The 69,285-nt window shown below is 49.5% G+C and overlaps 4 protein-coding genes and 1 long non-coding RNA gene across 7 annotated transcripts; 4 read left to right on the top strand and 1 right to left on the bottom strand.

The window, feature by feature from the left end:
- The first annotated feature begins 9,087 nt into the window (after positions 1-9,087).
- On the top strand, positions 9,088-11,984 carry LOC134509725 (coiled-coil domain-containing protein 81-like). The gene is made up of 4 exons (XM_063322333.1): positions 9,088-9,421; positions 10,084-10,145; positions 11,452-11,605; positions 11,858-11,984. The coding sequence occupies exons 1-4, from the start codon at positions 9,343-9,345 to the stop codon at positions 11,890-11,892; spliced, it is 330 nt and encodes a 109-aa protein (XP_063178403.1). The 5' UTR covers positions 9,088-9,342; the 3' UTR covers positions 11,893-11,984.
- LOC134509713 (uncharacterized) lies at positions 11,923-22,028 on the top strand. 3 transcript variants are annotated; one of them, XM_063322318.1, is made up of 6 exons: positions 11,923-12,114; positions 12,496-12,581; positions 13,010-13,098; positions 13,214-13,321; positions 13,431-13,532; positions 21,767-22,028. In XM_063322318.1, exons 1-6 carry the CDS (start codon positions 11,923-11,925, stop codon positions 21,817-21,819), a joined length of 630 nt encoding a protein of 209 aa, XP_063178388.1. In that variant the 3' UTR covers positions 21,820-22,028. The 3 variants fall into 3 exon arrangements, with proteins under 3 accessions (XP_063178388.1, XP_063178387.1, XP_063178386.1); XM_063322317.1 differs by having other exon boundaries at positions 13,431-13,547; XM_063322316.1 differs by having other exon boundaries at positions 13,214-13,547.
- LOC134509753 (uncharacterized) lies at positions 13,538-25,853 on the bottom strand. The gene is made up of 3 exons (XR_010069408.1): positions 25,773-25,853; positions 22,528-22,629; positions 13,538-14,838 (listed from the first exon to the last, which is right to left on the bottom strand). It is a non-coding gene; the product is annotated as an uncharacterized LOC134509753 (long non-coding RNA).
- Positions 25,854-29,405: 3,552 nt separating this feature from the next.
- Positions 29,406-43,044, top strand: LOC134509651 (E3 ubiquitin-protein ligase RBBP6-like). The gene is made up of 6 exons (XM_063322233.1): positions 29,406-29,571; positions 32,110-32,209; positions 34,772-34,808; positions 37,985-38,029; positions 42,699-42,794; positions 42,991-43,044. Exons 1-6 carry the CDS (start codon positions 29,406-29,408, stop codon positions 43,042-43,044), a joined length of 498 nt encoding a protein of 165 aa, XP_063178303.1.
- A 1,224-nt stretch (positions 43,045-44,268) lies between these two features.
- On the top strand, positions 44,269-63,320 carry LOC134509650 (uncharacterized). Its single transcript, XM_063322231.1, has 7 exons — positions 44,269-44,391; positions 44,485-44,542; positions 52,502-52,867; positions 54,271-54,457; positions 55,220-55,314; positions 62,390-62,511; positions 63,184-63,320. Exons 1-7 carry the CDS (start codon positions 44,379-44,381, stop codon positions 63,318-63,320), a joined length of 978 nt encoding a protein of 325 aa, XP_063178301.1. The 5' UTR covers positions 44,269-44,378.
- The last annotated feature ends 5,965 nt before the right edge of the window (positions 63,321-69,285 follow it).

Here is a 69,285-nt window from a genome sequence, read left to right as displayed (position 1 = left end):
ACGGATCTCACATCGTTATATTGTAATAGTCTAATTAGTTTGTAAATCTATTTGCATCCATGAACTGCTCCTTCTTGGTACATTCAGTGCAACTAAAGAAACCTCCCAAAGTCACATTTCTACTTTGTCACAAATTGAGACTTACAGACATAGAACACAGCAGTGCAAGTGTAAATGATCAGATACTTTGTTTATGTTATATAAGTATCAATAATACGAAGTCTGTACTACTTTTGTGTTCTTTACTAATCAACCATCAAAACATGAAGGTAACTTTATCCAATCTGTTTATCTCTAGTATGACAAAGAGGTACCAGATAGAGCACTTTAGTTTCTAAGAAAGAGCAGTGATAGTCTAGACACTTCAAAGTGCAAGTTTACAGGAGTGAATAAAGTCAGTCCTCTAACAAAGAAATAACAAAAATGTCAGCAGCATAGTCTTTAGAACAGTGTTGCTTCGTGGAAGCCCAAGCACTGTGTTCAGATATCTAGCACACTTAGCCATGAAAGTGCCAAAATACTGTGTTACATATGCTACATTTACTAAACAATAGTAGCAATGTCACCTGTAAACCGTTCCTAGGATTTTGTGTGACTTAGGAGTCCAGGGACCTCCTAAAAAAGGTCTTAATTGCCAGAATTTTCTTTAAGATAATCTTACCATACAATGGTTTCTTCATCCATCTACCTTGAAGAACATCTACCTAGCCAGAAGGCACACCACATCTCAAGGGTCAAAACTACGCACATGACTCCCTCTCTGAAATGCTTATATACCAATGCATGGAGCATGAATAATAAACAGGAAGAGCTGGAGATCTGTGTGCGGTCGCAGGGCTACGATCTCATTGCAATTACTAAGACATGGTGGGACAGCTCACATGACTGGAATGCTGTCATGGATGGCTATGTCCTTTTCAGGAAAGACAGGCCAGCGAGGCGTGGTGGTGGAGTTGCACTCTATGTGAGAGAGCAACTGGAATGCACCGAGCTCCCACTTAGGGAGGATGAAGAGAGGGTCGAGAGCTTATGGGTAAGGATTAAGGGGCAGGCAAATATGAGGGACACTGTTGTGGGTGTTTATCACAGGCCACCTGATCAGGATGGGGAAGCTGATGAGGCTTTCTAGAGACAGATGAAGGTACCTCGCAATCGCAGGCCTTGGTTCTCATGGGGGACTTCGATCACCCCGATATCTGCTGGGCAGACCACGCAGCCAGGCACACACAGTCCAGGAGGCTCCTCCAGTGCATTGATGACAACTTCTTGACACAGGTGGTGCAGGAGGCAACAAGGAGAGGAGCACTCCTGGACCTGGTACTGACAAACACAGAGGGACTGGTGGGGGACATTAAGGTTGGGAGCACCCTAGGTTGTAGTGATCATGAATTGATAGAGTTCAGGATCATGGGTACTACGCACAAAACAACAAGAAGTAAAATTACAACCTTGGATTTCAGGAGGGCTAACTTTGACCTCTTCAAGAAACTGCTTGGAGAGATCCCATGGGCTAGGGCTCTGGAAGGCAAAGGGGCTCATGAGAGCTGGATGGTATTCAAAGAGCACTTCCTCCAAGCTCAGGATCGGTGCATCCCTAATAGAAAGAAATCACCCAAGGGACACAGGGGACCTGCATGGTTGAGCAGGGAGCTTCTGAAAAAGCTCAAGTGGAAGAAGGAAGTCTACAATACGTGGAAGAAGGGACTGACCGCTTGGGAGGATTACAGGAATGCTGCCAGAGCGTGCAGGGATGAAACAAGGAAAGCCAAGGCCGCCTTAGAATTAAACCTGGCTAGGGATGTCAAGCTCAACAGGAAGGGCTTCTACGAGTATATTGGAAGCAAAAGGAAGACCAGAAAAGTTGTGGGCCCACTGTTGAATGAGACAGGAGCCATGGGGACAGAGGATGCGGAGAAGGCGGAGTTACTGAATGCCTTCTTTGCTTCGGTCTTTACTGCTCGGCCCAGCCCTCAGGAGTCCCAGGCATTGGGGGAAGTAACGGGGAAAGAAGAAGACTTCCCCTGGGTTGAGAAGGATCGAGTGACAGACCAGTTAGATCAATTAGATACTCACAAGTCCATGGGACCCGATGGGATGCACCCGAGAGTGCTGAGGGAGCTGGCAGAAGTCATTGCTGGGCTGCTCTCCATCATCTTTGAAAGGTCCTGGAGAACAGGCGAGGTGCCTGAGGACTGGAGGAAAGTCAATGTCACTCCAGTCTTCAAAAAAGGCAAGGAGGAGGAGACGGGGAACTACAGGCCGGTCAGCCGCACCTCCATCCTTGTACAAATGAGGGAACAGCTCATTCTGGTTGTCATCTCAAGGCATGTGGAGGAAAAGAAAGCTATCAGAAGTACTCAACATGGATTCATCAAGGGGAAATCATGTCTGACTAATCTGATAGCCTTCTATGACGGCATGACTGGATGGATAGATGAGGGGAGGGCGGTGGATGTGGTCTACCTTGACTTCAGCAAGGCGTTCGACAAAGTCTTCCACAGCATCCTTGTAGGGAAGCTTAGGAAAAGTGGGCTTGATGAATGGACAGTAAGGTGGATAGATAACTGGTTGAAAGACAGAGCTCAGAGGGTCCTGATTAGGGGCACAGGGTCTAGTTGGAGGTCAGTGACAAGCGATGTTCCTCAGAGGTCAGTACTGGGTCCAGTCCTCTTCAATATATTCGTCAATGACCGGGATGAGGGGATAGAGTGCACCCTCAGCAAGTTTGCCAATGACACAAAGCTGGGAGGGGTGGCTGACACACCAGAAGGCTGTGCCGCCATCCAGAGAGACCTGGACAGGCTGGAGAGTTGGGCAAAGAGAAACCTTAGGAAATTCAACCAGGACAAGTGTAGGGTGCTGCACCTGGGGAGGACTAACCCCATGCACCAGGACAGGTTGGGGGCTGACCTGCTGGAGAGCAGCTCTGTGGAAAGAGACCTGGGAGTCCTGGTGGACAACAGGATGACCATGATCCAGCAATGTGCCGTTGTGGTCAAGAAGGCCAATGGCATCCTGGGGTGCATCAAGAAGAGTATGGCCAGCAGGTGGAGGGAGGTCATCCTCCCCCTCTACTCTGCCTTGGTGAGGCCGCACCTGGAGCACTGTGTCCAGTTCTGGGCTCCCCAGTTCAAGAAGACAGGAAACTGCTGGAGAGGGTGCAGCAGAGAGCTACCAAGATGCTGAGGGGACTGGAACACCTCTCTTATGAAGAAAGGCTGAGGGATTTGGGTCTCTTCAGTCTGGAAAAAAGACGGCTGAGGGGGATCTTATCAACACTTACAAATACTTAAAGGGTGGGTGTCAGGAGGATGGGGCCAGGCTCTTTTCAGTGGTGCCCAGTAACAGGACAAGAGGTAATGGGCACAAACTTGAGCATAGGAAGTTCCACCTAAACATGAGGAGGAACTTCTTTACTTTGAGAGTGGTAGAGCCCTGGCACAGGCTGCACAGAGAGTTGGTGGAGTCTCCAACTCTGGAGACATTCAAAACCCGCCTGGACGCGTTCCTGCGCAACCTGCTGTAGGTGACCCTGCTCTGGCAGGGGGGTTGGACTAGATGATCTCCAGAGGTCCCTTCCAATCCTATGATTCTATGATTCTATGAAAATGCTTGGCTAAAGCATGAACACTCTGCGCCACTGCTTTCAGAGCTGTCACCTAAAAACCATTCACCCAATGCCACCAGTGCTTGAGACCAGCAGAACAAAGAGACCCCGCCATCTCAGTTCTATTTCTTGGAGCATCAACAGCCACGCTTCTCAGCTGCTCAGGGATTTATACTGAAACGGAAATGAAGCTGGCAGTGCTAGAATTCGGATCACAGAAAATTTGGGGGGTTTTGAGCTTGCTTTCACAAGTAGGGCAGAATTGGCTCCATCTAAAGTGGTGTCTCCGCTCCGGGCCTATAGGATCCTGACTGCTCTGAGTCATCGACTCTGGGTCAGGAGTGGAAAAGTACCAGCATATCCCAGTGTCCGAGTTGGGCCAGAGTGGAAAAATACCTGACAAAAGTCAATTATCTTGGACCCTGTAAGGAGCAATTCCAGCGAGACCCTTTCAGCTCTCCCAGATTACAGTGGGCTGTGGCCAGCACCTCCCCCGAGTCGGGAGCCGCTTAGACAAACACCTCGAGGACTGGGCAGCCAGCGCAAGTCAACCCCCCTCGAGTCCCAGTTATCACCTACTGAGGAATGCCAGTGTATTGCGAGTATTTAAACTCAAAGAGGGAAATTTTAACTATAGGCAAGCCTCTCGTTCATCCCCCTCTCTCTGTACACATCAGCTCCTACGAGAGTGGGTGTTCTCATGCTTTACTGGATCCAAATATTTGTCTGTGCGCACGTAAAAGAAAGATTCATAACACTCCCTAACATAGAGGGCCGCTCTACTGCCTCTCCTTCCTGGCCTATCATAGAATTAATCATAGAATCACAGAATGGTTTGGGTTGGAAGGGACCTTACAGCCCACCCAGTGCCACCCCCTGCCATGGGCAGGGACACCTCCCACCAGCCCAGGTTGCTCCAAGCCCCGTCCAACCTGGCCTTGAACCCCTCCAGGGATGGGGCAGCCACAGCTTCTCTGGGCAACCTGGGACAGGGGCTCACTGCCCTCACAGCCAAGAATTTCTTCCTCAGATCTAATCTAAATCTCCCCTCTTCCTGTGTAAAACCATTACCCCCCATCCTGTCACTGCACTCCCTGATCCAGAGTCCCTCCCCATCTCTCCTGGAGCCACTTACGTACTGGAAGGCTGCTATAAGGTCTCCCGGAAGCCCTTCTGAAGCGTTTATAGCCATCCAATGCAGCACTCCAGTCATGCTCCACCACGGTTCTGTGATGGCAGCTCTATCAGTTATACTGCTGCACAATGGCTTCCAGCTCCTCCTGTTCATTGCCCATGCTGCGTGCATTGGTGTAGATGCACTTCAGCTTTGCTATTGAACCTGGCACCTTTCTGGAGGGAGAAGGCCTAATTCCTACCTGACCTTTCCCAGGCGCTTTGGTGATTTCTAGACCATCACTATCCCTTGTGTCTTTGCTATCGCGTGTCTCTCCATCCCCTACCTCCCCTGGGACAACAGACTGAAGGACCTCCCTAGCACACCATCCTACAAACTTTCAAGCAGCGCCAGAGCCAGGAGCATCTCCCAGCCCCCCACCGCATCCCCCCACCGCATCCCCCCACGCCACGCCACATCACTCCATCCCACCCCAACCCGTGCCACGGCGCACTGAGATGGTAGAGACCATGCTGAGCCCTGTCACGAGCATCAGGAGTGAGGCCAGGTGAGCCGGGGAGGGACGTTGGAGAGCCCCCTGGCAGCAGCTCCGAGTCACCAGCACAGTCCCGCGATGTGGATCCCCAGTGACCTCCTGGGTCCCCAGTGACGGGACCCCCAATGCTGCTGGGGTGGCAGAGGCCGAGGCTGCACTCTGCCCAGACGATGCCAGACTGTGGTGCCCAGCACCCACTGACAGCTCCCGCAGCGCCTGCGCCCCCTTTTATAGTACACCCCCCTGTGACATCACAGGGCAGTCAGAGCTCCCCTTTGTGACATCACGGGGCAGGCACCAGGGGCCTCATGATGCTACCAAAGTCCGTAACAAAATTATCACTCTCCAAACTAGGTTTGTAGTTTAGAAAGCCGACATTAGTCTAGTTCCAGCACCGGGTGCACGGGGGATCTCTCCTCCTGTCACACTCACCCATCGGAACTCAGCTCCCAGCTCCAGAAACTCTGCAGACACCTGGTCGTCTCCTCGAAGCCATGGAGGGTGAACACCTGGGCTGCTTCTTGCAGGTCGGGGCAGTACTAATAATAATCTGTGAGTCTCCAGATGCCGACGCAGTTTTCCAAGCACAGCTGGGATTTTAAGAACTCGCTGCACGGTCTGATGTTGCCCATGACATTGAAATGCTCTGCCGCCATTAGCGGACTCTAAACATTGCCAGCCGTGCCCAGCACTGTCCCGGTGCAGGCGTACTCCATAAGGAGCTGCAGCATTTCAGGTGGAGTGTCGGAGATTTATTTGGGTAGTAGCGCATGAGGGGGATCGCACGAGGGGTCACATGAAGGTTTGCACGAAGGTTTGTGGGGCACGAGGGAGGGATGGGGGGGTTGAGGGGGGATTTGGGAGGTGGGGGAGGGGTCATGCGAGGCAGCTCGTATGAAGATTTGCACGAGGATTCACACAAGGCCTTGCACGTGGGTTTCACGGGGCTGGGGGCATGGGGGAGGGATTGATGCTGGATTTGGGGGTGGGGGAGGAGGGAGGGGGTTGGATTATGGCACACGAGGGGTTTCACACAAGAAATTGCATGAGGATTTGCACAAGGCCTTGCACCAGGATTCACACAAGGGTTTGGGAATGGAAGAGAGATTGGGGAGGGGGGAGGGGGTTGGGTGGCAGCACATGATGGGGCTTGTACGAGGATTTGCATGAGGATTTCACACAAGGCCTTGCACAATGGTTCACCTGGAAGTTTGTGTGAGGGTTCGCTGGGCTTGTGGGTGGTGGGGGAGGGGTCTGAGGGGAAATGTGGGGGCGGGGGGTCATACGAGGGGGTTTTGCACAGGAGGATTTCCGTGATGACTTGTTGGAGAGGGCTGGGGGGAGGGGGGGGGTTGTGCGTGGTGAGGGGTGGTTTTGGGGAGGAGTTGGGGGGGTTCGGGGGGCGTGATCTTAGAGGGAGATAGGGTGTGGTGCACTAGGATTTACGCATGAGGGCTCGCACAAAGATTCACAGGAGGATTCACAGGACGCCTTGCACGAGGGTTCGCAGGGGGCTGGGTGGGTGGGGGAGGGGTTTCATGGGGGATTTGGTGGTGGGGAGGGGGAGAGGTCAGGTGTTGGCACATGAGGGGGCTCGCATAAGGATTTGCACGAGGTTTTTGTGGAGGGGTTAAAGATTGGGGTGTGGGGGAGGGGTTGAGGTGGAATTTAGGGAGGGGGGAGGGGTCAGGGAGGTGGATGATGGGGCATGAGGGGTCTCGCATGAGGCTTCATACGGTGCCTTGCACAAGGATTCACACAAGGATTCCCGGGAGGGGTTGGGGAGGCAGGTTGCAGGCTGGATAGGAACAGGATTTCGAGTGGGGGAGCGGTGTGGGAGCTGGGGGTTGGGAACAAGGGGGCTCACACGAGGATTTGTGCAAGGGTTCGTAGGGGGCTGGGGAGGGATGGGGGGTGGGTGGGGGAGGGGTCGGGAGGGATTTAGGTGTTGGGGAGGGAGTGGAGGATTTGCATGGGGATTCACAGGAGTGTTCATACGGGACCAGGGGGTTGGAGGTGTGGGAAAGGGGGGATTTAGGGGGTGGCACATGAAGGGCCTTCATGAGGACTTGCACAAGAGTTTGCACAAGGATTTACATGCGCGTTTGTAGGGGGGGGTGGGGGAGGGGTTTAGTGGGAATTTGGGAGAGGGGGAAAGATGTCGTGTGAGGGTTTTTTTCACAAGGGTTTGAATGAGGATTTCCAGGAGGGCTTGTGGTAGGGAGTTCTCCCCTCCTCAAAACATTTGCCAACGTTTCCTTCGGCTAGAGGCACTTCCAGCACAGGGAATGCCCCTGGGACTGATTCCTATGGGTTATCCTCGGCATTGGCCCCGCATAATTCCCTGTGTCTCTGCCTGGAGGGGTTGGAGCGTGGGTTTAGAGGGGATTGGGGTGGGGTGGGGTGGCTTTGGGGGTGGGGGAGGGGTGGGGGAAGTTGGGGGTGAGGCATGAGGGGGCTTGCACAAAGATTTGCACGAGGGTTTGTGGGGGCTGGGGCTGGGGTTGAGGGGGGACTTAGGGGGTTGGGGGAGTGGGATGGATGGTGGCCCATGAGGCGATTTTTCAGGAGGATTCGCACGAGGCCTTGCACTAGGGTTCACCGGGAGCTGGGGGTGTTGGGGGGTCGAAGAGGGGGCTCACACGAGTGCTTGCACAAGGGCTTATAGCGGTTGGGGGGGCTTCGGGGTGGTATCTGAGGGGGAATTTGGGGGGTGTGGGAGGGGGTGGATGATGGTATGTGAGCGTTGGCACAGGGCTTGTGGGGGGTGGAAGATTGGGGTGTGGGGAGGGGGCTGAGGTGGGGTTCAGGGGCTGGGGGAGGTAGACGTCATGCAAGGGGACTTTGCACGGGGGTTTGCATGAGCGTTCGTAGGGGCCTGGGGGTGTTGTGGGTAGTGGGGTGTGCTGAAGGGGCATGGGGGAGCTGAGGAGACATTTTGGGGCCTTGCAGGGACTGAGGGGCCCCAGAGTGAGTTAAAGGGGACACGGGGGGCTAAGGGGACAATGGTGAGGGACTATGGGGGGCTAAGAGCACATTGGGGGTTGTTTAGGGGACATTTTGGGTGGCTGAGGTGACATTGGCGGGGGCGAGGGGGCCTGAGGGCACCCAGAGAGTGTTTAATGGAGCATGGGGGTGTTGAGAGGACACTGGAGAGGCTGAGCAGACGTTGGGGTGGGGCGGCTGAGGGGACCCGGGGCCGCTGAGGGGGCTGTGGGTGCTCGGGAGTCTGAGGGTACCCGGTGGGGTGTGAGGAGGACCTTGGGGGGGCCCATGGAGGGGTGAGGGGACGCTGGGGGACCCGGGGGCACACCAGCCTGAGGACGCTGAGCCGCCGCCGTGTGCCACTCCCACCCAAATGCCGCCGTGTGCTCCCCGCTGTGGCCACGCCCCCAGAAGTTAACGGCGGCCTGAGCCACCCCCCACCCCTCGGCCCCACCCCCGCTGTGCGCTTTACGGCTGCTTTGCGTCCGCGCTTTCCGGCCTCATCGCGACAGCGCCCGTTGGGCTGGCGGGGACCTGGTCGTCCGGGGAGTGACTGCCCCGCACGCAGTCAGGGGAAACTGAGGCACACATAACCTTGAGGGTGGTGGTGGGGGGTGTCCTGGAGGGCCCCAGGCACCCAGGCGACTCCCATCCCTCCTCAATTCCCTCCCGCTCCCGGGGCGGGGGCACCCAGATGCCTGGGTCCCCTGGAGAGGAGCAGAGCGAGCACACCAAGGGAGGGGGGGTGTGTCCCCAGATTTGGAGGGGGGCACAGATGGGGGGCGGGGGCCTATTGGGGGGGTTCCCATAGATTTGGGGGTGGCTATTGGGGAGGGTGAGGGTCTCCCCAGTGCCGTGGCAGTGCCGGCACTTCCTGGTGAGGCCTGGGCACTGCTCAGGGGCTCCCCACTGCTGCCCTTCGGAGCTGCTCCACGGCCAGGAGCAGGGTCGGGAGGCATCGGGGCTGCGCTGGGGGACTCTTGCTGACAGGCAGAGCAGGGGCACGTCAGAGAGGAGGTTTGGGTGAGGAGCTGCAAAGAGCAGCCCTTTTTTCTGAGCTGAGAGCAAGCGGCAAGCGCCATGGAGGGCTGCTGCACCGTGGCCATCAGCTTGGAGCTGAGCAGCTTGTTCCCCTCCCTCCTGTGTCTCTCCACCAAGGGTAAGAGGTTTAGGAGCTGCTTCCCAAGGGGTTGCACTGGGGCTGTCGGTGTCAAAAGCTGGAGCTGCTGGACTGTGGGGGTGGCTGGGCAGGGCTGGGGGGTGCAGCGAGAGCCCCTCCTGAAGGCTCAAGGCACAGTGTGGCATCCCAGACTCCTGGGTTGTGATGCTGGGGCTGCCCTGAGCCCTGAGGCTCCCGTGGGAATGTCTTGGTGCCCTTGCGAGGGAAGCCATCCACAGCCAGCTTTCCCTGGGCGCTGGTACCTCTAAGGGTTCTGGCCCTGGGATGAAAAATTAGCCCTTCACCTTGGACTGGTCTCCTTTGGGAGAACCTCTCTTCCTCTCCACGGGGTCCTCTTGTGCCACCAGGCTGGCAGACCATGTTCTGGCCTCTGGGGTGCCATTCCTTTGTGGGGGTTAGGTGGCCACAGTCCTGGTCGTGAGTCCTTCCCATGTCCCCATTTCTGCTCCAGCCCTGCCCCAGGAGAAGAGTAAGGCTGGCAGTCTGAAATTGGGGCACAGCCCAGGTCCGCAGCCGTGATGGCAGTGTCTGGCTGGGCTGTTTGTGGATGCCTGCATCTGTCACCCCCTGGGCGAGGAGCATGTCGAGAGGCTGTGAGCTGGCTGTCCCCAAGCCTGACACCTCTTTCCCTCGCTTTACAGAGGTTGTGACTATCTGGGATGCTGTGTCTGCGTACATCCTGGGACAGCTGAAGCTGGACAAGGTGGGCTGGCGTCTTGGTCCCCCTTTGCCCTGGAGAGCCCGGGCCCCGGGGAGCAATCCCTCCCTGAGCATCCTGGCAGCACACCGAGAAGACCCCATATGCCAAGAGCTGCTACTTGGTCAACCAGGGGAGAAACCAAGTCCAGATCTAGCCTGAGAAAGCGTCTGGCAGACGATAGGGCTTTGCCCTTTGCTGTGATCAGAGTGAAGAGACCAGGCAGAGATGCAGGGCATTATGCTGGGCCAGTAATGCCAAGGATAATCCATAGGAATCAGTCCCAGGGGTATTCCCTGTGCTGCAAGTGCCTGGGATCCTCTCTAGCTAAGGGATGTTGGCAAATCCGGGCCCTGCATTTTGGTCACAACAACCCCGGGCAACGCTACAGGCTTGGGGCTGAGTGGCTGGAAAGCTGCCCGGCAGAAAAGGACCTGGGAGTGTTAGTGGACAGCCGGCTTAACATGAGCCAGCAGTGTGCCCAGGTGGCCAAGAGGGCCAATGGCATCCTGGCTTGTATCAGGAATAGCGTGGCCAGCAGGAGTAGGGAAGTCATCGTGCCTCTGTACTCGGCACTGGTGAGGCCTCAGCTCGAGTACTGTGTTCAGTTTTGGGCCCCTCACTACAGGAAAGACATTGAAGTGCTGGAGCGTGTCCAGAGGAGAGCCACCAAGCTGGTGAGGGGTCTGGAGAACAAGTCCTATGAAAAGAGGCTGAGGGAACTGGGCATGTTTAGTTTGGAGAAGAGGAGGCTGAGGGGAGACCTCATTGCCCTCTACAACTACCTGAAAGGAAACTATAGAGAGGCAGGGGTTGGCCTCTTCTCCCAAGGGAATAACGACAGGACCAGAGGAAATGGTATGAAGCTGCGGCAAGGGAGATTTAGATTAGATATTAGGAAGAATTTCTTTACTGAAAGAGTGGTCAGGCACTGGAACAACCTGCCCAGGGAGGTGGTGAAGTCACCATCCCTGGAGGTATTTAAGAAACGTGTAGACATGGCTCTTCAGGGCATGCTCTAGTGCCCAAGATTATTGGTTTGTGGTGGGGTGTTGTGTGTGGGGTTGTGGGTGTGGAGTTTAGTTGGTGGGTGCTTTTTTTTTGTGTGGGTTTTTTTGTTGTTTTTTTTTTTTTTATGTGGTTGGACTCGATGATCTCAAAGGTCCCTTCCAACCACTAAGATTCTGTGATTCTGTGAAAAGTTTTGAGGAGGGGAAGAAAACAAATGGAGAACATGGGCCTTTTCCACAGCTTTCCCTTTGCCCCTCTCTGAAGTCCTCACTCACCAGCCTTTGGTCTTTTTCCCGGGCAGGGCGTCCTGCTCCCAGGACTCAGGACCTTCACTATGGTCCAAGAGCGATTCCAGGGTGAAGAAGAGGTGTTTATGGCTCGAAGACCAGTCTTCCAGCTGAACATGGACAAGGCGTGTCTGCAGGAGCTCACGTTCCCCACAGGGGTTATCCCTGGTGAGAAGCCAGAGGCCACGTGCCACTTCCCCACTCCGTGTCTAGGGGCAGGTGTGTGCTCTCTGCTCTTTGGAAAGGGCCGGGAGAAACAAAGAGTTGCCTCCAAAGGTCGAGGGATGGCTTGAACGCCCCCAAAACAAACCACTCCCCAAGAGCTGTGTTGATAAATGACCTTTTCTGTGGCATTTTGTTACGAATCGTACATGGAAATTTAGCCTGCTGTGGCAGCGATGATGTTTCTCCTCCTTGCAGAGGATGTCGAGATCAAGCCGCTGAACTACAGGTGACTATCACAAGCCACCTCCTTCCCGCGCCACATGGTGGAGGACTGCATGCGAGACACCATACTCCTCTACTCTTTCCAACTGAGGAAGAAGCAGCACCTCTCCTTCGCCTTCAAAGACATTGGCGTTCTCTCCTGCCAAGACGGTGTCCTGTGCATGCGGTTTTATTACGACTACGTCACAGGGCTGGAGAGCAAGGCCAGCCGCATGGCACTGCTTCACACTGTAAGTTGCTCCACTTTTGAGGACGCCTCAGTGTCTTTGGGAAGCCAATGGCCGTTGGCCAGCCTGGATGTGGCAGGGCAGTGACATGCCTTTCTTTCCCCGTGCTCACCGCCACTGACTTCTGCCTTGGCAAAGAAAGTTTCTTCTGAGGTTCTGGGTCCTTGCCCTGTGAAAAGCCTGGCAGTGTTATATTGCGCAGTCTCAGGGTTTGCTCTGCAGCTTCTCCAGAGCAGAGCAAGGGCTAATGTTCATGGAGAAAGGTTTGGGAGAGGGCTGTTGAGAAGTGGCTTTCTTTTGAAGTAGGACACAGTGCCCGCTTCGTTTGGGAGCCAAGAAAAAACTGCCTTGGGAAGCTTCTAACAGCTCTGTGCCACTTTGCAGAGGCTGTGGGTGCGATGTGCAGTGGTCTCCGGTGGAGCGGCCACCACTTGGGGGATGCAGGCTGCTCCTGACCGCATGTTCCCAAGGTGAGTGCGGTTCCTCTGCAGCCCTCGACTGACTGAGCAGGCGGCTTCCCAGCTCCTGCTCAGGAGCGCATGTTATTGGGGCTCAGCACTCAGCATTGAGTCAGGGATCAGTCCTGCAGTGACTGGTTTCTGGTGAACTAATGCTGAGTTTGGGCTACACCTGTATTCTCCCGGGGTGGCCAGGCATTGTGATTGTGTTTCTCATGCCCAGCCTGGCATCATTCCCATCAGAGAGAAGCAGCTGCACAGGGAGAGGACTTTAAGCTACATCTTCTGGTGTTGGGTGGAGATTGCAAATAAAACCTCTGCATGGCCACAAAGGGAAAGGGGTGCCATGCCTTGCACGACAGCCAGGAGGACTGGTGCTGGGGAGCTGCAGAGGGTAGGGGTCACCCTTCTTCAAACCTGTGTCATCACCTGCTTTCCAGTTTTCGATTCGTTGTGATCAGCACCGTGGTGGTGGAGGCTCTCGCCAACCAGCACAAGAAGGCTGCAGAACAGCAGAGGATCAGAAGAGGTATGGGAATGGGTCGCAGCTCTCCAGGTGGGGCCCTTCCCCATGCTGGGTGACCACAGCCTGGTTGAAACGCACTCCCCTCGGGGCTGCTCTAAAGAGCTTCCTCCTTTCCCAGGCACAGTGTGGCATCCTGAGAAGCTGCTGCAAAGTTTTCCCTCCCCATGCTGTCAAGCCAGAGTCCAGGCAGAAGGCAGCAAGACCTGGGGGAGAAGACTTCTGCCAGGTAAGACCCTGGACCGGTCTTGGGACCTGCGTCTAACCTGCCATGAAATCAGCTCTTCCCAGCAGGACATTGCCCAGGAGTTACTTTGTTTGGTGCTGTTCTCCTTCAGGAAGCACGGTACGCACCAAGCATGCCCAGAGCTGCGCCTGTGCCAGGAGAAGATGTCAGGCACAATTGGGGCTGATGGCCACCGTTCCTGCCAGCTGTCCAGGTCAGGAAGATGTAGGTAAGATGCCCACAGAGCGGGCACCGACTGGTTGTCACAGGAAAAGGATTGAACTGCAGAAGGGAGGCGGGACGAGAGGGCCCATGAGGTCAAAAAGCACTGGGACTGCTGGAACAGTCACAACAACAGCTGAGGGAGGAAGTCAATCAGGTGACCTCGCTGGGACAATGCTTCTGAGGTAGCATCTGCCTCAGAAAGACAAAGACAGACAGAGGCACTGGGAGGTTGTGGAGTGGGTGAGAAAGGTGCCTGGGAGAAAGGAGAGCATGTGGAGATGGGAATGGGAGACAGATGAAGGCGGAAAAGCCAGGGTGTTGGCAGTGAGGATGCTCCTGCTGTGCAGGTGCCTGTGATGCCATGGGTGGGTGAGTAGGCATTAGGGCAGGAGCAGGCTCCTGGCTTGTGTAGGTTCATGGGATGTCATATGGATTTGAGCTGTTACAGGGCCGGAGCAGGCTTCTGGCTTGTGCAGCTGTTTGCAGTGTCATAGGTGGATGAGCAGGTGATGGGGTAGAAGGAGGCACTTGGCTTGTTCATGTGCCTGAGTAGGTGACAAAGCTGGAGCAAGAACGTTCCATGTGCAGCTGCTTACGGTGTCACAAGTGCCTGAGTAGTTGACACGGCGTGTGCGAACTCCTGGCCTGTGCAGGTGCCTGTGATGCCACAGGTGGATGAGAAGGTGGTGGGGCAGGAGCAGGACCTGGCTTGTACAGCTGCTCCTGATGTCCCTGGTGGCTAAGTAGCTGTTTGGGTATGGATGAACGCCTGGCTTTTGCAGGTGCTTGTGATGTCAGTGGTGGCCTTGCAGCTAGAAGAAGTATGCAGCCGCTTCTCCAGCTGCTCTTTATGGGCTCGGTGCATGAGGAGGTGATAGAGTGGAAGCAGGCCCCTGGTTCGTTGTTTCAGGAGTGCACACAGCTGCCATCTAGATCATGGTAGGAATTTTGCAGGTGCCACCTCAACAGGGCAGAGAAGGTCGAGATGGGTGCCTCCAACGAGGGACGCCTACTGCAGATCTCACCCCCTAGTTGTACCCTTACAGTCAGGTTTCCCAGGACGTACCACCCATCATCTGATCCCCAACTGCAACCACTTAATCCTTGTTGGTGGTCTCTTGCTTTTTTACTGGTTTTCTTGGTAACCGGGCTGGCCTTTTTTCTGATGTTACCTCTTTCTCTTGGAATTGTTTCCTTGGTCCTTTTCTTCTTCATTCTGCTTACATCTGCCAGTTTCCGCTAGTTCTGCGGTTTGTCCCCAGTCAGCTCCCAGTCAGCACCGTGGAGGCATTAGCCTTTGGGATGGAGGTGTGTTTTGGTATTATAATGACATTATAATGAGCAAAGTTTGCACAAAGGACAGCATTTCATCAAAATTTGACAAAATGTTGGCTCCAAGTATTGAGCGGGCAGCTAATGGGCAGCTTATCTGTTTCATGGTATCGTCCCATTCCCGTATCTGCTATACATCATAAGGTAAAGCCATGGAATAATTGCATCCTGCCCCATACCTCATGTAGCTTCACAAGCATCCTTATCAGGGAACCACAGATGCACAGATGTTGTATTCTTCATGCCCGCTGCGGCTATTTTCTACCTGAAGCCCACAAACCTTGGGGCTGCAGGCTTTCCTGGCACCTTTGTCCTCAAAACCACACTTTCTCACTTGGCGCAGCACCAGCCTCAAAAATTTCTATACGTCCAGAGATTGCTCCCATGCCCAAGGATCCAGGAGGGAAAACGGTGGCTTGTTCTAAAGCTCTCTGGGAACCACTTGTATGACCTCCACTCCTACTAGGATGCATCTTTTCTCACCTGATGATCTCAAGGGCCCAATATAATCAATCTGCCGGGAATGCCACAGTGTTTTCTTGTCCCGAATGTGTAAGGGAGGTGCCTTACTCGGATGATATTTACTGAGTCGTAGGCGACATTGTGAACAGGCAGTCACTACTCGTTTGCACAGCTTAGCTGATACAGGCCACCCTCAGGCCAGACCTTCCTGATATAGGTCAGCACGGCCTGTGTGGCCATGCTTAACATGTAACCATTCAAGTAAGCGTTCCCATTCCCGACCATCATCTACAATATCAATTTGCTGCAGCCACATGAGGCTATCTACCGGTTGGTTGAGCTGAGCAGTGATCGAGTTTGAACGATCATGGCCTTTTACCCAACCAATGCACAACATTCTCTGTCCTCCTGTGTTCCAACAGTTACTTCCAACTATCTGTCTCCCAAACTGGGACTCTGTTCACCTGCCAATCATTGGCTGCTCAGTGACCATCCATTCGGTTCTCCTCTCCTGGTTGGCTCCTGCACCACCTGTGTCAAAAGGGATTTGTGCATGGGAGGGAGTCAAGTCCCTTTCTGTCTCCAGGGCTGAAAACACAGGAGGAGGTGACTCAGTTGACTCAGCTGCATCCCTTCCCTCTGCAGGGCTAACAGAGATCCCTCCCTGGCACTATCTGGGTGCCCTGTGTAACGATGGCACAAGGAAAGGCTGTTCTCATGCCCAGTTGTTTTCCCGATATGAGAAATGACACTGTTGGAAAGAAGCCTCTGTCCCTGGCTGAAGGAGGAAACATCAGCCATTCCTTCAGCCTGTTTCCCAGCACCTTCCCCTGGAGCTCCAGGGACACCTGGAGGGAGCCCAGTGGGGGCAGAGAAAGGGCTGCCTTGGGCTGGTCCTCTGCTGCTGAGCTGGGCCAGGCTCCTGGGACGGAGGGAGCTCCTGGCAAGTGGGCAGCGCTGCAGAGAGACAGCTGTGCCCAGGAGCCACGCCTCTGTGAAGTGCAGCAGGGCCAAGGGCACTGCCTGCAGGCACCGAGCGGAGAGGAGTGAGGCACAGACAGGGTGTGGAATAATTACTAAATTGGCTAAAAATACAAAAGTACAGCATTGTTCACACATTAAGGAACAGTATAAAATCAAGAGACTTCTGAGGTAGAAAATAGCTGCAGCTGGCATGAAGAATACAACACCCGTGGTTCCCTGATAAGCTACATGAGGTACGGGATGGGATGCAATTATTCCGCGGCTTTACCTTATGATGTATAGCAGATACGGGAATGGGACAATACCATGAAACAGATAAGCTGCCCATTAGCTGCCCGCTCAATACTCGAAGCCAACATTTTGTCAAATTTTGATGAAATGCTGTCCTTTGTGCAAACTTTGCTCATTATAATGTCATTATAATACCAAAACACACTTCCATCCCAAAGGCTAATGCCTCCAAGCTGCGACCACTCCTTCTTGAGTCTGCGCCCTGAATTTCTCATAAACTATACCTTTAATTATGAAGCGAGAAAAATTTACACCAACCATAATAAAAGTATGTATGACTAAAGTCACTCAGACTCCATCTTGAAGATAAGAAATAGTATAAAAATAGCCCGAGAGAGGGGGGATACCCAGGGAAGACACCATCACGAAGAATTCCATCACTGACTTCTGGGATCAGTCGCCAGGCTGAGCCTCTCTTCCCCCCCATAGGGACGCCTTTGGGTAAGACTTAGATCATACCGAGTGCTTTCTCGGGAAACTTAGAAATGTCTCTGGAGAATCTCTTTTCTACATTTATAGCCAGGCTGTATCTTTATAACTTTGTCATGTGTTTTGTATATGTAACAATACTTCCATTTGCACGTGCTTTGCAGACAGTGTATTTATCACCGGCAATCCTAAGAACCTCTATATCTGTTGTTTAAATTAACTGCACTTTTTTAAGTAGCTAGTCGTTTTGGTTTCTAACTGAACGTGACCAAGACTCGAGAGTGGCCGTGCTAGTTCATGAGCACGACTAGACTGAAGGTGCAGCCCACTATTAGTGTATCCAAATCAGCACACTTTCTCATATCTTAGTTGTCTCAGCATTTCTAACATCACTACAATGTTTTCACATAACCTTCAAACTAACAAAGCCTACTAAGTTTTTAGCAATTCTTCGGTGCAAAGCCTACATAGTTGTTAGCAATTCTTCGGTGCTTGGAGTGTTCACAGGATGACCCCTTTGTACTAAAAATCCTCCAACAATTCTACATGGACAGGGTCAGTTGGATGTATAGGATCAAGCTGTTGGAATATCCTTAGCTCCTTTATTAGCAATTCCAGAGCATTAGTATGTTGTTCAGTCCACTCCCAGGATTTACCCTTTTTGAGCAAACTATAAAGGGGGCGAGCAATGATGGAAAAGACAGGGATGTGTTTACGCCAATAGCTTAAAGTTCCCAGAACTTGCTGTAACTCCTTCATGCTGGATGGATTCTGTCCATGCTCTATTTTTTCCAGGGTATCCTGAGGGACAGAAGCAGCTCCCTTAATCCACCAGACCCCCAGGAATTTAACTTCCTGTGCGGGTCCCTGACATTTTGAGTCTGGAATTTCCAATCCCAAATCTGGTAATGTTTTTCGGACGTTTTGCATCATGTCTTGTACACTTTCTTGGCTCTCTCCCCCTATTAAGATGTCGTCAATATATTGGTATACCGTACATCCCTGTGAAACAGGAATCTCTGATAGCACTTTAGCTAAAGCATTATGAGCAATGGTGGGGGAATGTTTGTACCCTTGTGGAAGTCGGTTAAAGGTATATTGGACTCCTTTCCATGTGAATGCAAACTGTGCTTTGTCCTGCTCAAGGAGGGGAATCATAAAAAACATGTCTTTTACATCTAAGGCAGCCATCCAAGGATGGGCAGCTCCTTTTATCATTGTCACAATTTCCGCGATATTTGGAACCGCAGCGGTCAGGGGTGCAGTGCTGGCGTTTAACTTTCGGTAATCTACTGTGAAACGCCATTGCCCGGTTGGTTTCTTTACTGGCCACACCGGTGAATTATAAGGCGAGTGAGTCCTCTTAATGATGTCTCTTTTTTCTAAATCTGATACCACCCCGTCTGCTCCTGCAAGTGCAGCTGCAGGCAGTGGCTACTGTCGGACGTTGGTAATTTTAGAGGGAGGCAAAGGTATAGATGCTTCTAATAGGCCCAGTTTAACTGTGTCTAATCCTTTTTTGCATCGTGCAAAACTCCACACAGTTCCATCTGGGAATTTCCACATTCGCCCACGCAGCACGTCAAATCCTAGGAGGTTAGTACGTGAGGCACCCACTAACACTTCCGCCCTAGTCATTCGCTGCTCTCCCAGCAACCAGAGGTTAATTTTTGCAGTGGGGCATGTTTTTACCACACCATCAATTCCTGTGAAGTTGACTCTGCGTCGGGTGGGATTTATACCTAGAAGTTGTGCTGTTTCATTAGTGATTGCAGACATTTGGGCTCCGGTATCGATAATAAAATTTACCAATATCTTCCGGGGTCCAACAGGAATGACAATAACGGGTTCGGAGTCTTTATGAGAGAGCCATTGAATAGCTAGTACCTGCCGGACAGGGTGGCTCACTGCCCTCCCCGGGGATAGGAGTTTTTTGGCTGGGACTCTGTCAAATCAATCAAGTTACGTTCCGGTGCAGAAGGCACAATTTTCTCACTGCTTGGGGATTCTCTGGTTAGACTTTTCTCCCCAGCCGCATTATTCTTTCTAGTTAGAGATTGGACTAGTGTACGGAGATCTCCCGTAGGGACACCGTGCAAGAATTGTCGGGGCACCCCTAATTGTAGGGTTTTACGCCACAACTCATTTCAGTCCTTATCAGGCTTAAACCTTTCTTCCGATTTAGGGTTTTGAGTGTGAGTTCGGACTTGGCGAACCTTTCCGGGGTGTTCGGAGGATTTCTCACTAGTTAGGCTGGCCCAGCCCATTCGGCGCCCATATTGGTCTATTTCCTGTACATATTCATTCCAGGTGGGCATGTAGTGACGACGGCCCCGCCCATGAGCACCCCGAGCATCCCGTATACGATCTTGAGTGCGAACAAGGAACGGTTTCAGGCAATCGGGAAGACCACGGATGAGAGGGGCTAATCGATCGGGGTCGATAGCGGTTGACATTGGGGATTTCCGAAATTCCTCTCTGTCATACATGGCTTGCAGACAAGCTGCTTTCCGTACAGCCGCAAACAGATCAGAGTAGCCCGTAGCTCTAATCTCTAACGGCTCCCCCCTCTCTTGCGGATCCATACCCCCTGCCCAATAGGCTGCTCGAGCAGTTAGGGAATAATTATGATCCCCAGGCATAGTGGTTAAAAACACTCCTGGTCCCCAAGAGTCTCCTGCTTCTTCCTCACTCAGCATAATTCTGTCCCCCCCCTTCAGAAGAAACTCGCCACACGTACTCAACAGCTGACTCTTCTGGTCGCCTCGAATATTTCTCCCTTATTTATGTTAACTCGGTTGGTGTCCATGGAACGGTACGCACAGTGGTGTGAATTTCATCATCGTCATCAACCGCAGTTTCAGTTTTAACCAGAGGACGTAAAGGAAAAACTTGGGATTTCAAAGTAAAAGTCCTTTCCTCCTCATCTTCTTCGTCATCCTCACTATTAGACAAAAAATCTCCGGTCTGGGTTCCGGAATTTGGATAACACATTAACTTACGAATTTGTTGGACCTGGGTCGAGGGCTGCATTTTATCTAAGAGCCCAGTCACCCTTTCTAATAACATTTTAAGTGGGTTTCCTAAATATTCATTCTCACTCACAAGCTTATCAACTTGAGTTCTTAATTTTTCTCCTGTCTCCTTTTGAAAGGCTAATGATGACTTCAGCACCTCATTCTCCGATTTCAGGGTTGCATATTCTACAGCTGAAATCAGATTAGGAGCAGGGGTTTCCCTAGCTTCTTGTTGTGCACAAGATAAACAGGCGCCTAACACAGCACAAATCACACCCTTGCCTTTCCCTGCTCTGAGCTTCTGTGAAACCCGACACTCTTCAATACGTTCCACCACTTTCTCTTCATCCTTCCAAAATTTTTGGGCCCACTCCTTCCCAGCCTGGGAAGGGGCACAATCATATTTTTGCAGCAGTTTATCCATGGCAATCCCGCCGGACTACGCCAAATTCTGTTGCGTGAAACGGGGCCAAGCAGTTTTGGCAGAAGATAAACCCCCTTGCGTTCTAACACTCCTCACCGAGGTGGGAGGCTAGGTGCGGCTAGGTTTAAATTCTGAGTGATGCCCAATTCAGCACTATCAGTCCAATCGCGTTTAATATGTGTTAAACTATTACGATTTGGATACACTAATAGTGGGCTGCACCTTCAGTCTAGTCGTGCTCCTGAACTAGCACGGCCTCTCTCAAGTTTTGGTCGCGTTCAGTGAGAAAGCGAAACGACTAGCTACTGAAACAGTGCAGTTTATTTAAACAACAGATATACAGGTTCTTTAGGATTGCCGGTGATAAATACACTGTCTGCAAAGCACGTGCAAATAAGGATATTGTTAAGTATACAAACGCGCGACAAAATTATAAACGATACAGCCTGGCTATAAATGTAGGGTAGAGAGTCTCTAGAGAAATTTCTAAGTCCCCGAGAAAGCGCTCGGTGTAATCGAAGTCTTACCCAAAGGCGTCCCTATGGGGGGGAAGAGAGGCTCAGCCCGTCGACTGATCCCGGAAATCAGTGGTGGAGTTTTTCGCGATGGTGTCTTCCCTGACATCCCCTCTCTCTTGGGCTATTTTTATATTTTTTTTTTATCTTCAAAGTAGATTTTGAGTGACTTTAGTCATACGTACTTTTATTATGATTAATGTATTCAAGAAGCAGTGTTCACACCTCGGGGGCGGATAGCCTCCGGGATGGAGGTGTGTTTTGGTACATTGTGGTGAGCAAAGTTTGCACAAAAGGACAGCATTTCATCAACATTTGACGAAATGTTGGCTCGGGTAGCGTGTAGGCCGCTTATCAGTTCTGTAGTACCATCTCGTCCCCATATCTGCTATTCGTCACAAGGGAAGGCCACGGAACAAGCGTGTTCCGTTCCATCCCTCGTGTAGTTTCGCAAACAACCTTGTACAGGGAATCACAGATGTTGCATTCTTCCTGTGCTAGCTGTGGCTGTATTCTACCTCAGAAGCCTCTTGATTTTATGACTTTCCATAATGTGTGAACAATGCTGTATCTTTGTATTCTTGGCCAATTTAGTAATTATTCCACAGATGGCTAATAGGAAAGTATTCTCCAACGATCTCTCTGGTCTGTACAAAAGGCAGAACGCATCTGGAGTCACTTCTAGCTCTGGGGGTTGTGATAACACCATCCGTGAAACTTCAGATAGAATTGTTTTTCAGAAGACCTGAAAGCAAATTTTCTTCAGCAGAACACCCTCTCTGGTACATGCAACTGGGACAGCACTCTGAGCAACTCGCCTAGGTGTGTTCTTCTGAAGTACGTAAGATTATGGGTCATTTGAAGTTACATCATAAAATAGATAGACTAAACAACCTGCCCACAGCCAAAAAAAGTACAAGCGAGCCATGAAACCAAGGACATTACCTGATCGTTATACATCCCTGGTTTTTATATATCGCATAACAGCCTACTGACGTCAGGAGCATACTCAAGTCACAGATCCACAAAGACAGGCTTCTGAAGGTCTAAGTTAGCCTGAAATTTTGATTTCCAGCTTACTAATGTACCGGGAATGTTGTGATCTGTGTGAGCATTTAGGTAAAGCCTGTAATTGCAGAAGTGAAGCTGTGGAGGCATTCTTTCAGAGCCTCAAGGAAGCTGTTCACGGTAGAAACCAGAACATGTAAAAGTCACAGCAAAAGAACCCTGCACATAATAACCTTACAGCCTGTGAAAGACAAGGAGTGCCACTAGAAGTATTTCTCGGCTATCGGAACACAGTCACAAAATAAAATGTACTTTCACCAAAATTTGGAATAGATTTTAAAATTAAACACATTTTAAAATGAAAAGTGTGCAATGAAATGTTATCTGAAATTTTCATACAGATTCTTTTCTACTAGAAGTTGAAAATTGCTTTTGACTCTTGAAAAATACAGAAAAATACTAAACACCACAGGAAAATGCAGACTGATAAAAATAGAAATGAAATAAATTGCTCGTTCATACCTTAAGTTCCTCAGTTTGCTGCTTCACTGTCTCCAGACCTGTTCCAACTGGGGACATAGATGCCAACCCGCTGCTAGCAATGTCCACCCAGTCAAACATTGCCTGACAATCACAATATGAAATTGAAGCATGAGCAGAGAAATAGTGTCAGATTTCAAAGTTGCATTAAGTAAAATACCAGAATTTTTTACTCAAGAGAACAAGATTGCTGTGCGCTTTGAAAACAAAACAAAGCAAAACAAAACCAAACAGCTTTCTCCAGCGGAATCTAGGGGTTTTTGCAATACAAGGGATCCAGTATTAACTAAAGTATTCCATGTAATGGTTACGAGAATGTACATGCTGCAAGACTGAACCCCTATTAGCAGCAATATCCTGCCAGTACTATTCATGCGGACTGGTACTCCTGGAGTAAAATCAGCAATTTTTATGAATACCCCGAAAGGTAAATACAATACAAACTCTGTTCTGCACTCCTTCGGAGCAAAGATGGAAGGTGGTAGCTGAATGATAACACACTTTAAATGATGATGACAAAAGAACTTCTGTTGAAGGATAACGGTATCTGTATCAGGAAGATGGAACGCGACCCATTCAGTACAGATTAGACAGTGATGGCCAATACCTGAGCTTGACTGAATCTCCTCAGGATAAGGCAGTTGGAACTTCAAAAAACAAATGAAGTCTCCCCAGATCTGAGGCTTTGTGGGTACTTCCCTTACTCCTGATATAATGCAGAACAACCTCACGAACACTCCAGTTAAAGATTAAGAATACTATAGCACTCTGGGCAATTAATTACACAGAGGAAAAAATACCTCTGCCAGGCCCTTTCTCCTCCTGCCTGTTATCTGTGATTCATGACGGAGAAGGGCTTAGGACGGCTTCTCAGAGCTGCCCACTGCTACACAACCCCTTGGCAAAAGGAGAACTAACCCCCCCAGCACGCTCAACAGGGTGAGGCAGCTGTAGCTAACAATCTGCCCAGAATAATTTTAATATTGTCTATTGAAATGAGCGTAAGGCGGCAGTTACATACAGTTCTTGTACAAAGTACCAAGCTTGTAGGATGCACAACGTGCAGCCCCAGGAAATACAAAGCTCTTAAAGCAACGGCAATGTTCCTAATGTAACCCTACAAGTCAACCTCTGTGCAGTATGAAAATAAGAGACCTTGGAGAAAAAAACATAGCAAGGGTGCACCGGAAAACAAGATGTTGCATTGTTATTAAGATGTGTTCTGCTGCTCGATCTGCACCGAACACACAAGCAACTGCCCTCAGTGTCATGTGAAACTCTGTTTTTAAAGATCCAATGAACCAAGACAGACAGTAATTCCACTGGGCAAAAAGACAGCTTTGCAAAATCTGACCACGAAAACCCTTCTACTGTTTCCATCTTTCAGCCATTCACTGACAAAAGACATGAGGCCTGCCACTCAGCCAAAACTTGCAAAGAATAGGCAAATAAATGAAATAAAATACAGCACATGTAGAGAAAAGATATCTTAAAAAACCACTGGAAAGTTTACCTACTGATTTTAAAAGTGAATCATCTTCCAAAGTATTGTGATTGGATAAATTACGCTAAGAATTAGTATGATGGTCCAGTATGTCTATATTCTTAGTATAATTATGCTAAGAATTCGTGTAATGGTCCAGTAACATTATGTTAATATTTTGGGCTTAAAATAGTCAAACTGAAATATTTCACTTATAAAAAAGGTGGAATAAAATTGAAGTTCTTTCACTGTCCTCCACTCAAAGAAAACAGCTGCAGGTGAGTATACGGACCTGTATTCTGTTCCTTTCCGATCATGTAAACGTGTCACACCTTCAACTCGCCTATTATGTTACGTACTGACTGCCACCAGGAAATGTGAGCAGGATTACTATAAACTTGTGTCTTACCAATAAAGGGGACATCAATTTCGAATCTATACATAGAGGAGTATATGAACAACTACATGCAGAAAACAACCCAAACAGCTTTAGTCTTCAATGGAAGAAAAACCTCCAACCCAACCAACCCCGAGAAAAAATATCTGCCTACTGAAGAAAACAGTCCCTAGAATCAGTGACACATGTCACCTTCCCAATCACGTAACATTTTTGACTACAGAAATTGTTTTGTGTGGTTTATTTCTGTGCACAAATAGATGATTTGACACAAGGCCCACAAGAGTGCACATTTCTGGGTCCAAACCTTACGCTAGTGCTCTGCCCATGGCTTAGTTCAAACCAAACTGACTGCGTGCTACTCACACAGAACCGACTCTATGAATTCCATGACTGGGAATAAAGACAGGCATCAGTAAATACATCAGAACAGAAAGGTAAGTGAATACAGAAAACGGTTTTCCATTCACATTCAGAACCTTTTTTTTTTGAATACAACAATAAAATCATTTGATCTTGTCCACGATCTACTATTGGGTAAACAACTCCAGTAAACAAGTATTCCAGATCAGATTACGTGTTAAAATTGCCTGACATTAATCTTCTACTTAACAAACAGATCCCAGCTAATGGCATAGCCCAGGGAAAATGCAAAAATAGAAGCTCATCTGAAGGGCCTCTCATGCAAGCAGAATGATTGGGGGGACAATCCTGTAAGTAAAGCAAGCATGATTTGGCTCACAGTGACTGATCAAGCTAGTTTGTAAAGCTCATGTTACATAGCTAGTTTTAATAGAGCCTGTTTGTTCATTGTGGACATAACAGGAAGACAAATGAGTGAACCCACTGTTTACCAGTACATAATAGTGGCATATCTTCATTAACTGGTCCCAGAGTAAAGAAAAAAAAACAGAGTAAAACTTTGAAGCCAGGTTCATCCTATCTAACTGGAGTCGCTTAATTGAGGCAGCTAAAAACACCCCAAACCTAGTTACTCTGTGCTCAGCAGGGGGAGAGAGGTCTGTCCAGTAGCCACATGGGTTTGACCTCACTGCACAGTGCGAGCTGCACACTCAGCCTGGGGCCTCTGTGCAGAGGAGAGAGAGAGAAACCAAGAGGCCCAGGGAGCAGGAAAGAAGGGTGACAGGGAAAGTAGAGGGAGAGGAAGGATGACAGAGAGAGAGGGACTTGGAGAGAAGAGAAAGGGCGACAGGGAGCCGAGCACAGCAGGAGAGAGGAAGGGAGGTACAGGGAGGCGAAAAACAGGACCCAGGGGGAAAGGGGAAGGGCAGGGAGGAACAGGGAGGCAGAAGAGGGCTGACAGGAGCCCAAGGGCCCAGGACTCACCACAGCTCCCGGCTCTGCAGATCTGTCCTGTCGGCCTGTGCCAGCCTCCCCTCAGCCGACACAAGATGGCCGCCGGGAGCCCCGTGCCGGGTCCACAACTCCCAGCGTGCCCCGGGGCGCCCCCTCCTGCCCTCTGACCCCGCGGGAACCATGGCCGCCTCCCCGGGGCTGCCCTGGCCCAGGGCCAGGCCCTGGAGCAAGGCTGGGGCCGGGAGGAGGAGGTCAGGGAGGGAGAGAAGGTTGGGAGAGGGCGGCGGGGTGGGGGGAGAGGGGCGGGAAGGGCCAGAGGGCCGGGGAGAGCAGGGGGGAGCTGGTCAGGGAGGGGAGGGAGGAGAAGTGCTGGTGAGGAGCGGGAAGAGATGGAGGGCAAGAGATGCTGGTTAAGCTGGCAGAGCAGCGCGGAGAGCCGCCTGACAGCAAAGGTGCCCGATGGCCGCAGAGGAGCCCAGGGGAGCTGATTCTTTTGGAGGCCACCAGGGCAGCCTTCCTCCGCCCCTGGTTTTGGTGAGCGATGGAGCAGTGCAGAGCCGTCCCTCAGGCATGCAGGCCTCAGGAGGGCTTCCCAGTGCCCCAGTGAGAGATCCTGCTCCCAGGAAGCGCCTCCCCATGGAGCAAAGGCCATATCCAGCCACCCGGCGCTGGGTACGGCTGCCCCAAGGGGTGTCTCAAGGAGGACGGGGTCGTCCGTCTGATGGCTCTGACACACAAATGGTGAGCTGAAGCTCCGTGGCTGTGGCTGGCTGGGTCAAAGTCTCCGAGTTTAGTGACGTTTGGTGAACTCCTGCACTAAGTATCGCATGACTTGAAACATCCCTGAAAAAATGGTGGAGGTTTGTCTGCGTGTTCTGCATGCTTCTGGATGCTAGCCTGTGGCTAGGAGGGAATGTGCTTAGTTATCTCTCAAAGGGAGACAAAAGAAGTGCCTACGTAAGGGTCAGTGTAACTCTTCAGAGCTTTGGCTGTTTAAATGTTGACCTGAACTTCTACAGAAACGGTAAAACGCTTGCACTTTTCTTCTCTTCTAGTTCCTGCGTGGGTACAGGGAAGAAGGCAGCAGACGTACACATTAGCTAAACCCCCTTCTTATTGCCAGCCGTAAAGGCGCCTCTCGGCTGGGAGCCCGAGAAGGACCCCGTGTTACAATTCTTGCTCCCTTATGTGCCACCCTAAGGCGATTCACATATGCATTGTCACAGTCTAGGAAACCTATTGGCTTTGGCCATGAGGTCGTCTGTTACCATTCACTTTGGAGGAGTTGTTGACGTGACCCGCTTTGCAAGCACGCTTAATTCATATTTAATAGCTGAGTTTGCACTCTTTCGTTGCACCTTGGTGGCTTTCAGCACGTTTCCATCTGGTTTCTTGTAAAAATAGACCCACTTGCATAGGTGAGCTCACTGCTGGTCAAGTTCTCTTGCGCGTGTCTCGGAAGCCATCTTTACCAAGGAGCTGCTTCTTTGTAGCCCAATGTGCTGGTCAGCTTTTTCAGCAGGGCTAGTTCAGAGCCTATGCGGCAGGACACAGCTGCTGCCTGAAAAGTTTGCCTTCTATCCCACAGGAGCTTGATGGTGAAAGCGCCATTTCTAGCTTTGCGAGGGAGACAGGGAGGACCAAAGCTCCCTGAGCGTTGTTGGCCTGAGCTGGCCTTCGGGATAACTCGGCTCCTTCCTTTGCCACTTGCTCGGCTACTTTTTTCCAGGCAGTGATGGTTTACTGCCCACTGCTCCTCAACGGCCATCCTCTTGCAAAGGTAATTACGATTTGAGCTTTAGGAGAGATGGTACAGTAGGTAGATACGGGATCAAAGTATAGGCTGGTCTCTACCTTGGGAAGGGTAGGATGAGCTATTACACCTTGATAGGCTGTCCAGATAGGCGCTATGGGTAGAGTTCCTATTTGCTAATTGTTGTTTCTTTAGCATGTGCTGGGGGCTCAGTCTGGAATGACAAGAAGCCCACCCTGACTGATGCGGTGGGAAGGGAGACAGCAGAGGAGCACAGCAAAGGCAGCTGTTAAAGCAGCGGCTGAAAGCCGGTCCCTCCTGCATCCAAGGTGGGAAAGTGTGGGCTGGAGAACCAGAGGGCTCTGCTGCTAAAGGCAGCCACAGGGAAGCAGTAGGTCCTCTCCAGTGAAGGTGACGCACAGTGCAGTCTTCCAAAAGGGCCTTGGTAACTGCTGTCAGTGAGAGTCCTGTGACAGGGCCAGCAGGGCCATCAGCCTGCAGCTGTGCAGCGGTTGTAACTACCGCTGAAACGGTTGTAGAGGGGGATGCTGTCCTGTGGGTTTGGCTTGGGGTTCTTTTTTTAACTATTTTGTAGGGGTGCAACTATTTCTTTGCACTCAGGTGAGGGGATTGGCGCTGATCTTCTCTTTCTGGAGCGCGTCCTGGCATCCTTTGTCACCCAGAGCTTCCCCCTCTGTTCTGTTCCTGACAAGGAGCCATGGCCGCAATGGGGAACGACTCCTGTGAGTAACGACTTCACCAGCAGGCTTGGGCTTTTGTGAATCCCCAAAGGCAAGGGATGTGGCTGGTGCTCCATCCCTGACTGTTGATTTGCTGACAATCTAGAGGCAATTCTGGGGTGTTTCCTGCCAGCAGCCGGACTTACCCAGGTGTTTTCAATTAGACACGGGAAAAGGTTTTTATCCCTCCTGTGCCATTATGTACAGGACCTTGAAAGATGTTGTTTCTCATAGAAAGATCTCGCCTCAGTAGGGTTACCTTTGGGGCTAGATCACTTGAGCTGGTAATGCACTGCAAGACTCTAGCGGGCAAGGAAGGTAGGCCGAGGCACAGAAATCCGAGCGTGGGTTGGTTGGACTGCTGGCAAATTGAGCGGGGGAACAGACTGTTTTCCAAACAGTCAATTTCCATGGCAGTCCTGTACAGAACTCGACTTTTAAAATAGGCTTTCGTGCACCACTAGGGTCTCATCACTTCTCAAATGTCAGTTTAACATGATAGGCCTGCTGGTTAAGGACTCGTCTGCTGCGACATGGCTCAGGACCACACCAGGGCCAGCAGCGCTGCTTTCTGCATCCCGTGGGGGCGCGGGCAGAGGGCCGGGTTGGCAGGTCCCGGCACGAGGTACGTGTGTGGGACGTCAGGGTGACTCTCGCCTGGTTTTTCCCAGCAAAGCCCCAGCCGGTGCCAGCCCCGAGCTGCGGGGCTGTGCTCTCCGCACCCAGTTCATGGAATAAATTTGTTGTGTTTCATCAGATACTGGTTTTGTCTGCTGCCAGAGAGGGAGGGGAGGCCGAGCCAGGGCCACGGGGGCCGCTCCCCCTCGCCCACCCTCCGCCTGGGCTGCCGGGAGGAGCCGGGCTGGCCCCGCCGCCACAGCCCAGCGCCATTGCTGACAGCCCCAGGCTGGAGACCTTGTGGGGCTGGGAGGCGGGGCCTTCCTGAGGCCTCCCCCAGCCGAGTCTGCCTGAGGCTGCGGGGCCTGGCCATGGCAGAGCGCCACAGCCTCTGAGCACTGCCGGCCCGCTCGCCCTCAGCCTGCGCTGCTGGCCCCGGCCCCTCAGTGGGCCCTGCCCCACGCCGCCGTGGGCCCTGATGCGGTGTGGAGGCCGTGACGCCATCTGCTGTGGTAGATGCCTTTGCGTAGCAGGCACCGCCTGGCCCTGACCATGTCTGCTGTCCATTATAAGTTCTTCTCCAAGCTGAAGTACGATATAGTCACCTTCGACGGCCTCCACATCTCCCTCCGCGACCTCAAGTGCCGGATCATGGGCCGTGAGAAGCTGAAGGCGGCCAACTGTGTCCTGCAGATCAGCAACGCCCAGACCGAAGAAGGTGCGTGGGGGCGCGGGGCCTCAGGGCAGTGAGGAAAAAGCATGTGCTTCACTAGGTTCCCTTAAACGTGGGGTTGCCGAAAGGGGCTTTGCCTAAAGGGCCGAAAGGGGCTAACTTTCCTGCTTCAAAGAGCATCAGTCGTGTGTGGCAGTGACACGATCCTCCTCTAGGTAGGTTGTGTTGCACTTTGACCTTTGTAAAATGAGTGTGATCTTTTAAACTTGGTACACTGGTGGCACAGATACTTAGTGAAGGTAAGGGTGTTTTCCATGCGAAAACACCAAAATACCCCAGTGGTTTTCAGAGCACAGCTAGAGAATACGTTTTGGTGTAATATGTATGAATGCCAACTTTTTTGGTTGATATGCATAACCGTTACTTCCAGTTGTTATTCGTCAGATGTAGATGCTTAAACTCACCTTCAGGAAAAAAAGGGAAAAAAAAAACAGACCGGGATTTTCTGCCTCAGTGGGATGTTTGGAATTCCTATATGCGGACATACAGTATTGCATTTTATACCTTTGTCTGTGCAGCAGTCCTGGCAAAATGTTGAAATGATCTTGGAAAGAACAAAGTGAAGCTTGAGTGAAGATGGCCTCCTTGTTCAGATTTTTCTGAGTACTCCAAGCTCTTACAGGTCAGTAACTGCTACTTTTCACAATGGAAATCTAGTAATAGAAGCAAAGCTAGTATGAGGTAAAAGTAAAGAGGATTTTAAAGCTCAGTGGAAAAATATGAGATGATGCTTTTAGAGATGCCGGGAAGGCAAAGGGATGGTTGGGACCTATTTTACAGAGGGGGTGGGGGGATGTCCTCTTCCACGCTTACTCTAGAGGCGTGTTCTGTAAGGGCAGAATTCCCTTCAAAAAGCCCATACTCAGGAATAGTGCATTTAAACTTGCCTCCTTTTAATTTGATCTGAATTTCTTATCATAGATGTTCTCACAATACCGTGGTAGAACAGTAAACTCCAGAACTCAGGTTTCTTGAGTACTCTTTCCTGCCCTGTAACATTCTGTCTCAAACCCCTTGGAGAATGTGCTATTCTGCTTATCAGGCAAAAGACAAAAAAGTATAAAACCAAAAATGGGACTCTGAACGCTCTTGGGTGATTAGTTTTAAGGAAGAAGAGTGCTCTTCTAAGGCTGTCTCTGCAGCTCGGAACTTGCTCGAGTTCAGTGTTACAGCACGCACTTGACGGTTTTAGTAATGCTGTGATGCGATGTCTTCAAAACAAACTCCCGCTAACTCCAAAGGAAGTCATGCCCATAGGAAGAATATACTGAAAAATGATGCCTAAATTGTGAACTATTCCTATTTTGGGTCTGATCCCTGAGCAAAATCTCCCTGACAGAGCTTGGCTTGATATCCGGTATCTTTGGTTTTCAGGCCATCGTTCTGCAAAGGTAAGGGCTTTTAGCATTTGAAACTGTAGGCAGATGACGGGGAATGGCTGCTGGTAGTGCTTTAAAACAGTTAGTCATATCCAGCTGGTGTAAGTACAATAGACAACCATTCTCATGGGAAGGGCTTTGCATTTTAAGCTTGCTCAGTCCGAGTGTCTCAGGTAGTAAGGGCAGGGTTTTTTGGGTCGTATGTAAAAGGTCAGAAGGCTTTCCTCCGTTTCAAAAGACTGACAGGGTGTAAGCCAAGGCAAAGCACGGGTAGCGTCAGGCGCACACTGTTTTCTAAAGGCTTTTAGAGGCTGTCTTCGTATGTAGTTTTGTTTGAGTCTCTCTGCTCTGCAAGAAGGGAATTGAAAGAGTTCACCTCCCTTCACGTTTAATTCAAAGGAGATGATTAGCTTCAGAGGGGAGATACCACTTTAGTTTGAGCCAATTCTGCCCTACTTGTGAAAGCAAGCTCAAAAAAGGCCAAAAGTTCTGTGATGCAAACTCTAGCACTGCCAGTTTGGGTTCCATTCAAATGTAAAGCACTGAGAGGCCGAGAAGTGTGGTTGTTGGTGGAAGATGCTCCAAGAAATAGACAGAGATGGCAGGGTCTCTTCTGCGTTCTGTCAGTCTTGAGCACTGGTGGCATTAGGTGAATCGTTTGAGTTAACAGCTGTGGAAGCAATGGCGTTTTCATGCTTTAGCTCGGTGCCTGTTTTGTTGCAGGGCAAGCTAGACAGACTTTAGACTCTGGTTTATGCAGGTGAGACTTTGCTGTGGGTTGTTCTGCTCCGGAGATCTGTTGGCTTTGTAGCCTAACAGAAGCAAAAGCAACTTGAGCTAGATCAGGACAGAACCTCATGCATTAGCAGACTCTCTTTTAGTGACCATTGAGAGTGTTTTGCTGTTGGCATTCCAACTTTTTTTAAAAAAGGAGACAAATTTTGCTGTATGTGTTTGGTTCTCAAACCTGAAGATTTCTTGCAATGTACTGTTAGTGTGTTGAGACGATAAAAGCGCGATGTGACATACAAAAGTTTGCTTTTCTATCTGTCAAGGGATTCTCTGAAGTGCTGTGTAATTACGTATTAATCCTTAATCCTTATGAATGGACTAGGGTTTTTTCCTGTGTTTCTCTTGTTTTCAGAATACACAGATGACAATGCCCTGATTCCTAAGAACTCATCGGTGATTGTCAGAAGAATCCCTGTTGGAGGAGTTAAAGCTACCAGCAAAACATCTGTTAGGTAAGTATCCATAAACCATTGTATTCTTTCTAAGGGGTTTTGGTGTGATAGCTTTTTAAATTTATATTAGTTTACAGGGGCTTTCAGCTTGTATCTTTCTTGTTAAAGCTGCTGTTAATTTTTGTTGTCATGGGCTAGATTTTAATGTATCTGCCCCAAAGCAGGCTGACATTTTTAGTGCTGTTGGGACATGGGGTTCACACTCCACCAATTGTAACTTTTCAGATGCCTCTACTGGGCTTGTTCTTGGGGCTGATTGTTCTGAGACCCATGGTCTCTACATGGATCTCCATATGGAGAAATTCCTTATTATATGTGTTTGCTTTTATTGCTTTTATAGTACAGGCAGATACACATTGTAGTGTCATCTTAGGCTTTGTTCCCATCTCAGAAGAGCCTGCGTCTCAGTGTTTGACTATTTCTTGCATTTGGGCTGGAGGGTATTCTTACGGCCCAAATCTGGGTTTTTTTGCATACTAGCTATAGAGGAAAGACCCAGGGTTGCCAGCTGGCGAGCAATGCAAACAAGAAGTTTCATTCATAAAGGATTCCTAGTAGTTTCCTAAAGACAATGTCCGTTTAAGGCCAGAGAAAAAGAACAGTGTCCTAAAGCCTTTTGTGTGAGTACGATGAAGGAATAGTTAATCCTTTCCAAACTTGAAAGTCAGTAAGCAGTTGAGCAGGTTACCAAATGTTACTGGTTATCTTTCTAAGTCTGTTTTTACCCTAAGCCGATGTCTGTGCTCCAGGTTTTAATTCTGTATTCCTAAGATTTACGGAGGACAGAGAATCGGGTGTATTGATTAAAATTACAGATACTCAAATGCACTGCCGACTACAGGATTATTGCTGTCATTTCTGCATTCATACAGACCCGTTCTATTTCAGCTACATTAGCGTTGTTTGAATGGTCATATTTTCCGGCCTTCTTAAAGATATGCCTCTCCCCCACAATTAAAAGATGTTATTAAATTGTGGTTTTGCCATGTCTTTCTAGTGTTGGTTCTCAACAGAGTAGAGTGATGAGTTACAGCGTGTCTCGCACCAACAGTACAGCAGCATCCTGGTACTCATGAAGTGTCTGCAAGCAAAACCCCCTGAATTTACGTGGCTCTGCATGTCAGCTTTGGGCATGTTACTGCCGTAGTTGTTGCAGTGCTTTCAGGTACTCCCTAGTAATTCTGGAGGCCACAGAGTTGTGCTTCTAAACACTGGGGGTTAATTAAAATGTGTATGCTTAGTGCTGCGTTGTCAGTGCATCCTCCGTTTCTGATTGGACGGCACCCTCTCCTGGTATTGTAATGCTGCCCCACAATGAGAGGACAGATGCTGCTAGCTTCAAAGATCAGGTAAATACCTGTATGTGGGGATAAGGGAAGAACGGCACTGCTGTTCTAGCATTGACAATTCACCAGGCAGATGAGCTTTCTGCTCCTCCAGCTGGAAACATTGCAGAAGCCACTGGCAGAGTGGCTAAAGTTTGGGAATGATGAACGTACGCTGTAAGGGTGGAGAGGCCTTCAAAAATGTGTTACTCACCTTGTAGTATGTTCTTTGAGGTAAGTGGATGAAGAAACCATTGGGTGAAACCATTGGGTGGTCATTGACAGTGTTTCCTTGTACTTGCTCCCCTTCGGGAGCTGTGTGGCTGTAATTGTGAGCCTGGTGGTGGTCTAGCAGTGGCAGGAAGCACGAGCCTTTCTCTTTGTACGTGAATTCCACAGCAGCCTTTGAATTGCCTCTGCAGTACGGATCAATGAGTATGTGGAATCTCAGCAAGTTTTCAAATGTAATAAATGGTTCCTAAAATATTGTAGCATTTTCAAGATCATCTTAAAACAAATTCTGGCAATCGAGGCCGCTATTTTCTTTTGTCCCGGGACTCCTCAGTTGAACAAAATTCTAGAAACTGCTGTCAGGTGACATTTCTAGTACTATTTTGAATCCACATAGCATATGTAACACGTTTAGTGGCTAAATATGGTAGCCGTCTGAGCACAGTGCTTAGGCTTCCACAAAGAAACGCTCTCGTAAAGACTCTGCTGCGGACATTTTTGTTATGTCTTTGTCGGATGACTGATTTCTGGTTCGCTTAAGGAAAGGTGCACTTTGAAGTGTCTAGGCCATCACTGTTCTTGCTTAGAAACTAAAGTACTGTGTATGGCCCTATTTGTGATACTAGGGATATACAGACTGGCTAACGTTACCTTCCTGTTTTGATGGTCGATTATTTAAGAACACAAAATATAGTACAGACATGATGGTTTTGTTACTTAGGTAGCAGAGACAAAATACTTGAGGACTTCCTCTTGTGCTGTTGTGTTCTGTATCTGTAAGTCTTGGAGTAATTTGTGACAAAGGTGAAATGTGATCTGGGTTTTTTTTTTCTTTGCACTGAGTGTACAAGAGAGAACAGTTTATGTATACGGATAAATTTCCACATTCGGTAGACTATCAGAACATAATGTTTTGACAATCCGTTTTTATAATCTGGTTTTGCTGCTTGATGCTGGGCACAAGTGCTTTATTTTAAATTCTGATCACCTTTCTTTCTTCTTCTAGAAGTCGAACTAAGCCAGTGAGTGGAACATCAAAAGCGGTATGTAAAATCACAATCTCACTTTTTTACATTTGGAAAAGGAGCAGCATTTTTCTTCAGGTTTGAAAACACTGTCATTCAGCTGCTGAAATACAATTAAGTAACACAAGGAAATACTTGACTGGTGATGGTCTAGATCTTGATTTGCCACTTGGGTTGAATGCTATGCGTAACTACACATTTCAAAATAGTCCCTACAGCATAAAAATCACTATTTGGTGGGTTTTATTTTTCATCTTTATTTTAAGTACTTCACTGCTGTGGTGTGAGCCATTACACTAACCCTGGACCGCTGGATCTGATGCCTTGATAAGCTGTTAGGATCACCTAAATCTAGAAACAGATGAGCTCTGGCTCTGTGTTCTGCGAAGAATGCAGCCTCTGATGCTCATGGAATAGTATCCAATCAACTTAAAATTGTAAGCTTTTTGTATGTAGGTCTAAAACCACTACGTCTTAATCTGACACCTGTAATTCTGTCACCGAGTGGTTCGAATTCCTTTTTGGCCATGAATGCATGAATGGCTCGCGTTGTGAGTTTGAGTTAGTTTACTGGCCCAGGGACCCAAGTAGTTAATTTTATGCATTTATGTAAACTATGTTTATAGTATTTCATCTAATTCAGACGAGTTTTTATTTCTTGAATAGGATTATTTTTCTTGTTGTTCACTAGCATGTGCATAAACACAAATCACATGTTGCAAAAGAAGGTTAACGTTCTTTTCGCCTCGCGTCTTCCCTGGCGTGTCTGTTTCACGTTTCTGAGTAGCATCTCGCCATCCGCTAGCACAGATGTCTCCAAGAAAAGGAAAAATCCTGGAGTGGGAGGGAAGCCTCAGCGTTAGCTAGAACTACTTAAAGTAAATGAAAGACGAAGCAGAAACGTTCCCTTCTAGTTTGCTCTGCCTGGACCTGATTTGGGTTGTGGGTAGCCGTGGGGAGGGTGGAAGCCTTGCATCGCTCTTTACAAATCCTCTCTCTCTCTCTCCCTGTAAAAGCACTGCAGCCTCGGGTGCTTCTGGTGTTGGAGACACAATTAACTTTATTCTTAAAGCTAACTCACTCTTGGTTCAAAGCGTGGGCTTTTTGTTTCGGTTTGGTTTTTTAAATACCTGTATTTCTGCATGTATTTCCAAGACGAACCTGGATCTTAGTGTGGGAGGAAGAAATCACCAAAAAGCTTGCCAATCACTGTTGAACAGTAAAGCAGCAAAATTAAAATTAGTCATGATTTTTCTGAACAGGATGCACAAAAGGTTTTACTTTGAGTATTTCTTCCTTGTCTCGCTCTTATATCAGCTGTCATTCTATACGTCCAAATTTGCGCTGCTGTCCTACTGTTACTACAGCCAAAGCAAGAAAGTGCCTCCGTTTTGGTTTAGTATTACTGTTTCGGTAACTGCGAGGATTTCTAGTAAGGGCTTGTCCTTAAAGGCTGCAGAAACGCAGCGCCAGGCCCATTGTTTTAGCACCGTCAGGCACAACCGTGATCCTTCCTGGCTGAATGTTTAGTTCAGCCAAGCAATCGGATTTTAGGAAACTGCTGTAATTTACACGTAACGTTCCAGCAGCACGACTAGCCTTTTCCTCCTGTTTTTGGTGCCCTTTCCCACGTGCTTCATGTGAGTTTCTGTCTAGTCTTGTGTTTGAAATGGGAGTTAATAAATTCACTGTCGGTTCTTGGTTTTTGAGGGTTGCGTTGGCTGGTTGGGTTTGGATTTTTTCCCCCCAGTTCTTCTGCAGTATTACCTTAGGGCTGTGTACAAGTTTCATGGAGGTGTTGTTTCTGCTTGATTGATTTGAGGGACTGGCAGGAAATACTTCAGTAGAAATTTAGAGGGGAAAAAAAAAGTCACGAGAATGTAGGATCATTGGAAGAGGAAGATGGCTGTTGGGCAGATGTACTAACTAGTACACGAATTATCTATCGCCTGCGTTTGATAACTGTTTAGTAGAAAGGAGTGCTATCGCCACCTTTAAGAAATCAGACTGTTGCCTGCAGGCCATATAATAACTGCTCCCTAAAAAAATACCGGAACTACTTAATAGTTTATGAACGGTTATGTTTCAGTTCCTGGTCAGTACAGGACTGTTTAATGCTAGACTCCAACAGAGCACCTTCCCACTCTCTGAAAAACTGCAAAACGGTGGTGATTGTGCCTGCCGTGAGAGAGCACGGGCCTGTTATGTGCATGGGAAAGAGAGTGGCAGATGGAGCATGAAGCTGTTGGCCCAAATCTGGGTGTGCAAAGAGCTGAGCCACACACGGAGTGGAGACGGGTGTTTATTTTGTGTCTGCGCAGAGGTGGGGGCTGGGGGGAGCTCCACAAAGCTAGCACACCTTGGCTTACACGTTGTAAGCTTTCATATTTTACAAAAAGCGACTCATTGGCAGACTAGACTAATTTCTCACACTTCCCAAACTGATTTGGGTAGTATGGCTTGTGGTCTAATAAAATACAAGAAATCAGTTTTCTCAGTGTCTGCTCTGTCCTGGTAAACACCTTTATTTCAATAATTGGAGCAGTAAATTTTTTTCTAGACTAGGTGGTGTGTTACTTTTATGGCTGATGTTTTGGACTGGTGTTTTTATTTGGGTTTTGTGGGGTATGGTGAGTTTGGCATTTTTAAACGTAGTGACAGGAGAGGCAGAGTTCACGTTTCGGGGCTGATATGCCGGTGCTTTATTTTGACAGGCACCTGCTGTCTTCATCCAAGTGTAACCGTGTGCATTTATAAATGATGAGACATGAACCGATTAATTTTCAAACTACACCGAAGATAAGTTTCCTGTAGTGCTGCTTCCTTCATGAATAAACTTGAATTTATTTTCTGAATGCTCTTTAGCTGGAAATTGACAGCTTCCTTACCCCTTTGACTTTCAAGCAGTCGTGAGCATTTGAGAAGGGTCCCTCTCTGAGATATTCTGGAGCAGTAAGCTGATCTCAAACGGGTTTGGTAATTGTAGTTTCTTCTCATTAACCTCATTAACCACACTCTTAAGCTGTCGTAGGTCTGGGCTTTGCCTTGAACAAATACAAGTTCCAGTGGGTTGGAAATGCCGCTTTCAGTGACAGTCAGAGGCTATAGTGCAGGCTTTGGGACTACAGTAGAGGTTAGCTATTGCCGTGTTTGGATTGTAGAACTCGACTGTGTGTTTCTTTTCTCGTGAACAGATTGGTGACTCTCCTGCATCTATTTCTGTGGCCCAGCTTACTAAGGTATATGAATATTCTCGTCAAATACTTAAAAAATAAAAAAGCATTTTCTTTGTACTTTTAAATCTTATACTGTCATCTGTATCTGGCTAGCACTTGTAATTTGAACAAGACTTTAATAAAATTTCTACTAATTTATAGTATTTATTTTAACTTTAAAATGTGTGTATATTTTGATACCATCCTGTAAAGAGTAGTTCCCATTTTGGAAGATAAAAGCAGAGTACCTTATCAGCCTCAAGATGATGTTGTAGTATTGGTCTTCTTCAGGACCCAGAGGAGCAGCACTTTAGCTGTCTACCATTTTTGATAAGTTTTGTTAATTTTGCATTGGAAACAAACACAATTTTTATGGAAGACTTGATTTGTCTGTAAGCTGTGGACATTTAAGGGGGGTTTTGAACAGCCAAAATAGAAGCGTTTCTGTAACATGGACAATTGCATCCCTATTTTTGAATTTCTAGGGATGGTAGTCACGGAACCATTCTTTGAATGCTGCACAATTTCATAAATTGTAGTATATGTGCAGTGGAGAACGCAATCTAATTTGGTTGAACACAAACTGTGAATTGTGAAAATGTGCCCAGTTATTTCTAAGATTATACCAATGTGTCTGTGTGGCATAATAGCAGATGTGGCCCTCTGAAACTGTTGTAATGCCATGTTTGGCTATGGAATCGCTTGCATTTTTGGCTCAATAACGTGTGACTTTGGCCGGGAGAGCACTAGTGATGGCCCTTGGTGCACAGACGTAGTGCTGTGCAATGAAATTACTCGTCTTGAAAGAGCACAAAGATTAGAGGAGGCAGGCCCTAATGCAGAGGAGACAGTTCTTTCTTCTGAAAATAAAGGCCGGCATTCATTTCCAAGAAGGAGAGATCTCTTCCTGCTGGTAACGTCTTCCCTCTCTCACTGCAGAAATTAAATTGTGTACAATTGAGAAAAAAAATAGTTTGGAAAGCAGCCAACAAAAGAAATTGGTCTCTGTTAGTGCTGTCCTTAAACATGTCCTTGGTTCTGAAATTCCTGTGAAGTTTTGCTCGAAAAAGTGAAAAACCGTCCAAGCGGTGTACACATTTAAGCTTTTGAGAGAATTTAACTATTTCAGAAAAATGCAGGAACATACCATAAAGCAGGTCAAAGCCGTTACTTACTCTAACCTCTTCGGTGCAGGCTGGCTTAGCATGGAGGCAAGGTGTTCAGAGTTCTCTGGTTTTTTATTACTGTGCATTAAACGCCATAATTGAATGTTGGTGTATTGCCAGTAATGTTTTGTGGGTTTTGGACGTGTTTTGTAAACCGTTTGGGTTCAAACAAATTAGTCAATGATCTCTAAAGTTTTCTGGAAATGTAAATGGCAGTGATTTCATAGATGTCGATCTGGATTATGTTACTGTTGAGCAAAAGCTGTGTATGTGAAACAAGCATTTAAGAAAATGTTGAAACTAGTTGGCTGCTTTTGTGCATGAATGCCATTAAAACCAAAACCATGAGTGGCTGATCTGAACGATAGGTGCTTGAAGGTCCAGATCACTGAGAGTCACTCCCTTAGACCCTGCTCGTATCTGGACTAGTGTGTAATTTGAACATTGGAACTAATACGTCTCTACTAATCAGATGGCTTCAATAATTTGAAAATCTGATTCTGCATAAGGTCGATATGACAATCTGTGTGAGCTTAACTGTGTTTCTAATGTGCCTGTCAAATAATTCCCTGATGCCATGTGTTGAATATTTGCATGTTTTAATTACACGAGCCTCTGGTTGCGTATTCATGCCATTTAATGTTAGTCACTGAACGTATGTGCGTGAGGCATGAACTCGGCCTTCCTACAGAGATGGTGAATCTAAGTTTCCCCAGTGACTGGCTCAGAGCCCTGAATTGAGATCTCCCTCTGAACTGTGCTTTGGAGGAGGAGCGGATTTGTGTCTCTTCTCGGAGTGGATGGTGAGCTAAGGGATATTTCACCCGTAAGGAACCTGAAGTTAAGGCAAAGGATGTCAGATGAGTTCAAACCACTGCTCAAGCCTTTGGAACATCCTGGCTATCTTCATTTAGGAACATAAGTATTTGAGTCAAGCAACCCTTCTGCTGGGTAAAAGGAGAGGATGAAAGGCTGTTGCCGCTTAACAGAATCACTGACAGATCACTTTAAGTGTGGGTCTTGAGATGAGACGTGCCTGCATTTCTTTTCTTAGCAGGACAAAAGTTTGGAGTCTGTTCCCAGAATTCAAAAGAGCACAGGAATTCCAAGGAGTTTCACGACGGAGGTGAAAGATCCCAAAACAAAGGGTGCTATGCTGACAAACACTGGAAAATACGCCATACCAACTATTAATGCGTAAGTATGGAATTAATTGGACTGACCAAAAACTGAAGGAGAGAAACCACGAGTGAATGTCTGAGTGGCAATGCAGCCGAGTTGGCCGGCATCTGTAATTGCAGGGGAAGAATCATTGTCACCGTATCTTAACCTTAAAATCTGCCATACTTTCTAATATGAAAACAGGGTGGTCCTACTGTTTGTGCCCCTGGAAGTTGGTTAAACGTGTGGTAGGCTGAGAATCTATTTCTGCAAAACATTTCTGTAGTGTTTACACTTGGAGTCGTTCTCTCAGAAAGCTCGTTTTGCATCTGGTTTGTGTTTCAAAGGCTTCTTGCAAAATTTATCAAATTGGACTATTGGTCTGAGATTTCCTTCCCCTCTGCCTTTTATCAAATCTCACGTGTGAAACAGACTGAAGTTTTCCTGTTGCTCCAAACTAAAAATGCTACTGTGTGCTGACAAGAGTGGTTCTCTTAAAAAGGAAGCGGTAGCACTTCTGTTTTTCTGTCACGGATCTCCTTTGGTAGAAGCTGTAACATAGACTTCATTCACTTATAAAATGCAATTACTCGAAGGCCAACTCTATCCTGAGCCTGCAATTTATATTTACCCTCTGGCAAAGGAGGGCTGGGATTCATTTCCCCTGATTTCTAGCCGTCAAAAAATGATTTTTCTAGTCTGAGCTAATTTCTTAGTTGATCCAATGAATGGAAGAGTTCTGCAGAAGGAAAATTGTTCCCCCCTCCCTTCTCTGGCAGTTGAAACTAAATGCCTGTGTTTCAGAAGGCTAATGCGGAGTGAGAATAATTCCATCCGTTATCTTCCTTTGATAAAATTAAAAGCTTGGAACAGTTTTCATATGCACATCTTTAACTTTTTTCTTTTTCCTTCCCCACCCCACCCTCCAGGGAAGCTTCTGCTAGAGGAAAGAAGGAAAAGCCGCCCTTTTTACCCTCATCCTCTGATGATCTGATTCCAGATGAGTTGCTGTGTCCCATTTGTAGAGATACGATGACCAATGCAGTTGTTATTGCCTGCTGCGGAAACAGTTTTTGTGGCGAATGTAAGTGTTACTCCCCTGATTGTTGATTCAAAACCTGATCTTCTGAAAGCAGAAATAGGAGAGAACTGAATGATTGTGTTACCACTTCTATTTACTACTTAAGTATCCCCTGAGTAGGAAAAGAATTTTCTCACATAAAGGAAAGAAAATTAAGGCAGAAAGCTTTTTTTGCTTTTTATGCATGTAGTTAAATCCTCTTTACACGCGGAGGGATGATTATGAGAAGAGTGCGTAATTGTGCAGGTGATTACAGGATTAGATAGGGAATGCATTTAGTGTCTTTCTCTCACACAAAATTATGTGGCCAACTCTGGTGACTTGCTGTGGTCTGCAACAAGCGGATAGTTAGGCATTTAATCCACATTCTTCTCCACAGGAGAGTTGGTTAAAGCCGGCAGAACTCAACCCTACTATCATTTCTTTGAGATGAGTTTTTTTCAAGAACCTTGAGGTTGGTGACTTGTCACCGTAGAGCCTGGAAAAAAAGAGGAGTTGAACCATCAAGACGCAGCCTACCCTACATCTTCAAATGTTCAATAGTGAAGTACCAAAACTGCGTAGCTATTTACTGCATACTAGGAATTTTTTGCACTCTTGAACGTTTATAGCTTGATGCTCTCAGGGCAAGAGCAGATTCACCCATTAAGCATATACGTCTTTTTATGAATGATTAGAACCCTCAACATTTCCTTCGTTTGGCTAAAAACTATTTTGATGGTTCTAATGATTCGCAGGTATTAGAACAGCATTACTGGAATCGGAGGAACATACGTGCCCAGCATGTCATCAGGCAGATGTTTCTCCTGATGCTTTAGTTGCCAACAAGTGCCTACGCCAGGTAACGTGATGACTTTGATGTAAACTGTTTGCATGAAAAGTCTGTTTGTAAAAAGCTGAAAGGGAAGAAAATAGTACTTTACATCTCCTTAAGAAAGGCTAAATTGAATGAGGCTAAATTTACTTTTCAAATGCTTCATCTGTTATTACAGAAGCTTACACCTTTAGAGACAGTCTGGCAAATTCGGGTCACACTTTTGTTTAACGTGATTGCCTCCCTTTCCAATTCGATGTTAACACAGAATTACTTTAAGTGCAGATACTCTGAGGTGCCAATCGTTACTGACACTGTTTAACGTCCTGTGTTTGTGTATCCGCACGTTGATTTATTTCAGGGTTGGTGGCATTTCCAGGAATACACCAGTAAATTTACTCTGTGGAGGTTTTTGTTCGCCTATCTACTGACGTTTCGTAGTACTTTTTGTAAATGTTTTTCTGCCTCTAGGCTGTGAACAACTTCAAAAGTGGAACTGGCTACAGAAAGCGGATTCAGCAGCAACAGCGGCGGCAGCCGCCACCGCCACCACCTTCACCACCACTCGTGAGACAAGCAATAACCCGCAACCTGCAGCCTCTGCTCCGGCCAAAAATGTCCAGACAGCAGGCGCCACTAATGATTTCGTTAGCTTCTCTGGCTTCTCCTTCTGCTTTGGCATCGTTGGCCCCTGGTCCGTCACCTGTGGCAGCCTGGCTGCCAGTAAGTCCCTCTTCTGTCATTGTCCCTGATCTCCCTCCAGCAGTGCCCCTACCTCTCCGTGCTGAAAAGCCAGATAGACCTTCTCGGTGAGTAAAGCTATAGAGCAACATGAATATGAAACGCTGAAGTTAGATTCTTCTTCTTGCGCTCCTCTCTAGCGAGTGACATTTAGTGACATTCATTAGTGACATCAGTGACAGTTCCAGCTATATTTTTTTACTTTGAGTGAGGACACTTTGATAAGTTGGAAGTACACCTCATGCAAGAAGCTTCTCAGAAGTATTTGTTGTTTGGTTCCCCTATCAGTCGTTCAGTCCAGGTTTACCCCGAGAGAGGAACCTTTCTTCCCCGGGAGCCCTCTGATTTGAAGTGGCTAGGAATTCCTAAAGTAACCATTCGGTTATGCCAGACCTTCTTGAGTGCATTCATTTCTGTGTAGTACTGAGGATCTCATGTTCTCATGAAAAGTGTAAAACCAGCTGGAGGTAACATTGATCAGGTGTTTTCATGTTACTTTTTCCTACAGTATTTCTGTCATCAATGGTACGATAAGTCAGAGCCATCCTCAGTAGTCACAGGGTAGTCAGTGATGCATGCAGATTGGATAACAAACATTGAAACACTACATTTGAAGTATTTACAAACATGACAGTCTAACTTTGCAACCCAGTGAATTAATATGAAAACACGTGAAAAATCTGAACTCTAGTTTAGGGTTTATCTTCTTTCAGCTCGATGCCTTGAATGCAAACAGCCACTCTGTCCAGAAGGCTGTCAGGCTCCGCCGTACCGTTGAATACAGGGGCTCACAATTCAAAAGAACCTCTCAGGCAGCCTCCGAACTAGAACACAGCCAATTCCTAATAGAATTTCCGTTCTTGCATCGTCCAAAACTGAGGTTCAGCATGTGGGTTATACGTACTCTAATCCTCCCGTGTGCAGGCAGCTTAACAAATCCTGTTTCCAGTGAGCTGTCTCTTTGAATGCCGGTATTCCACGTAGACTTCTCTTCAGGGCTTCATGTGGAATCGCCCAACTTCCAGTTGGTAGATCTGGTGAAGATTACTTTTTCTTTATTTGTTTCCATTTACAGTAGTCAGCCTTTTCTCACCTTGGACTTTATATTTCCAGTAGCACATCAAAACACTGTTTGAAGAATAAAATTCCGTGTTTTTTGTAGCGATGCTGATACTGTTATACCTCCTGGTGCTCTGGTGACTGCTGCTGAGCTTTCTAGATCTTCCTCTCTGTCAGTCAGCAGTTTGTTGGAAGAGAAGGTAAATTTTATTTCAACATATGCAGTGAGTCCTGTATTTTAGTAGAGCTCCAAACATTTTCCAACTGTTTGCGTTTATTCACAAGGGCTGTCAGATTCCTGTACTAAGACAACCAGCGTTACCAAGTCTTCTGGGCCCCCAAGGGCAATCAATGCCCACGACTGGTAAGTAACTAAAACTTTAGAATTTCTTTTCGGAAATTATCATCAGATAAACTGAACGGGATTTTTTTCTGTTTCCTCTCCCCACTCTGAAAGGTCATCCAACGAGAGCCAGTACACCTCGCTCGGCGGGTGGCAGACCAGGCTGGGACCTGTAAGTGTTCTGCAGAAATTCAGTATATTACTGCTCGTAACCTGTTAAATGAGGCCGTAGCACGTAACTTAGATAACAGCTGATTTATAATGAGGTAAGTGTGCCCAGATAGCTGTGGAGAATACAAGTGGTAATCGGGAGACCTTATTGTGGCCTTCCAGTACCTGCAGGGGGCCTACAGGGAAGCTGGGGAGGGGCTGTTTGCAAGGGCATGTAGCGATGAGGGGCAATGGTTTAAACTAGAGCAGAGCGGGTTTAGATTAGACATGAGGAAGAAGTTCTTTACAGTGAGGGTGGTGAGACACTGGCCCAGGTTGCCCAGAGAGGGGGTGGAGGCCCCATGCCTGGAGACATTCAAGGCCAGGCTGGATGAGGCTCTGAGCAACCTGATCTAGTTGAAGATGTCCCTGCTGACTGCAGGGGGGTTGCACTAGATGGCCTTTAGAGGTCCCTTCCAACCCAACACATTCTATGATTCTGTGATTCCAATTAGTTTTGAAATGGCTTGATTTTAATTGTCTTTGACAAAGGGCATATGTGATGGCACTAAGATGATTTAAAGTAAAACTCCAGTACACGATTGAAAAGAGGACTCTGAAAAATTAACACTTTTTGAGGAAACCGTAAGTACATCTACAAATGAAATACAATTAAAGAATCAGGTGGAAAGATGCCCTCTTGATTACTGGCTGAATCGGGCTGAAGAAATTGATTTCCCCATAGAATTCGGCCTTGTCCTGGTTCCGGTGGGGATAGGGTTAATTTTCCCTGGTATTCCATGCCATGTGAGCCACGCCCACCCTGAGCTGCCGGGGGAGGGGACAGGAAGTTGCTGCTTAAAAGCGGGCTGGGGCGTCCCGGGTCCGGCCGGTCGGCGAGCGGCGGGGAGCGGCGGTTCCGTAATCGCGTTTGTATATTCCCCTATCCGTGTTGTTGTTGTTGTTGTTGTTGTTGTTGTTGTTGTTGTTGTTGTTGTTGTTGTTGTTGTTGTTGTTGTTGTTGTTGTTGTTGTTTGCCTGTTCCCTTTGCTGTTCTGTTAAACTGCCTTTGTCCCAACCCAAGAGTCTTGCCTTTTCTTAGGATCCTTCCTCTATTAGGAAGGCACGTGCGAGCGGCACGTGGTTCTTTGTTGCCATCTGAGGCTAAACCACGACAGTCCTTTTTGGCGCCCAACGTGGGGCTCGAAGGGTTGAGATAACGACAGAATCCAACTAGAACGTGGAAAAAACGGTTTTGGTTTTTTTTTTCTTGTATGCATTTATTTTATTAGGTAAATAGTCACTGGTCATCATGTTGCTTGGTTTGTTCTCATGGCTGTGTTACATAAATTCCTATATGGCTTATGTACTCCCTGCGATGCTGTTTACCATGTCTGGAAGAGGGATGAGGATTATCATTCTGCTGTCCTGTGCGATATCTGTTTATGATATGATAACATCACTGTTCAGACGGCTATTTTGGGGTGTTTATGTGGTTTTGTTGTCCTGTCCGTACATTGGACACCGTCTCTCAGAATTTGTTAATAGTTTCCCCAGCCCTTTTGCCTCCCTTTTCTCCTTCGGGTCAGGTATGACAGCTTTTGAGAATCTTGAATATCCTTGGGATACTCAAACCAGCGTGTTCCTAGTGTTATGTCTCCTGAATACGTTCCAGGTCTTGTTTAGGGTTAAGCAACTATTTAAGACTACCACCCGGAGATCTGCTCCGAGGCTGGATACTCAGGGGTGGCATGGCATGTGGGAGAGCATGGGCAGGTACCTAGAGAACTACTCACCTCCAATGGTCTGGGACTTCACCCCTGAACAATTACAGGACCCTGATAAAGTGGTAGAATATTTGAAGGGAAAATGCTGTGGCTATTCTAGAGAGGCACAACTCACCGCGCTGTGCTGGGCCCTGGCCAGTATCTACCAGGCACTGCTCAGAATTATGCAGCACCCTCAAGGGGAAGAGATGGAAACCAGACCGGCGGCCCCTGCGGCTGCTGCAGCCCCTGCGGCGGCCCCTGCGGCTACTGCAACCCCTGCGGCGGACACTGCGGCTACTGCAACCCCCGTGGTAGCCACTGCCACTGAACCAGGGAACCAACCCGTGCCGGTATCAGTTGCCCCCATACAGAAGAAGAAGTACACAAAGAAATCAGTTCGCTTAGTAAGAGATGATGATGAACCAGGGCCATCACGAGAGCAGGAGGAAGAGGCAGAACCAGAGATAATTACTCGATCCCTATCCTTGAGTGAGCTGCGGGATATGCGAAAAGATTTCAGCCGACTTTCAGGCGAGCACATTGTCACCTGGCTGCTCCGGTGCTGGGATAATGGGGCCAGTAGCCTGGAATTAGAGGGTAGGGAGGCCAGGCAGCTGGGATCCCTGTCTAGGGAAGGCGGCATTGACAAGGCGATTGGGAAAAAGACCCAAGCCCTCAGCCTCTGGAAACGACTCCTGTTAGGCGTGAGGGAGAGGTACCCCTTCAGTGAGGATGTTGTATGTCAGCCAAGCAAGTGGACTACCATGGAAAGAGGTATCCAGTACCTGAGAGAATTAGCCGTGCGGGAGATGATTTATTATGACTTGGACAATGCAGACTTACCCACAGACCCTGATGAGGTGCGATGCACAAGGCCCATGTGGCGGAAGTTTGTACGGAGCGCACCATCGTCATATGCCAACTCCCTGGCAGTAATGGAATGGAAAGGTGAAGAGGGACCAACGGTAGATGAGGTAGCTGGCTGGCTCCGGCGATATGAAGAAAGTCTCTCTTCCCCCCTTGTCTCAGCTGTGGAGAAATTGTCGCGGAAGGTCCAGCAACTTGAAGAGAATATGTTCTACTCCCCACCTGCACGGGCCAGCATGTCAGCTATTAGAAGCAGGCATTTCCCCACTCAAGAGAGAGAGTACAGAGGGTACACACCACGAGGCACCCTGTGGTTCTACCTGCAGGACCACGGAGAGGACATGAGGAAGTGGGATGGACGACCTACTTCGATCCTGCGGACACGGGTACAGGGGTTGCAAGGAAGGACAACCACAAAAGGGGATCCCTCTAGGAAAAGTGCCGCCCCAGTTTCCAGTGGGCCGTTCCCCAGACAAAGCAGAAGGCCTGATCTTGCTTCTGATCCTCTTGAAGGAACTTCCAAGTCATTTATGCAAGAAGTGAGTAATGGATACTATGACCAGTATTAGGGGGGCCCTGCCTCCGGCCAGGTGGAGGAAAGGGACAACCGGGTTTATTGGACGGTGTGGATTCGATGGCCTGGCACATCAGACCCACAGGAGTATAAGGCTCTAGTGGACACGGGTGCGCAGTGTACTTTAATACCATCAAGCTATAGAGGGGCAGAACCCATTTGTATTTCTGGGGTGACAGGGGGATCCCAAGAGTTGACTGTACTGGAGGCAGAAGTGAGCCTAACTGGGAATGAGTGGCAAAAACATCCCATTGTGACTGGCCCAGAGGCTCCATGCATCCTTGGTATAGATTACCTCAGGAGAGGGTATTTTAAGGACCCAAAAGGGTACCGCTGGGCCTTTGGCATAGCTGCTTTGGAGACAGAGGAAGTTAAACAGTTGTCTGCCTTGCCTGGTCTCTCGGAGGATTCTTCTGTTGTGGGGTTGTTGAGGGTCAAAGAACAACAGGTGCCGATTGCTACCACAACGGTGCATCGGCGGCAGTATCGCACTAACCGAGACTCTCTGATTCCCATCCATGAGCTGATTCGTCAACTAGAGGTTCAAGGAGTGATCAGCAAGACTCGCTCCCCCTTTAACAGTCCCATATGGCCGGTGCGAAAATCTAATGGAGAGTGGAGGCTAACTGTAGACTATCGTGGTCTGAATGAAGTCACGCCACCGCTGAGTGCTGCCGTGCCGGACATGCTAGAACTGCAGTATGAACTGGAGTCCAAGGCAGCCAAGTGGTATGCCACGATTGATATAGCGAATGCATTCTTCTCAATCCCTTTGGCAGCAGAGTGCAGGCCACAGTTTGCTTTCACTTGGAGGGGCGTCCAATACACCTGGAATCGACTGCCCCAGGGGTGGAAACACAGTCCCACCATTTGCCATGGACTGATCCAGACTGCACTGGAACAGGGTGAAGCTCCAGAACATCTGCAGTACATTGATGACATCATTGTATGGGGAAACACAGCAGAAGAAGTTTTTGAGAAAGGGAGTAAAATAGTCCAAATCCTTCTGAACGCTGGTTTTGCCATAAAACGAAGTAAGGTCAAGGGACCTGCGCAGGAGATCCAGTTTTTAGGAATAAAATGGCAAGATGGACACCGTCAGATTCCAATGGATGTGATCAACAAAATAGCAGCTGTGTCTCCACCAACTAGTAAAAAGGAAACACAGGCTTTCTTAGGCATTGTGGGTTTTTGGAGAATGCATATCCCAGATTACAGTCAAATTGTAAGCCCTCTGTATCAAGTAACCCGGAAGAAGAATGATTTTAAATGGGGTCCTGAGCAACGACAAGCTTTTGAACAAATCAAACAGGAAATAGTCCATGCAGTGGCCCTGGGGCCAGTCCGGGCAGGACAAGATGTTAAAAATGTGCTCTATACCGCAGCCGGGGAGAACGGCCCTACCTGGAGCCTCTGGCAGAAAGCACCAGGGGAGACTCGAGGTCGACCCCTAGGGTTTTGGAGTCGTGGATACAGAGGATCCGAAGCCCGCTACACTCCAACAGAAAAAGAGATATTGGCAGCATATGAAGGGGTTCGAGCTGCTTCGGAAGTAGTTGGTACAGAAGCACAGCTCCTCTTAGCACCTCGACTGCCGGTGCTGGGTTGGATTTTCAAAGAAAGGGTCCCCACCACACATCATGCAACCGATGCTACATGGAGTAAGTGGATTGCACTGATCACGCAGCGAACTCGAATGGGAAACCCCAGTCGCCCAGGAATTCTGGAAGTGATCATGGACTGGCCAGAAGGCAAGGATTTCGGAATGTCACCAGAGGAGGAGGTGACGCGTGCAGAAGAGGCCCCACCATATAATAAACTGCCAGAAAATGAGAAGAAATATGCCCTGTTCACTGATGGGTCCTGCCGTATTGTGGGAAAGCATCGAAAGTGGAAGGCTGCTGTGTGGAGTCCTACACGACGGGTTGCAGAAGCCAGTGAGGGACAGGGTGAATCGAGCCAGTTTGCAGAGGTGAAGGCTATTCAGCTGGCTTTGGACATTGCTGAGCGAGAAAAATGGCCAGTACTTTATCTCTACACTGACTCATGGATGGTGGCAAATGCTCTGTGGGGGTGGCTACAGCAGCGGAAGCAGGGCAACTGGCAGCACAGAGGCAAACCCATCTGGGCTGCTGACCTATGGCAAGATATTGCTGCCCGGATAGAGAATCTGGTTGTGAAAGTACGCCATGTAGATGCCCATGTACCGAAGAATTGGGCCACGGAGGAACATCAGAACAAGCAGCAGGTGGATCGGGCCGCTAGGATTGAAGTGGCTCAGGTGGATCTGGACTGGCAACGTAAGGGTGAACTATTCATAGCTCGGTGGGCCCATGACTCCTCAGGCCATCAAGGGAGAGATGCGACATATAGATGGGCTCGTGACCGAGGGGTGGACTTGACCATGGACACTATTGCACAGGTCATCCATGAATGTGAGACATGCGCTGCGATCAAACAAGCCAAGCGTTTGAAGCCTCTTTGGTATGGAGGGCGATGGCTGAAATACAAATATGGGGAGGCCTGGCAGATTGATTATATCACACTGCCACAAACCCGTCAAGGCAAGCGCTATGTGCTCACAATGGTGGAAGCAACCACTGGATGGCTGGAAACACCCTGTGCCCCATGCCACTGCCCGGAACACTATCCTGGGCCTTGAAAAGCAAGTCCTGTGGCGACATGGTACCCCAGAGAGAATTGAGTCGGACAACGGGACTCATTTCCGAAACAGCCTCATAGACACCTGGGCCAAAGACCATGGTATCGAGTGGGGGTATCACATTCCCTATCACGCACCAGCCTCTGGGAAGGTGGAACGATACAATGGGCTGTTAAAAACTACACTGAGAGCAATGGGTGGTGGGACTTTCAAACACTGGGATACACATTTAGCAAAAGCTACCTGGCTAGTTAACACCAGGGGATCTCACAATCAGGCTGGCCCTGCCCAATCAAAACTTCCACGTACTGTAGAAGGGGATAAAGTCCCCATAGTGCACATGAAGAATATGCTAGGGAAGACAGTCTGGGTTAGTCCTGCCTCAGGCAAAGGCAAACCCATCCGTGGGATTGCTTTTGCCCAAGGACCTGGGTGCACTTGGTGGGTGATGCGGCAGGATGGGGAAGTCCGATGTGTACCTCATGGGGATCTGATTTTGGGCGAGAATAGCCAATGAATCAGATTCTGTGCTGTTAATTGCTAAGTAACACTGTCACTGTATGTCCTCATTGCTATAATTACTATCAGTTGTACTACAAGTAAGGCACAGGGATGATGGGATAAGAACTGATCTCAGCAGCTGGCGCCCAGCAGTTTCTTCAAGATCTACATCTTCAGCCCACGGACCGCGTGCATGAGCCACACCAGGTGCACCAGTCACAAGCTCCGAAAAATACAGCATGCAACAGACCAGCACCACGCAGCATCTCACCTGCCCTGAGAGACTGTTCTAACAGATGGAGCCCAAAGCCGTGGATTAAAAGAACTCAACGGACACTTTGGAGGGATGGCCCATAAACTAAGGGCATTATATGTGCGTATATATATATATATATATAACAGGGGAAAGTGGTGGCAATTCATTGGAACCTGCTGGGCATGGCATAGATGGTATGGAATAAGGGGTGGATAATGTCCTGGTTCCGGTGGGGATAGGGTTAATTTTCCCTGGTATTCCATGCCATGTGAGCCACGCCCACCCTGAGCTGCCGGGGGAGGGGACAGGAAGTTGCTGCTTAAAAGCGGGCTGGGGCGTCCCGGGTCCGGCCGGTCGGCGAGCGGCGGTTCCGTAATCGCGTTTGTATATTCCCCTATCCGTGTTGTTGTTGGTGTTGTTGTTGTTTGCCTGTTCCCTTTGCTGTTCTGTTAAACTTCCTTTGTCCCAACCCAAGAGTCTTGCCTTTTCTTACGATCCTTCATGTATTAGGAAGGCACGTGCGAGCGGCACGTGGTTCTTTGTTGCCATCTGAGGCTAAACCACGACAGGCCTCCAGCATTCTTTTTTTAACAACCTAGTTGATACTGATTGAGCAAATTATTGGAAAAGTCAACGTTCTTATATGATGACAATTTTGAATTCCTTCCATTTAGTCATCTCAAATAGCCAAGCTGCTTTCTCTCAGTTGGAGAGAGAGAGAAGAGTCTGATCTATTACTGCCGTGTCAAGTGAGTCCTCCCTTTTGGTATATATTTGTCCTAGACAGATTGTAAGGGTGCATTGTGTTTATAAAATCTTGAAGAAAAATGAAAACAAAAGCCAGGGTCCATGCCACAGATTATCTAAAAATCTCAAATTCAGTAGGCAAGAAAATAACAATTTGGGGGTGAGAACAGGCCAAATACATCATCATGAGTCCGCAACATAGGAAGCGTACGTGGAAGAAGTCCAAAGACGTTTGAGAGAAGATTAGTTATTATTTGTGCAGTACTTTGAAGGTCAGAAGTGTGAAGTATGAAGTGTATCAAGGATTGGTGGAGGAGCGGTGGGCACTTGGCACGTGGGAGTCTCTCCTAAGCAGGGGCAGCCTCCATCCACAGTCGCAAAGCTGCGTATAGGGAGAGAAGACTGAGGGAACTGCTGGGGGTGATGTTGTGGGAGGCAAGTGTGAGGATCAAGAAATGAGCGTAGTCTCAAATGGAAGCAGGGAGAAAAATGCTTAGGCTGAGAACACGCAGTGCTCGCCACCACGCTCCGGCTTCATTCGCTTTCCTCTCTGAAATCAGAGCAGAGTGTAACAAACGGTGACACATGTATTTGGGTTTCTTTAGAAGTTCCAGTCGAGGACGCCTGCGTGGTGAACGTACCCAGAGGACCCAAGCCCCAACGCTACCAGCATCAACAGCAGTCTTCGTGCCAGCGCCTCCGCCTTCCTTGTACCCTCCACCACCCCAAGCACTTCCTCTTCTACCGGGGGCACTACGACCACAGTTTCCTCCCCAGTTTCCACCTGGTCAGCCTCCATCTGCCAGCTACACTGACTCCCCTCCAGGATATCCCCCAGCTCCTGCAAACATGTCATCAGCCTGGGTACCAACAGCAGTACCAACGGCGCATTCCGATCCCATCCCAGTGACACAAGCTCCACCTTTATCTAGGGAGGAGTTTTACAGAGAACACCAGCGACTGGAAGAGGAGTAAGTACTTGGCTCAAGGAAGTTGTGTTTGTTCTTTTTCATTTTTGTATTCTGAGAGCGTACCGGACTGCAGTTACGCTGAAGTGCATCTGACATAAGCAAAAATGACATAGTATTTTTTTCAACAGGCTTTTTTCTTGCAGACGGCAAACGTGCAAAATTAAAAGAAGACAAACGTAATTCTAAAACTGTCCCTTCAACTTACAGGAATTCTAAACTGGTTTTGCTTAAATAGGACATGCACCTTTTGCGCTTGCATGCAGTATACGTTTTCTCACGTTGGGCACGGTTTGTTTCTTGGTGTCGTTTTGTCCTAAAGGTCAAACTCTAATTGTAATAAAGGTCAAACGAATGCTTTTACTAAGGAGTTGATGGAATACAAAAGGTGCAAAAGGCGCGCAGGCGTTCATTTTCCAGGTAAGTGCTCAACATGTCCATAACGGAGAAGCAGATTGTCTAGAAGAATCAGGAGGAGTTCCGCTCCACCCCTCGGTCATTCGATGGACTGGATGGTTCGAGGCGTTAGCAGTGACAGGAGTTTCATATGTAGCTTACTAGCTCAGATACATGGCAGAGGTTGCTGAGGAGAAATAACTGGACTCCAGACAATCTAATGTGAATCAACAGAAGCCGTTTATTAAGCACAGATCATCATCTTTTATACCCTGCGTTGTAGCCGTACATGCCACTTGCTTATTTCCGATTAGCTAGTTACACTGTCCACGCGCTGTGCATGCAGTTCATTCACACATCAGATATTGGTTACAAGAATTCACATAGTAAATTGCTTAGTCACTAGCACAACATGTTTTCTGCCTTCTCAGTCCCGTTTTTCCCATGTACTAATTCCATCTTCTACCACCTGTTTTGCCCTTAATCTAATCTCTCATAGTAGGGAGGCTGGCTCACGTGACCATTTTCTCTCAGATACACTCCTACAATACCCCCTTTTTCTTCTTGAGCCAGACAGACCTTACGCATGGCATTTTCTATCATGTCAGTCACTTTGCGGAGAACACACGAGGCTACCATAATCAATAATAATATAACCAACAATAGCATGAGCCCTTGCTTTAGGAAGTCTGATAACCATCCCGTTATACCCCATGAGCTTAACCAATCATCAAAACCATTTTTAACCACTTTTAATTTGGACATGTTATCCTTCAGCTCCCGTAACTGCTTATGAATGGATGATAAGTGTTCAGAAAGGTTCATACAACACATACCTTCAAAATCTTCACACCCATGACCCTGAGCTAACAGCAAAAACTCAATAGCCGCTCGATTTTGCAACGTAGCATGCCGAATGCTATCAACATCAGTAAGCAAGCTAGATATGATTTCAGTTTTAGGTTTATCTGTTTACTTGCCCAACACCCTAACTTTCTAATATCTCCTAGGGCTTTCCCTGCTGCAACCCCGGGGGCTAGCAAGGATGTTACAACCGTAGTGGGCAGATCCCAAAACTGGACTTCTTCGTTACATGTCAAATCAAGGGTCACGACAGATCGTTTCGACCGTGCATGCCGATTCGTCACATTCCACACCGTGGTGTTCAATAGATCTTTCAGTGACAGCTTAAACATGGTCAATTTACCTATATAACATGGCCCTCCCACAGGTCGCACAGGAACACCTTGCCAGGCGCGATCACCACAAATCAAAAATAATCCTGGGGGTAGGGCCTTTGCCGAATCGTTCTTCCAATGATTCCCCACCCCTGTGGTGTCTCCACAAAAGTTCACTAGGGTCGTGTTAAACGTTGGGTAAACTGAATTGAATCCTGCTGTATTAAAAGGAGCCGAAACACCAAGGGTTCTTAATTTTGTACTCAGCTGCAGTGCTTTGCTCCCAAAGAAGACACAAGACCCGTTACGTGGAATGGAACTGAGCAAATCAAGTTCTTGTGGTGGGACAGGGGCAGTGACGTTAAGTGAATTAATAATTAGACCGGTCAACACCGCCAGTCCTATAAATTTCGTTTCGTACTATTGTGCTGACAGAACGTGTTGTATATGGCTGGGATGGACACGTTGTTGGTCTGATTACAAGCTTGTTCTAACGTCAGTTTCAACACCGACGCATTCCGAACGTACCCAGGAAACACGTGGGGGTCATACATGGGGACTCCTATTAAACATGTTCGAAAAGAATCCCCTGGGGTTGCCATGGATAGGCAAAAGGAAACTTGCCCTGTCTGATTAGCTATTGTCACCCATATGTTTTCTCGGGGCATGATAGGTACTGCAGGATGGCAGCTGCAAATTCCGATCACAAGGATAAGCCCGACACTAATTCCCAGTGGCATCTTCAAATATCAGTACCCTTGCCCTTCTTTCTGCGCTGTAGATGACCGAACCTGTTGCTACAGTGACGTACTACCTGTTCCCACTGGTCCTCTGGAACCGACCAAACCTCTGGCAGCAGCACCGTGTAACGGCACCGTATGTCACACACCCTGGCCAGTCCTTGTGAATGGTAGGCTTCCCTAATCTCCTGTCGTTCAGCCAGCTCGTGTTGAGGTGAACCTGACTCTATATGCCCTGTTGCAATAGCTAAACGAATTAAACCCGTCACCTTACTTAGTTCCTTATTAAAAGACACAGCACACCCTGTCACCTTACTTAGTTCCTTATTAAAACACACAGCACACTGGGCCGCAGCACGTGGTCTTTCAAACCACCACCGGCCTCGACAATCCTCACAAGGCACAAGGATCCATGGGTCACAGTTCCACACCTGGGGCACTGCACTTCTTCAGCCCTCACCATCGTTGTTGGTGTTGTGGGGTAACTCATTCGAATCCGCCTTCTCAAACCAGGGCTTTATCCACTTGGCTGGTACCCATCTGGTTCCGGCATCTGTAACTGTGGAATGTGGATAATGAGGTGAAGTCTCTGTGCTCAAAGAGCAATTCAGACTGGCTTTGCTATCTCTTGTGCAGCCCAGGGGAGCGAAGGCTTGTCTGGCTCTCACAGGATACATAAATGACGGGGTAGTCCTGGGGAGCCAGGACAGCCCTGCTTTTCGTCAGCAGAGACAGTAAAATCAAGATAACAGAGACCTTGTGTAGCTCTTTGTTTCCTTGAGAGGCTGCCATGCCCGGTAATTGACCTTTGCCTCATTACCTGTGAAATGCATATTAAAGTTGACACCCTGCATATGCTAATGAAGATTTTAGACATCATGCTAAACATATATGACTATAGCACTTGTCTCTCCACCCAAATCATAGTACACGTCACCTGGGGGAGGGAAACCTCATAATTTTGGGGATAAAAGGATGGAGAAAATGACTGTTAAATTGGGAGAGAAGAAACTTGATACCTGACGGACCAGTCGATGGGCTGCGTTCTCTTCCTCCACCCCAGGCAGGGACGCCGTTCTGGGTAAGCGCTGCGCCCTTCACCCTCTGGGGAATGTTACCCCGGCTTGTTGTACTATCGTTATTTTTGCTAGCAATATTAACCTTCAGTAATTAGTGCTATTGTAGTCAGTGAATTTATCAACGGCAATCTCGAATCTGCGACTGTTGCTCTCAATAAAGTAACTAGTTTCGATTATTTGTGAATCTGATTCAGTGAAAGTCCTTTGGTGGGACTCTGATAGTAAATCAGTGAAAGTCCTGGGACTCTGACAGACAAATATCGAAACTACAGTCTTTTTAACGCGACAGTAACGACACAGGCATATCCTCGACCCCAGGTTAATAGTCTACACGGTCCTTCCCACTTCCCCGTCACACCGTTTTTAACTGCTACCATGCCATTTTCCTGCCTAAAATCCCCCAGGTCTCTCTGCAGGCCTGTGCCGTGCCGCACGATTGGAGGTACAAGGCAGTGTTGAGGAAGGCGTAGGAAGTTCAGGACGTAAATGGCTTTGTTCAGTCGATCTAAAGGGCTCAGCCCTTGCTCTCCCCCTTTCTGTTTTTGAAGCAAATTTTTTAAAGACTGGTTCATGCGTTCCACTATGGCTTGACCCGTCGGAGAATGTGGTGTGCCAGTCACATGTGTAATGCCCCACAGCTGTAGAAATACCTCTGTTGAACAGGCTACGTACCCTGGGCCATTATCAGTCTTTATCACACGCGGTACGCCTAAGGCCGTGAACGCGCATCGCAAATGTCTTAGTACATTTTTACTGGATTCACCAGTCTGCGCAGTTGCCCAAATTGCAGTTGAATAACAGTCTACACTCAGGTGTATAAATTTCAGTTTTCCAAATTCTGACACATGGGTTACATCAGTCTGCCAGAACTCCAAAGGTCCATGCCCTCGGGGACTGACGCCTGGGTTGAAGTTAGGTATAAATGGTTGACAATCAGCACAAGTTTGCACTATACCTCGGGCGTCAGACTCCGAGATCCCAAATTGTCTGCACAGCATTCGTGCAGATTGATGGAAGAATGTATGAGAGGCACGTGCTTGCACAAACTTATCTGGAGGTGGTGCGGCCCATGCAGGAGCCACAAGTTTATCAGCTCGTCTATTGCCCTCAGCTAAACCTTCTGGGAGCCCCGAATGGCTGCGAATATGGGTGATGAAATAAGGATCGTGCCGTTCACTGAGTAGGAGCAACAGTTCATGGAGCAGGGTGAACAGCTGCTCATCACTGACCTCCTTCAGCAAAGCACGCTCCATTCGTTGAACGATTCCAACCACATATAAGGAGTCACATACGATATTAATACCTCCTTTTGTCCACCTGCAAACCCTTCTAGTACAGCGCGTAATTCTAGCTTTTGTGTGGACCCTTTACAGTCCGTGATCAAAATATCATGCCATTTATTGTCCGTGTACCATGTTATTGCTGCTTTCTGTGTCTTCCCCCCGGCATCTGTAAAGATTGTCAGCCCTCGGACAGGTCGTTGAGACAACGCGGGAATTTCCTCAATGTGTCCTACTTGTAGCACACTAAAAAACTTGTGCAGAGGCGAATGTACCTGAACTGTCCCAGCATAGTTCAAAAGCGCAATCTGCAACGCCATAGAGTGTCGCAAGGCCCACTGCAAGTATTCAGCTACTGAAGGAATTACCACATATTCAGGTTCCTGTCCGGATATCTCAACGATCCTCTGACGCCCCTTAATCACAAGTTGCACCATCACCTCTATCCTCGGGATAACCGTACGCTTTGGTTGGAGAGATAAAAAAATCCACTCCAGAATTTGTAGCAGGTCCCTTTCCTGTACCCATTGCATTACTAAAGTGAAAGGATGTTCGTCATGATTTATAATTAATAAACCTATCGAATGATCAGGGTCCCATTGATGCACGTAGGCGTTGATGACCTTATCACTGACCATCTGCATCGCCTTCTGCGCGTCCAAAGATAACTGTCTAGGGGCATCAACGCCACCGCCTCCTCGCAACAGGCGCATGAGAGGTGCTAAGTCTTCATTCGTAAGACCACACAATGTACGAACCCAGTTTAGATCTCCTAAGAGTTTTTGAACATCATTCAGCGTTGAAATGTGTGTTCTAATCTCCAACTTCTGTGGCCTAACTGTAGTTTTAGATATTTCCCATCCTAAATATTTCCAGGGTGGTTCTTTTTGAACTTTTTCTGGTGCAATTTGTAACCCTGCTTTCCCTAGTACCTGCTGCAGCTCCTCAATAGCCTTGTCACACTCTAATTGTTGTCCAGCTGTCAAGATGTCATCCATATAATGATAAATTATCCACTCAGGGTGTTTTTTCCGCACTGGTGCCAAAGCCCATGCTACGTACATCTGGCACAAGGCGGGTGAATTTTTCATTTCCTGTGGCAACACTACCCAATGATACCTGCACATAGGCCCATTCTTATTTGTTGTTGGCACGGAAAAAGCAAATTTTGGATAGTCATCGGGGTGCAAGGATATTGTGAAAAAGCAATCCTTCAGATCTATTATCAGAACCTCCCACCCTTTAGGGATCATGATAGGGGATGGCAAACCTGGCTGTAAAGCACCCATGTCCTCCATGACCTCATTAATTTTTCATAAATCGTGCAGTAACCGCCATTTGCCACTCTTTTTTGGGATGGTAAAAATGGGTGTATTCCAGGGGCTGGTTGTTGGTTCTATATGTCCCTTCTCCAACTGTTCCTGTACTAATTGCTCAATTGCGCGATTTTTTCCGAATTGAGCGGCCATTGGTCCACCCATACCGGGTCGTTCGTTTTCCACTTCAATTTCAAAAGAGGTCGCCCTTCCCCAATGGCCGCCCCAGAAAACCCGTCCCCCTAGTCGTTAAGCAAGCACCCAGTTGACTTAAAGCATCCCGGCCGAGCAGGCACACCGGCGCTACTGGCACATACGGTCGTATTGAACAAGCTCCACCATCAGGCATTTGGCATTGGATCACCTCTTTGCTTATTCTTCTTGTCTGAGTTCCTCCGACCCCCATTATGGATATAGCTGGGTCTTCTACGGGCCAAGAGGGTGGCCAACGACCTTGACTGATAATAGTCACATCAGCGCCGGTGTCTACAAGCATATCAAGTACGCACTTTTGACCCCTGGTGCTCTTAGGGCAACTCGCTGCAAGGGCTTTGTTTTACTGATTTCAGGGCTAAATATATATCTGCATTACCTGTTGAGCCAAAACCTTTATCCCCCCTTATCTATATAGCTGGTTGATATTCAAAGACCACTTCCTCCAAGCTCAGGATCGGTGCATCCCTAAGAGAAAGAAATCGGCCAAGGGACGCAGGAGACCTGCATGGTTGAGCAGGGAGCTTCTGAAAAAGCTCAAGTGGAAGAAGGAAGTCTACAATACGTGGAAGAAGGGACTGACCCCTTGGGAGGATTACAAGAATGCCACCAGAGCGTGCAGGGATGAAACAAGGAAAGCCAAGGCCGCCTTGGAATTAGACCTGGCCAGGGACATCAAGCACAACAAAAAGAGCTTCTACAAGTATATTGGAAGCAAAAGGAAGACCAGAGAAGTTGTAGGCCCACTGCTGAATGAGGCAGGAGTCATGGTGACGGAGGATGTGGAGAAGGCAGAGTTACTGAATGCCTTCTTTGCTTCGGTCTTTTCTGCTCGGCTCAGCCCTCAGGAGTCCCAGGCATTGAATAAAGTAACAGGGAAAGAAGACGACTTCCCTTGGGTTGAGGAGGAGCGAGTGAGGGACCAATTAGATCATCTAGATATTCACAAGTCCATGGGCCCTGATGGGATGCACCCGAGAGTGCTGAGGGAGCTGGCAGAAGTCATTGCTGGGCCGCTCTCCATCATCTTTGAAAAGTCCTGGAGAACAGGCGAGGTGCCTGGGGACTGGAGGAAAGCCAATGTCACTCCAGTCTTCAAGAAAGGCAAGAAGGAGGAGCCGGGGAACTACAGGCCGGTCAGCCTCACCTCCATCCCTGGAAAGATGATGGAACAGCTCGTTCTGGGTGTCATCTCAAGGCACGTGGAGGAAAAGAAAGCTATCAGAAGTACTCAGCATGGATTCACCAAGGGGAAATCATGTCTGACTAACCTGATAGCCTTCTACGATGGCATGACTAGATGGATAGATGAGGGGAGGGCGGTAGATGTGGTCTACCTTGACTTAAGCAAGGCGTTTGACACGGTCTCCCACAGCATCCTCATAGGGAAGCTTAGGAAGTGTGGGTTAGATGAATGGACAGTGGGGTGGATAGAAAACTGGTTGAAAGATAGAGCTCAGAGGGTTGTGATTAGGGGCACAGAGTCTAGTTGGAGACCAGTGACGAGTGGTGTTCCCCAAGGGTCAGTACTGGGTCCGATCCTGTTCAACATATTCATCAATGACCTGGATGAGGGGATAGAGTGCACCCTCAGCAAGTTTGCTGATGACACCAAGCTGGGTGGGATGGCTGACACACCGGAAGGCTGTGCCACCATACAGAGAGACCTGGACATGTTGGAGATCTGGGCAGAGAGAAACCTTATGAAGTTCAACAAGGGCAAGTGTAGGGTGCTACACCTGGGGAGGAACAACCCCATGCACCAGTACAGGTTGGGTGCTGACCTGCTGGAGAGCAGCTCTGTGGAAAGAGACCTGGGAGTCCTGGTGGACAACAGGATGACCATGAGTCAGCAATGTGCCCTTGTGGCCAAGAAGGCCAATGGCATCCTGGGGTGCATCAAGAAGAGCGTGGCCAGCAGGTCAAGGGAGGTCATCCTCCCCCTCTACTCTGCCTTGGTGAGGCCGCACCTGGAGTACTGTGTCCAGTTCTGGGCTCCCCGGTTCAAGAGGGACGGGGAACTGCTGGAAAGGGTGCAGCGGAGGGCTACAAAGATGATTAGGGGACTGGAACACCTCTCTTATGAGGAAAGGCTGAGGGATTTGGGTCTCCAGTCTGGAAAAAAGACGTCTGAGGGGTGACCTTATCAACGCTTCTAAATACTTAAAGGGTGGGTGTCAGGACGATGGGGCGAGGCTCTTTTCAGTGGTGCCTGGGGACAGGAGAAGAGGCAATGGGCAGAAACTGGAACATAGGAAGTTCCACCTAAACATGAGGAGGAACTTCTTCACCCTGAGGGTGGCAGAGCACTGGAACAGGCTGCCCAGAGAGGTGGTGGAGTCTTCAACTCTGGAGACATTCAAAACCCACCTGGACGTGTTCCTGTGTAACGTGCTCTAGGTGACCCTGCTCTGGCAGGGGGGTTGGACTAGATGATCTCCAGAGGTCCCTTCCAACCCTATGATTCTATGATTCTATGATTATCTGATTTCCGGCCGTTGGAACGGCGGCCTTAAATGGCATGACTTGTCCAATGCGAGTACCCGCTGGGATATGCACAGGTGGAGTGGGTGTCCATACCATTATTTTAATTGGACCTGTATAATCAGCGTCTATTACCCCAGGTAACACAAACAAACCCCGTCTGGTAATGGAAGATCGTCCCAATAATAGTGCACTCAGTCCATGCCCCAGTGGCCCTTCCATATCAGTAGGAATGCACTGCACTTGGGAGTCTGTAAGGGTAACCTCCTTTATTGTTGCCACGTCCACTCCGGCACTCCCTGTGGTGGCAGAGGCTGCGCTACCCACGCACCCTGACCCTGAGGCCTGGTTTGTGTCATCGCGCTCGGGCCCCCCACGCTCATCAGCCCGTTTCCCAATGGCGTGCCATCCTTATGGAATTTTGAGCGGCATTCAGATGCTCTATGTCCAAATTTCTAACACCGATTTCATGTGCCCGTAAATCCTCCCGTTCCTCTGCTCCTAGCAGGCGTCATATCTGTCTCTCCCCTCTGCTTTCCTACTCTACACTGTATCTTCAAATGACCGACCTTCCCACACTTAAAGCATTTCGGACCTGAATTACGATTACTGACCAAGGGCTTGACAGCCGCAGCAAAAGCGGAGGCCAAAAATCCTGCCTGTTCTTCAGGTGTCCCTACCCTACAGCATGCCTCTATCATGTTGGTAATGGTGGCGTGTCGAGGCAAAGTTTGCAAGATACGCTTACAGGCTGGATTTGCGTTCTCTACGGCCAATGATTGAAATACCGCCTCTTTGGCTGCCGCTGGCAGTTCTCCCCGGTCTAACGCATTCCTTAGTCTACCAAGAAACTGCATGAATCCCTCGCTGGGGCCCTGTTTTATCGTCGTATATGGGGGAGTGACCTTGCCATCCTCCGGCAACGTCCTCAGTGCTTCGCGAGCCAACTCTGCGGACTGTTGTAAGATAGCGACATCTAGCCGCGCTTGTCGCTGAGCATCAGCGAAAGGACCTGTTCCTGATAACATCTCCATGGTTGCCAGCCGCAACGGATCCCCCTCCCCTCTATTCAAATTCGCTATCACTGCACGTTGTACACCATCCTCCCACCTTGATCTCCACGTTAGTTCTTGCATTGGTGGGTGTGAGGATAAGGGACATCAGTGTCCGGCTATCAAAAGGAGTCATAAAATTAGTAGTGAAAATATTGTTAAGAAACGACTGAGTGTAGGGAGAACTAAGGCCAAAGTCATACACTAATTTTCTCGCTTCTTTTACCATCGGCCAAGGAAGACCCTCCCATCAATTGGGATTCCTTCGACCTCCCCTAGTTCCCCCCAGTATCACCGGAAATGCTGTTGGTAACATTATACCCTCTATCAAGGCATTTTGAATGATTCCTTTCCAATGCACTTGCGGATCCGGCGGCTCCCCTGAGCCCACGGTCGCACCCCCCAACTCTCCTCCCACGTTCCCGTTATCAAACTCTCCTCCTGCGTTCCCGTTCCCGCCGCCCCATACCCCCCCCGCTTTCACCCCTCTGTCACCTCTCCATATTTCATATCGCTTGCTCCTCCTCTTGTTTCCATTGTCTCTGTTGTTCTCTCTCTAACTGTTCCAATTTCTGTTGCAGTGTTTTTGCCGCCGCGCATGCGCCTTGCGGCAATTCTTGTTCAGCGGGAGAGGGAGGCGACGGTGGAAGCGGTGGGTACAGTGATGGAACAAAAGGTGGTCTGGGGTGCACATCAACATGTTGCCATGGAGGCTTAGGTGGACCTTCATAAAACCCAGTTCTGGGGTTGTACCACTCTGGTGGAGGTGCCGTTGGTCTTGCTTCCGAGGGTGGTGGTGCTGGCCAGGGAACGTCCTCCTCCATCGGTTCTTCTTTCTCTGGAACTTCCTCAGGTGGAGCAGAGGGGATCAGCAGGGGATCGTCCGAAACCTTCGGACCTGGCCTGTTCGATCCTCCTCCCGTGGGTTGTAATGCTGCAAAAGCCCCGGCCGCTGTGGCTCACTCCGCCTTCATATCTTGTAAGGTCAATAACACCAACCGCTATGTCGTCGCCAACGGTGATGCCTCTTTGTCTCCTTTACTTATCACTTCCCACAGTTTATTCCCAACAGCCTCCCATATTTCTGCTTTAAAAGCTGTCTGGGGCTCTGGTGCGAATCCGTTCTCTCTGCGCCATATTAACAGCCTTCGGAGCATACGCTCATCGTATTTCACCCCTCTCTTAGAGAGGATATGCAGGAGAAGTCTTAATACAGCCCCTTCTTCTTTTGTTACTTGTTGCCCCATCTCCTGCCCCGGCTGCTCACCTCTCTCCGGGTGTCCGTGGCCACGTTGTCTGTTTATTCCGGATTGCCGCCCAATCCGCCCGGTCTCAGTCCAGCTGAGCCATCCTCCAGCCGGTGGATCTCCTTCTGGGTCTTCCGCCCCTCGCATTCCGTTGCTCAAGCCAAGCGCCGATCGGTATCACGTCGGGGTCACCATCTGAGGAGAAATAACTGGACTCCAGATGATCCAATGTGAATCAACAGAAGCTGTTTATTAAGCACAGATCATCATCTTTTATACCCTGCGTTGTAGCTGTACACGTGACTCGCTTATTTCTGATTAGCTAGTTACACTGTCCACGCGCTGTGCATGCAGTTCATTCACACATCAGATTGGTTACAAGAATTCGCGTCGTAAATTGCTTAGTCACTAGCACAACATGTTTTCTGCCTTCTCAGTCCCGTTTTTCCCATGTACTAATTCCATCTTCTACCACCTGTTTTGCCCTTAATCTAATCTCTCACAGCAGGGAGGCTGGCTCACATGGCCATTTTCTCTCAGACACATTCCTACAATCCCGTACCTCCCCAGTGCAGTTCTGCGTCTTCTCCCTGGACCCCAACCTGCGCCCAAACCCCAAACCCATCCTGGTCACCATCACGGTGCGGGGCCCTGTGGGGCTGGGGCAGCTCTATGGGGCGGCCCTATGGGTCTGAGGGGGGTCTCCTCTGGGGTGGGGTAGGGATGGTCCTAAAACGAAATGGACGCTTACCTTCAATTTGCACTCAAGAAGGTGGATTTTGAGCTCTGGGACACAAACGGGATGAGTAACACGAATGAGTTAATAAAAATGGAAATCAAGGACTTGTGAGGTCCCGCTCAGCTGACAGGCCATGAGCTGACCCACGGCTCGTGTAGGTTTGGTGAGATCCTTCACGTCTGGACACCTGACAGGCCAGGAGCAGGCCCACGCCCTGCGTGTGTGCTTATGAGGTCACTCACGCCTGAGTAGCCAGTGGGCCAGGAACAGGCCTAGGGATTGTGTAGGTGCCTGGAGGTCACTGGTGCCTGCGCAGACGACAGGCCAGGAGCCGTCACCTGGCTTGTGGATGTCTCTGCAATGTCACTGGTGCCTGAGGAGCCCAGGAGAAACATGTCTTGTGCTGGGTGTTTTGAGGTCCCAGGTGCCTGAGAAGCTGGTAGGCCAGGACTAAGCCCCCATCTTGTGTAGGTGTTTGCAAGGTCACCTGTGACCGCTCAGCTGACAGGCCAGGAAGAGGCCCATGGGTTGTGTAGGAGCTGGTGAAGTCACTGCTGCCCGCGTACCTGGTAGGGCAGGAGCAGGAACATGGGGGGTGTCACGGGTGCCTGAGTAGATGATGCCACTAAAATAGTATTTGGACCCCACTCCAGTATGGGTTTTTGGAAGAACCATCGTCAGCAGAAGCCCGGACACAGCACACACACACGTGTGACAGCGGGACTCCTGAGCACGCAGCAGCAGCAGCAGGAGGGTGCGAGGTCATGGTCACTGTAACCCCTGTGCACACAGGGGTGGCGGCAGGAGGGACGGGAGCTCCTTCTTCAGGTTCTTCTGCTCCTCCTTGACGTGCGCCTCCAGGAACTCCAGCTCCTGCTGCAGCTTCTCCTGCCACAGCTGGAGGTCGGGGGGAGGTCCTGCCTGCCCCCACCATCTGCCTGCACCCCCTCCTGCCCGCCGCCCGCCTGCCTGGACCCTCTCCTGCCTGCACCCCCCGTGCCCACACCCACCTTGTGGCGGGTGTCACGGTCCTCCAGGTCCTCGGGTTCGGGCACCAGGAAGGACAGAGACGGGGCAGGGCGTGGGGTGGCAGCTCCTCCTGGGGGGGCGTGGGGGGGCTGCACCCAGGGGTGGCGGCACCCGGGGGCAGGGTGGTGGTGGTGAAACCCAGATGAGAGAGGACACCTGGGCAAGGGGGGGCACCCGGACATTGCAGGGGGACAGTACCCATGGGTTGGGGAGGGCACCCAGAGGTGGGGAGGGGGGGTGCCCAGAGCATGGGGGGGTGTCACCCTTGGGGGACACCCAGATACGAGGGGGGGACCCAGATTAGGCAGTGTGTGTCCCCATGGGGTGGGGAGCCAGAGGTGTGGGGAGTGTCACTCATGGGGGCACCCAGAGATTGGGGGGGGAGGGAGCATCACCCATGGAGGGGGGGAGCAAAGGTGGGAAGGGCACCCAGAGACTGGGGGGGCCCCATGGGAGGAGTCGCCCAGAGACTGGGGGGGCTGTCACCCATGGGGGGGCACCCAGAAACTGGAGGGGGACACCAGAGATGGGGAGGGGGTACCCAGAGACTCGGGGGGCACACAGAGATGGGGGGGAGGCACCCAGATATTCGCGGGGGCGCAGCCAGAAAGTGGGGGGGCACCCTCGGATGGGGGGGAGACCCAGAACCGTGGCGGGACCCGGAAGCGGGTGCGGGATCACGCGGACATGGCGGGGGGGGACCGAGCGATGAGCGCGACCCGGTAGCGGGGGCCGCCCACGGGCGGGTGGGGGCCGGGGGGTCCCGGGAGAGTCTCAGCGGTGTCCCGTCCCCCCCCCAGGGTGTCCCCAGGGTGTCCCCGGGCCAACCGACCTGCGCGACCTCCCGCGGCGACCCCAGCTCCGCCATGCTGCCGCGCGTCACAGGGCAACGCCCACCGCGGCCGGAAACCGCGACCACTTCCGGCGCAGGGGATGATGGGAGATGGAGTACGGGCCGGTGCGGACCAGTCATCCCAGTACGGGCCAGTGATCCCAGTATGGACCAGCATAGAGCGATCCCAGTGCGGTCCCAGTGCTCCCAGTATGACTCCCTCACTCCCCCCAGTTCTCCCAGGGTGCTCCCAGTGCTCCCAGTATGACCCCCTGACTCCCCCCAGTGCTCCCAGTGCTGTTCCAGTCCTCCCAGTATGACCTCCTGACTCCCCCCAGTGCTCCCAGTGCTCCCAGTATGACCCCCTGACTCTCCCCAGTGCTCCCAGTGCTGTCCCAGTGCTCCCAGTATGACTCCCTGACTCCCCCCAGTACTCCCAGTGCGCTCCCAGCACTCCCAGTATGAGTCGTTGAATCCCCCCACTGCTCCCAGTATGACTCCCTGACTCCCCCCAGTGCTCCCAGGGTGCTCCCAGTGCTCCCAGTATGACCCCCACTACTCCCGCCTTACTCCCAGTGCGGTTCCAGTGCTCCCAGTATGACACCCTGACTCCCCTCAGTGTTTCCAGTGCTTTCCCAGTGCTCCCAGTATGACCCCCGGGGATCCCCCCAGTGTTCCCAGTGTGGTTCCAGTGCTCCCAGTATGACTCGCTGACTCCACCCAGTGCTCCCAGTGCGGTCCCAGTTCTCCCAGTGTGAATCCCTGAATCCCCCCAGTGCTCCCAGGGTGCTCCCAGTCCTCCCAGTTCGACGCCCTGACTCCTCCAGTGCCCCCAGTGCTGACCCAGTCCTCCCAGTATGACCTCCTGACTCCCCCCAGTGCTCCCAGTGCTCCCAGTATGACCCCCTGACTCTCCCCTGTGCTCCCAGTGCTGTCCCAGTGCTCCCAAGGTTGTCCCAGTGCTCCCAGTATAACCCCCTCACTCCCCCCAGTGCTCCCAGGGTGCTCCCAGTGCTCCCAGTATGACCCCAACTACTCCCCCCAGTACTCCCAGGGTGCTCCCAGTGCTCCCAGTATGACTCCCTGCCTCCCCAATGTGTTCCCAGTGCTGTCCCAGTGCTCCCAGTATGACCCTCTCACTGCCCCCAGTGTTCCCAGTGCGGTCCCAGTGCTCCCAGTATGACTCCCTGACTCCCCAAAGTGTTCCCAGTGCTGTCCCAGTGCTCCCAGTATGACCCTCTCACTGCCCCCAGTGCTCCCAGTGCGGTCCCAGTGCTCCCAGTATGACTTCCTGACTCCCCCCCGTGCTCCCGGTGCGGTCCCAGTGCTCCCAGTATGACTCCTTGACTCCCCCCAGTGCTCCCAGTGCTCCCAGTACGACACCCTGACTCCCCCCAGTGCTCCCAGTGCGGTCCCAGTGCTCCCAGTATGACCCTCTCACTCCCCCCAGTGCTCCCAGTGTGGTCCCAGTGCTCCCAGTATGACCCCCTGACTCCCCCCAGTGCTGCCAGTGCTGTCCCAGTGCTCCCAGTATGATCCCCTTGCTCCCCCCAGTGCTCCCAGTGCGCTCCCAGTGATTCCAGTATGACTCCCTCACTCCTCCCAGTGCTCCCAGTATCACTCTCTGGTTACTCCCAGTGCTCCCCGTATGGTCCCAGTGCTCCCAGTATGGTCCCAGTGCTCCCATGACGTGGTTTAGCCTCAGAGGGCAACAAAAAACCACGTGCCGCTCGCTCGGGCCTTCCCAATACGGGAAGAATCGGAAGAGAAAAGGCAAGACTCTTGGGTTGAGACAAAGGCAGTTTCACAGAACAGCAAAGGGAACAAGAAAACAACAACAATCACACGGACAGAGGAATGTACAAACACGATTACGGAACCGCCGCTCCCCGCCGCTCCCCGATCGGACCCGGGACGCCCCAGCCCGCTCCAAGAGGAGATGTCCTGCCCCCTCCCCCGGCAGCTCAGGGTGGGCATGGCTCACATGGCATGGAATACCTGCGTCCTGGCGAGAATCAACCCTGTCCCCGTCGCAACCAGGACATTATCCACCCCTTATTCCAGACCATCTCTGCCATGCCCACATCTTACAGGTTCCAATGAATTGCCACCACTTTCCCCTGTCATGTATATAGATACGTATATATTCATGCAGATATAGTGCCCTTAGTCTATGGGCCATCCCTCCAAAGTGTCCCTGGAGTTCATTTCATCCATGGCTCTGGGCTCCATCTGTTAGAACAGTCTGTGTCCTGGAGAGAATTAACCCTATCCCTTCCAGAACCAGGACAGCAGCCCAGAAAGCCAATCATAGCCTGGGCTGCATCTACAGAAGCGTGGCCAGCAGGTGGAGGGAGGGGATTCCCCCTCTCTACTCCAATCTCATATGACTTCATCTGGAATGCTGTGTCCAGTTCTAGGGGCCCCAGCACAAGAAAGACATGGACCTGTTAGAGAGGGTCAAGGGAAGGATCACCAAAAATCATTGGAGAGCTGGAAGACCTCTCCAAGGAAGAAAAGCTGAGAGAGTTGAAGTTGTTGACCCTGGAAACAAAAAAGCACCAAGGAGACCTTCTTGTGGCCTTTTAACCTATGAGGGAGGCTTATAAGAGAGAGAGAGATATTTTACCAGGGCCAGTAATGACAGGACAAGGGGCAATGGTTTTACACTGAAGGAGGGTAGATTTAGATTGGACATAGGGAGGAAATTTTACAATGAGGGTGGTGAGACACTGGAAAAGGTTGCCCAGAGAAGTTGTGGATTCCCCATCGTTGGCGGTTTTCAGGGTCAGGTAGGGCAGGGCTTTGAGCATCCTGATCGAGTCACAGATGTCCC

This window comes from Chroicocephalus ridibundus, unplaced genomic scaffold (genome assembly GCF_963924245.1).
Source record: "Chroicocephalus ridibundus unplaced genomic scaffold, bChrRid1.1 SCAFFOLD_26, whole genome shotgun sequence".
Classification (NCBI taxonomy): Eukaryota; Metazoa; Chordata; class Aves; order Charadriiformes; family Laridae; genus Chroicocephalus; species Chroicocephalus ridibundus.
Note: the sequence above shows the minus strand (reverse complement) of the source record. Positions and strands in the feature narration are given on the sequence as shown.

Bases quoted from the DNA above. Each gene is read 5' to 3' on its own strand.
- LOC134509725 (XM_063322333.1), top strand. From the start codon at position 9,343: ATGGAGGGCTGCTGCACCGTGGCCATCAGCTTGGAGCTGAGCAGCTTG. The intron at 10,146-11,451 runs GTGGGCTGGCGT...TTTCCCGGGCAG, and splicing joins GACAGCTGAAGCTGGACAAG to GGCGTCCTGCTCCCAGGACT. The intron at 11,606-11,857 runs GTGAGAAGCCAG...TCCTCCTTGCAG, and splicing joins CCCCACAGGGGTTATCCCTG to AGGATGTCGAGATCAAGCCG.
- LOC134509651 (XM_063322233.1), top strand. From the start codon at position 29,406: ATGTCTGCTGTCCATTATAAGTTCTTCTCCAAGCTGAAGTACGATATA. The intron at 29,572-32,109 runs GTGCGTGGGGGC...TCTTGTTTTCAG, and splicing joins CAACGCCCAGACCGAAGAAG to AATACACAGATGACAATGCC. The intron at 34,809-37,984 runs GTATGTAAAATC...TCTCGTGAACAG, and splicing joins TGAGTGGAACATCAAAAGCG to ATTGGTGACTCTCCTGCATC.
- LOC134509650 (XM_063322231.1), top strand. The intron at 52,868-54,270 runs GTAAGTACTTGG...AATATCTCCTAG, and splicing joins CACCAGCGACTGGAAGAGGA to GGCTTTCCCTGCTGCAACCC. The intron at 54,458-55,219 runs GTCAATTTACCT...TCTGCGCTGTAG, and splicing joins TCAGTGACAGCTTAAACATG to ATGACCGAACCTGTTGCTAC.
- LOC134509713 (XM_063322316.1), top strand. From the start codon at position 11,923: ATGGTGGAGGACTGCATGCGAGACACCATACTCCTCTACTCTTTCCAA. The intron at 13,099-13,213 runs GTATGGGAATGG...CTCCTTTCCCAG, and splicing joins ACAGCAGAGGATCAGAAGAG to GCACAGTGTGGCATCCTGAG. The intron at 13,548-21,766 runs GTAAGATGCCCA...TTTCTTCAGCAG, and splicing joins TCCAGGTCAGGAAGATGTAG to AACACCCTCTCTGGTACATG.